This window comes from Phalacrocorax carbo, chromosome 1 (assembly GCF_963921805.1).
Source record: "Phalacrocorax carbo chromosome 1, bPhaCar2.1, whole genome shotgun sequence".
NCBI lineage: Eukaryota > Metazoa > Chordata > Aves > Suliformes > Phalacrocoracidae > Phalacrocorax > Phalacrocorax carbo.
This window is the reverse complement of record NC_087513.1, coordinates 4,534,373-4,605,186: the sequence shown is the minus strand read 5'-3', so window position 1 is coordinate 4,605,186 and position 70,814 is coordinate 4,534,373. Positions and strand designations below refer to the sequence as shown.

General features: G+C 49.9%; 1 protein-coding gene across 5 annotated transcripts; it reads right to left on the bottom strand.

The window, feature by feature from the left end:
• Positions 1 to 24,676: 24,676 nt before the first annotated feature.
• On the bottom strand, positions 24,677 to 67,822 carry PFKFB3 (6-phosphofructo-2-kinase/fructose-2,6-biphosphatase 3). Of its 5 annotated transcripts, none has more exons than XM_064442542.1 (16): positions 46,340 to 46,938; positions 41,027 to 41,152; positions 40,622 to 40,718; positions 40,064 to 40,130; positions 39,835 to 39,909; positions 39,482 to 39,538; positions 37,570 to 37,694; positions 36,612 to 36,819; positions 35,608 to 35,754; positions 35,128 to 35,232; positions 33,962 to 34,091; positions 33,715 to 33,777; positions 33,490 to 33,554; positions 31,768 to 31,938; positions 30,635 to 30,657; positions 24,677 to 27,675 (listed from the first exon to the last, which is right to left on the bottom strand). In XM_064442542.1, exons 1-16 carry the CDS (start codon positions 46,416 to 46,418, stop codon positions 27,669 to 27,671), a joined length of 1,545 nt encoding a protein of 514 aa, XP_064298612.1. In that variant the 5' UTR covers positions 46,419 to 46,938; the 3' UTR covers positions 24,677 to 27,668. The 5 variants fall into 5 exon arrangements, with proteins under 5 accessions (XP_064298612.1, XP_064298620.1, XP_064298602.1 ...); XM_064442565.1 differs by lacking the exon at positions 24,677 to 27,675 and adding an exon at positions 27,692 to 28,716 and having other exon boundaries at positions 46,340 to 46,941; XM_064442550.1 differs by lacking the exons at positions 30,635 to 30,657; positions 46,340 to 46,938 and adding an exon at positions 67,656 to 67,822.
• Between the last annotated feature and the right edge of the window lie 2,992 nt (positions 67,823 to 70,814).

Below are 70,814 nucleotides of genomic sequence, written 5' to 3'. Positions count from 1 at the left end.
GATTTATCCTCCCCAGCTGCCTCAACACCAATCACTCATCATACCCCAGGTCCCCATGAATTTCTGCATGGTTTCCTTGCTGATATTTAAGTACAGTGCTTTACACTGAACAGCTGGGACCCAGCGTAGAAGAAACAGGTTCAAAATATACAACAGCTACATCCAGAGCTGTCCAACCCCAATTTCCAAGCAGCTCAGACCAAGCCAAAGACACAGGGCAGAAATAACCCACTTTCCCACCAACCTCAGCCCCTTCCCATGTGTGTTTGTGCGTGCATGTCTTGGTCTCACCACCTTTACCCCCATTGCAAAGAAGGCAGGGTGCTGCAGCAGGGACTGATGTATCTGAGCCTCTGGATACAGCAGTTTGAGTGACAACACAATAAGGATGCTGCAATGTGACTTCAATGTAAGCTAGCAAACACCAGGACCCAGGAAGGGGTCTCGCCGTGCAGTTCATCGGCAGTGCTTCTCCGTGACTGCCAAGCTCAGAGCCACGGATCACTGGAAGGGTACCCTGGGAGAAGACTCCCATATTCTAAACAGTCACTGCTGGCAGTGGTCTAGGTGGACTGTCAGTCTGATCCTGTACATCTGCTTTCATGCTTATGGTGTTCTTACACATTTGCCTCCCCTGATTTCAGGGATGGCATTGGACCAACCCTCTCTCATCCCGCTCTTGTGCCCGCCTTGTGCACGATGGGCTGGAAGCAGAGAGTGTAAACACAAGTGTCCTATTTTTTTGTACAAAACTGCAGGGATGAATGCCACGGACTCCTGACAGATGTTTTGCAGAAGACCTTTATTCTCAGCTTTTCATTGCTTATATATCTTTTCGACACATTCCTTACGCGATCACGCGCACAAACGATTTCTGTTATTCGTCAGCTAGCTCTAAACACGCGCCTTACGCTACGTTCTGATAGGCTGCTCTTTTTGCGCGACTTCATTTGGTTTTGCTTACTTAAATTCTTCTTGGCATTTCCCACGTTCCTGTCTCTGTCTTTTACTGCCGCATTGCTTCAGTTCAAGGACGTGTCAGACAGTGCTAAGTTACTTGCAAATTCACCCCCCACACAAAACAACGTTAAAATGACCACACCATGGCCATCTAGCCCAGTGTTATGGTTGACGACGGTGACCTAAGGGAAAACATGACAAGATAAACATACGGTCACATTTTTCCTGAATGCTTTCCCAGTGAATTTGTCCAAATAAATTTCAGAACCCTGAAAGCAGCAGCACTCTGTCCGTGGCACATTTGGTGATGGAAAATATGTCCCTGGCAATGGAGAATATCTGCAGATACGCACAGCTTTGCTTTTCATCCCCTGTGCTTTAAAGAGGCTGAGTCAAAGGTGCTGCAGCCCCGAGAGCAGCGCTCTCCCAGGAGAGGGGTGAAGGTCCCAGGGAAACAGGAGAGCAGCATGCAGCACAGGAAAGCCTCGGATGTTAAAACTATGTCTTTTCTGTAGTCCCATTTGGGTTATTTGGGGATGACTAATGGGACCACTACTGTCAAATAAATAAGATTTTGCCTGAGCCGTACTATCTGGAGTAATTATCTTAAGGCCAGTCCTGCCTCATTAAAGCATGAGCAGTGTAAGGTGAACCCAGCTGTTTGATGTGCCGGATAAGAAACTCTTTGTGTCCCCAAAAGTAGTCATGCCTGTGTTGTATGTCCTCATGGGCAGGTGCTAGATTTTGCTGCTAGGTGTGTTGTTTTTTTTAGTGTTTGGCTGCAAACACCCCAGAAGAGAGGCTACACCGTGGCTGTGTCTCTTGAAAAGAAGTCTGAGCCTCTAAAGACAACTGAATCATTCTGGAATGTAAAGGGCAGAAAAAAATCTTGAAGTGTGAAAAAGGAACATGCGTAATATGACATGATCAAATCACTCTTCTTTAAACCTTAAAAAATACAGGAAAAAATACTTTAAAATGACTGAAACTGTCAGGGCATTGTCTGAACAGCAGTGTCAAGGTTTGGTTCAGGTCGCCTTGCAAGGGAAATATCTACACTGCAAACCTGTGTAACGAGTATCTCATTCTCAGCCAAGTGGCTACTTGAACAGAGCCTGCCACAGCAAGAGGTCCCCTCACACCACCTCACTGCAATAATCCTGCAGAGGAACCACTTTTGCCTGCCATGTGGCAGAGAAGCAAAGGATTCAATGGACATAAGAAAAGTGTCACTTGAAAGATCCCAGTAGGCCTGAAGTTTGGGCCAAGGCATAGTCATGGAAGCAAAACTGTCTTGGCAGTGACTTCGTCCCTGGGGACTTATCAGTGGGTGCTTCCCTCTTTCTGGAGCCAGCAAAACTAGCCTGTAAATATGAAGAAGAACCTGCTTCTTATTCCTGGGGCTGGGAGTTGTTTCTCACTAGGGGATCAGGGATCGGCATCGTCAGTTAAATGGTGTTTCTGTTTGGTACTTACCATCAGTGCCACAGGGATTTTGGTTCCCATTCAACTCATTCAAGTTCTACCTTTCCCATTTGGGTGTCTCCTTTCATGGTTTAACTCAGAGAGACCTTTCTGGTCATAAGAGTCCAACCTTTTCTCTGTAATAAAAACCCCTTACATTTTCATTTTCCCCATTTCTTCTAAGGAAGGAACACATTCACATCTCAGCTCCAGCCTCAGCACCTGGCTTTGCTTGGTTCCCTGAACAATGTCATCGAAGTAGAAGGTGATGTCCACAGAGAGCTTTCTCCTAGGTAGAATAAAACCTGCAGGCTTGGGAGGGAGCAGAGCTCCAGCATTTGATAAGGCTCATACATCTCTGTGGCACAGAGACAGGGCTGCAAACCCTCACGTGCCTGTCTACCTTCAGCTTTACCCCCACCCCTCTCCTTGGAGCTGACTGCCTTAAGCTGGTTTGAAACCCTCATGGCTCACTTGGCTGGACATACCAGGTGCTTAAAGTTGTCGATGGCTTGTTGTTCACAGCGGAGGTGTCTCAGGGACTCTTATTTGCCCTCCATCCAAGGGGAATGGCTCTCCCTGTGTATATCAGCCAACGCTGTGTAGAAGTCCAGGGCAACCCTTGCACTTGGCAGCTGTGTTTATGCAAATGAATCCTACCCCAGCTGTCTCCTTCAGGGCAGTCTGAATCTCTCTGTAGACACCATTGGCTCCATTGGTTAGATCTTGGCTGGTGGGAACTTAGACACCCATCTCACATCTAAAAACCTCGGTGTAGGAGTCTTCCTGTGCAAACCAGAGGGAATTACAGCCTGTTTCTGCCCCTTGTTCCTTTGCAGCCAGCAACCTGGAAAGGTAAAACTAATGGCAGCAGGACTCAGTTAATCTGATATTAACATAGAATAGGAAGCCTTCAATGAGTCTGAGCCACTAACCCTAATCTCATAATTACCCTGCTGTTGATCAGGTGATCAGGATGTGTGCACTAATTGTCAGAGCATTCACAGAAACTCACACCCACAGAGATGAGCCTAATTATCAACTCCTCCTTCCAGGCCTCATTAAGGCTGGAACTGCAGCAGGTAATGCTATCATCTTCCTCTCCTTTTGGATGGAAAGGACACAAAATTACATGATAGAAGGAGTCTTGTCGTTTGTCTTGCACCATGTTTTCCCTGTCAGCTGCTTAGTGGCAACATGGTCCCAAAAGAATTTACATCACACAATGGTCTAAATGTCAGCCAAGAAGAGTCCAGCTTTCCTCTTTGGATAACACCAACCAAAAAGGGCAGAATCATGGACTGATTTTAATTTATGTTGTCTCCTTCTCCTATGCCAAATAACCTATAGCCCTTGGACAGCTTAAGGCAATCGTGTAGAAATAGCTTAGGACCATCAGGCTGCAGGATCTACGCTAGATGCATGTCTCACTTTCTCCTGTCTTCCCCCTACTTTTCAGGGCTGGAAGTCCTAATAACCCAGCATGGTTGATCCTTGAAGAGGTCTCTCACTGGAACTGAATTGCTCCAGGTGGCAGGCTTGCTCCTCCTCAGGAGGAATATGGGCTTCATCCATCAATGTGCCCAGCTGGTGGGTCTCCTTCAGAGGTCTAAGAGGAGGTGGGGCTGAATGGTTTTACAAGGGCAGGATCTGCTCTTTTCCCAATGCCCTTCTCACCAAGATGAAGGGAGATATTGGGAAGGGAAAGCCGCCTTCCATAGCTCTGCTGGGTCCACAGGAATGGCAGGCCCATGGGAAGAACATCCTGGTATTGGTGTACAGTCACATTGGGGTTTTATCTCTCAGGGGCTCACAGAAGACTTCTTGTAGCAGGCATAAGGTGTGCAAGGTCCAGGTAAAGGTATCAGTCTTTCACGTATTGGTTATCTCCAGTGGAGGAGCTGTCTCTGCCTGCCATCTTGAACTTTAGTCCCAGGAGATTTCACAAGGCACAGGGACCTGGACCAACTCCAGAGCACCGATGGGGGACAACACGGAGGCGAATGGAGCTTTGGGTTTTGCAGCCTTTCACTTTTCAGCTCAAATTGACAGTGCGTTCACCACAGAGGCGCCTGGGACCAAACAACCTGAATTGCACCTGTAAGGTCTTGTGCTATGCTCAAGGGGAAGAGCCAGAGGCAAATGGCTGCTTCATTTCATATGTCCATTCCCATTGAAGACTAAGCATTTCTGGTCAAGGTCTGATGAGTCCTGTGATCAAGGGTTCAAGAAACACTTACTGTAAACAAGGGCTGCTTTTCCTCTTTCTATTTCTCCTGGGGATGCCACGCTGACCATTTTACCGCAAGGCACAGCATTTTACAGTAATCACTCACACCAACTGCCCCAGTGCTCTCCGCAGTGACCAGCAACTGGGTGCTCTGGGCCTCACCTAGCAGGTGAACACACATGCAGAAATGCTGCACTGGTGAATTCTGCAACACCACTGCCTCTTCTGGGAAGGACCCTGTGGTGGTCCTTGCCAAAATAAGGTAGGTTTTTTCTCTTTTATTGGTTAATGTTGCAGCAAGAGGAAACGGCAGTGTGGGATTGGAGCATTCCACCTAAATCAGTGCTCTGGTAGTCCTTGAGCCCATGCAATAGGCTTTCACATTCAGCCCGGATGAAACCCTTACTCCATGAGCATGAGTCAGGACCGAGTACATTTATTTACTCATTTGTCAAATGTGTTTTAACCCTGCTTTCATTTCTTTAAATTTCAAGTGTGGAAGCAAAAGAAAGTAAAGGAAAAGAAGGAAAAAAAAGAAAGAAAAAAACGAAAAAGGAAAAGCCCCCAGAATTTTACTATTAATGCCTGAAAGATGAGAATAAATATTTCCAGCAGCTGCCTCAGTCCAGGCCAGCTCCCACACCAAGATATTAATTTCCTAAGAATAGTGTTATTCTGCCTTGTGTCTTTGAGAACTTCTTGAAATTAAATCTCAAGCTTGTTGTCTCATGCTTGCTTTAAAACTGTATTTTCAATTATTGTAAGCAACTTGTGACTGGAAATGTTGACAGAGGTGGTACAAAGTCCCCTCTCTAATTAGCAGCTCACCCTGCAGCAAGGATCAAATTCCATTGCTTCATGTGATATGTAGCTCTCTTTTGCCCTGACCTTGGGATCTTGCTACTTCATGTGCCTGGAAGGCAGAATTTAAACTGATAATAATGATATTCTTGCCCTTACAATCTTTCATCCGAGGATCTTAATGCTCTTTGGAAATCCTGGGAGGTTCTGGCCAAGATAAACATCACACCTCTCCCTGAATTGTTTTTATCTGGTATTGTTTCAAGCATCACATTAGCATGTTCTAAACCACAGCAACTGATGAGAAAAATGGAAACTCTCTGTGCTGGATGATTGTGCCATACACATGACTCGTCTTTATTCCCCATGATTTCGTTGTAATTCCTCACAGAGCTGCAAACGGCCATGTCTTCCTAGGATCCCTGTGTAAGTGGGACTGAAAAGGCAACTCTGCCTTGACTTGTTGTTGAAGCCAGGGTGAAAGACACTTGGCAAACTGAGTCAAAGTCCTGTCCCTCAGGCTCTTCTGTTACTTTTATAGTTCTTCCACAGAGCAACTCAGAACAGACAAGAACCTGAAAAAAAAAAGAAAGAAAAAAAAAAAGGAAAGAAAAAATACAATTGCTAAAGCACTACTGACAGCAAAGGATGAAGGACAGGTGTCAGAGGTGAACCTGTGGTGGATGAGAATGGTTTAAATGTGTCCCTTTTCTCCCACAGGGGAAATTTTAGCTGTTCTTAACTCATTGCTTGGAAATCCTTATCTCAGAAGTCTGAAAATGGCCACGTCTCTGGGAAGATGGTCAGATGCTGCAGTTTGACTAATACAAGCAGTGTTAGAGAAAAAGAGAAGCAACTTCTATGTGGAGAAACGCCCTTTGGAAACCACCTGTGGGTAGAGTCAACGTGATAGGCACTCTTAGCTCAGACCTGGAGATCACATCAGCTGAACTTGATTGCCATGTCTGTTCATGAAGAAAGAGTCAATTGCCCAGCAAGTTAGAGCCTTTTAATACATGTATGTTTAAAAATCTCCATTACCGTGTGTTTAGAACAGGGCAGCAGTCCAAGCTTTTTCTTTTTATCTTTTTTTTTCTATTCTCCCTAACTTTGGAGAATTTTCTACCACAGGCGTGGATCCCTTTTGCTCATGTTGGTTGTCGTAAGCCAAATACAAACTTGCTATCACAGGCCCCTCCAGAGCACAGCTTGGATGCTGAGACCACAAATTGAAGCTGCAAGGAGGAAAATGATAAGCATTTTTGCATTCCTTGGCACTCAAGGCTTCTCTAGTCATCTTACAGACAGTGAGGAATTCATTCTTTCTGCAGAGTGGTCGGTATTATTCTCAGTTTTACATATGGGTAATGTGAGCCACAGAGATGTTTAACTGTCCTGGGCAAGGTCTTGGAAGAGTCACGGTCACAGATTCAGGAACAAAGCTGGGATGTCTCCTCTCCAAATCCTGCTGATTGAGCACTATAAAAAGTTTCTTGTCCCATCACCTCATGTAGATTCCTTTGTGCAAAATCACTGGTAGTAAAAAGGGTATCATAATTAGAATAATTAACTCCTACATAAGCAAGACATGATGCAGTTTGCAAAGATCTCCAAGAACTCCTTATCACCATTTTGCATCTAGGTAAACTGAAGCACTGGAAAGTCAAATCATTCAACCCCAGGCCTGTCCTTTTCAGTCATGGGTACCTCCAGGATCAGAGAGACTTTGTAAGGTCACCGTGAACTCCCAAAACCCAGCCCTCTCCATGCCAAGGTGCAGGACTGCCAAAGAGGGATGCATTGTTTAGTAACACTGGGATACCAAAGGTGGGTGAGAACCCGTGTTAGTCTTATCACATGCCTACAAGCCGTCCCAGAAAGACTGATTGCAACACGTCATCCCTGGAGCATTCAGCAGGTGATCAGGGTCACATTTTGCATGTCAAATTTCCCAGCTGGAGACCTGGGCGATGCCCACTAGGAATTTGGGTGTGTTTCCGCAAACATACCCTCCTCCTGCCATTCAAAATGTGGGAGGAGAAACATAAACACATTAGCTAGAGGAGATACTGCTAAGAATTTGGTGAAAATCATTGTTTTTCAGGAGGCTCTCCCTGGTTGAGAGAAGTCCTTATTATTCCTGCCCTTTGTAGAAGTGATCACCGGGACTGCTCTTCAGTAGAGAGGGACAAAGCCAATATTTCAACTGGAGTTTCATTCCTGCAGAAACCACACTGAGGTTTTTTGTTTGTTTTTCTTGGAAAAACCCTACAGGTTGCTATACAGAGGACTCATTTACTCAACCATCTGCAGCAGAAGGCTGGTGATGAATCAACACCAGCTGGAACTTAGCAGAATCGTTTAGGTTGCAATTATGCCAGGCTATGTTCTGAATCTTCCTTAATGGGAACCTCCCTAATGTTGCTAATATCGACCACGTTCCTTAAAACAACATTGAATCAGGCTTATCAAATCCTCACCAGAAGAGCATGGAATAGGTCCTGGGGTTGCATTTAACTCCCAGACCACAAGCACTCCTAGATGACTGTTGGTGGCACTAAACAAACTCTTTTTGAAGAGCCTAATCTCCAATTTTCAGTTTCTCCTCCAAAATCTCCCCTGCTTTTGGGTACAAGTTCTTCAGAAGGTACTTCCTTCTATTTTTCCAGGTCCCAGAGGATCTGACAGTGTATCCTGTATATCTGACAGTCTTCCTTGGGGAAGGCAAAGTGTTTGGTGTTAGAGCACGCTGAGATCAGTTCCCATATCCCTCAACTAAGATGTTAGATGAAGTCCAGGCCACCTGCAGGATTCCCTGCCCTGTTCAAGGATCACAGGAGAGGTATTTAAAGTTGAATGTCCATACTTTGTCAAAATTGTGACTTGGAGCCATCCCACAGCCCCCCTCATTAGCTCAGACTGATCCCAGTTCCTAATAATGTTGTCACTAACCAGAAGAATTAAATGCAAAGAAATGTACGTTAGCTTCTTGGCCGTTGGCAAACATAAGAGCAAAAAAAGCGTTGCTGAGCTGGGTTCACTTATTTAGGCATCTGGAAGGTTTTGTGGTCCCTAAATAAGGGCAAGTTCTTCTGAAAGATGATTGATGACAGGGTTTTTTTGGAGCCCCAGACACCTTCGCTCACACCAGAGGCCATCTGGAAGATACCCAAGCCTTGCTCATTTCCACGATGTTGAAACCCTTATGATGCCCTAAGATAGCTTTACAGACAATGTAAAACACACAGAATCACAGAATCACAGGTTAGAAGCGACCTCAGGGATCATCTAGTCCAACCTTTCTAGGAAGAGCGCAGTCTAGACAAGATGGCCCAGCACCCTGTCCAGACGACACATTGTGGTTCATCTTCCCTCTTGCCTAGAGCGTGGACTACTGAGGACTAGAAGATGCTGAAGGTCCTGCATGACCTTTGGCTTTATCTAGAGAGGAAGCAAAGCTGAACACTCGATGTTGGGTCTTCACTTCATGAAATTAATAACCGGGCGCTCAGACAGGTAGAGAAGAGTATTTTGAACCACTGCTACCACCTGAGAGCGCAGGGGAAAAACATAGCCCACAAAATGCCTTAGAATGACACCAGCTCCCAGATGGCTGAAGAGATGGTTTTTGCAGCTGGTTGTCAAGGCTTTTCTTACATGGATGAAATCCTGAGTCACATTAGAGATGACTTCTTGTCATGCTCCATAAGTTAGATCTTTCCTAGGCATGGCAACGCTGTCGAACCTTTCTGTTCTTCCACCTGGAAAGACCATGGATAACTAAGCTTAATACAGGGGCTGTAACTTCAGCGTAACTTCACTGATTTCAGCTGATTTGCTTCAAGTTGGTTGAGGTTAAAACATGGCATAGAGCCCAATACTTTGCTTCAGCCACATCTATCCTATCACATGTTCATCTAAAATTTCTTTGCTGCTTAATGTGAGGGATGGTTTGCATATGATCGCAGATGAGTCAATGAACCCAAAGTATTAACTACTCTGTCTCTGTGTTTCCCTCTGACCTTCACTGAGTGGTCTACTCGACCTTCACGCTGTAATTTTATGCTGACAGTGGAGAACATCCTATAGGCAGAGTCAGATCAGAAAGAACAGCACTGTAGCTCCCAGTTATGTTTTGTCTGGCTTTTGCTTGTTGCCAGATTACAGTCCTCAAGTATTTGCTTTTTCTTGCTCTTTGTACAAATTTGTAAGGGAAATTGCAGCAGGTTTTTGTCTCCAGACGGTGGTGTGTTTTTTAATTTGTACTCAGCCCATAGGAACAGCAGGGCAATACATGTTGCTGCTAATTATCCCCATCCTATGAGCCTGAAAGTAACCTCTGAATTCATTCCTGGAGGGATGACGAGGGAGACAAGGCTTAGCGCAGCAGTAGATGGCGCTGAAGGCCTTGGAGCCTACCAAGAAGCCTTGGTCAACCCATACCCACCTTGAAGGTCTTCCCAAAAAGCCTCTGTTCCCCTTCTACAGTGAAGCCACCACAGAGGGACAAAGGGAGATGTTGTCACTGAAATCTGGGCCGCTCTGGGTTCAGTGCAGAGCAGGAGTTGATTTACGCTAAGTTCAGAGATACTCCTACCAGAAGTGGGATCACGCACTGTGGATGACAGAGGGTCTAACTGGGAGTATGAAAATGGCAGCAATCCATGGATGGCAGAAAAGCCCTGTTTCTGGACAGCAGCCACGTATGCCTTCTCAATAGGCTTCACTACCAGTCTGTTTGGAGGGTTCAGCCTAGTCAAAGCAGATGATGGCCGCCTTTCTCTGATCTCAGTAATCTCTCGGGATGTAATTACATTATAGCTTCAGAGGCGTGTCCCCAGTTACCTAAGCCCTGCAAGTCAGCTCCAAGCCACTGTCTGCCACTGTCAGCATGAGACCGCTGGGAACTTGTGACAGCCCGTCCCATGGGATTTCAGGTCAGGAGCTACCATATCTCCTCTTATTTGATACAACATGCTGTATCTGAAGTGGAACTTGACACATCTGATGGAAAAAACCTCCCTTGACCTCCCAGGCTTCCCTGCCTGTTCTTCTGATGGTTTCAGGAAAAAGAAAATAGAAGAAGGGACTCCTTTGCCCTGTCATGTAACAGGTGATGTACACATGGTGTGATTGGAGGAGCACTGTACTCTGTGGTGGCTTGGCTCTGGGATCGCAAAGGTTTCTTAGCTGGAAAATGCAAATTTGTGCCTATTCCACTGGTGGGTAGGTATGCCTGTGGAAAAAAAACCAAACACTTTTACAGGCACCCACGGCAATGAGCAGTGGAACGATGACTTCAGGTGGAGCCTGTGTCATACTGAACCACTTTCTGGTGTGACTAAGATGAGTTGTGCCACCTATACGCCTTAAAAGCACAGAGAGCAGAGCAGATCTCCAGAGCTGCATGACTTCAGCTCTTCATCCAGTCAGTGGCACAAGGACATTTATGTCACTTATGTCTAAACTGGGCATCGCACCCCCTGCTTTCACTGGGAGCCAAGCACCACCAGCCTTTCTCTTAAAGGTAAACTGCAATGTGGGCACTGAAGCCTATTGCAGGTGCTGCAATGAGACATCTTAGTAAAGTCTTGTGTCTTCTTAGCAAATTACTGCCATAAGGACTATAAAAATAGATTGTCGCTGATAAGAATAAAACATGTCCTTAAGCACCTGTGGGTATAGGGCCAGCCAGACTTGGGCCAGAACAAGAATGTCCATGTTGCCTTTAAAAACTTCTCTGAGTCACAGGTTCAAATTCACGAGTCTTACCAGGGCAATGGAGAACTGCCCCAACCATCACTTCTGAATAAAATCCCAGCTCCATAAAGTACTCAGATAGCTGAGAAATTCCCTGCCTTTTACATCCTTGAAGACATTGTAAAAAACCTTCCCCTGGGGCCCATTCCCTGACCTCTAGCAGCCCATCGTTATTCATCATCACATCACAGGTCATCATGACCATTTTGGGCAGGAAATTATGCTTTGCACTAAACATCCTTATCTAAGAGCCACGGTCAACATGTCGAACACACTTGCCCTAAAGACATTTCCCCTAGTGTCCATAAAACTGGGACAGATTAAAGGCCAGTTATCACGTGCTGTGTGTGCTCCCTGTTACAGAAAGCTTTTCTCCCAGGTGCCACACCTCACATTTTACCTGCAGCCTAATTCGGTGTACCAGTGGGTGAAGCTCTTTCGTGGTCAGCCAGGAACTTTTCCTCTTTATTCATACATACATTTCATTCTTCTCTCAGTAGCTGATCAAGACATCATCGGATTCATATTGATTCAGCCCACTACAATAGGCACCCGATTTTTAATTAAATGTGTTTGCTGACATTTACTCTGGCTGAGATGACCAGTGCAGTGTGCGAACTTAATTCATCCACGTTCCCATATAAGAACATAGTGGTATTAAGAACACCTATAGAGCACATGTTTGTAACTAGACAGATGTGTAAGTGCAGAAGAGATGTATATGTGTGTATGCAAAGGATAAAATGGCATCATGTATCTCGTATTCACTTCTGCAAACATCAGATTTATGGATTATTGATGCCAAGGCATCCAGATTATAATTTCCAGCACTGTGTATTCATACGTACGTGAGTGTGGGTGGGAAGGTGTACATACATGCAAAAATGCATATGCATACACACAGACATATGTAAAAATTTGTGAGTTCATGAATATAAATGGATAGGCGAATGTGTGGTCCAGAGGCGTGGAAGTTCAGATAGCCAAAAAAGAAATATCTTTATGCATCTAGTCATCAAATTGCTAGAAATCCTAGCGTATTTATAACAAAACTTGCAGGCAGGATCCCTTTCCTCCCCCAGCTTAGCAGACAGAAGTGTGCCCAGGTTTGCTGCAAAGGCACCTGGCAGGCAGTGTTAATGTGTGTGCCCATGTGACAAAGAGAAACAAATATTTGGATGCCAAGTGGTGATGAATAAATACTTGCCAGTGTTTATTCCACACCCCAGGGTGGGGCTGGCACTCAGGCTGATCAAGTGAGCCTTTTCTGTGTTTGTTTTGTCAGTCTCCTGGGTTTTTTCTGGTCCTTTCCCAGCCCTCCGGTGGGTTTGGTTTGGGAGGTAGGTCCTGTTGGACAAAGCTACTCCGTGCAACGAGAAAAGCTGCAGAGGTGGGCTGAGGACCGGCTGATCAGGGAGGTTTAATGAGCAGTGTGGGGAAAGAGGAAGCATCTCTCTAAATACAGAGTGAGTCAAACTCACCTCTGGGAAAGGGAGAAGAAAACCTGAAGCAGAGAAGAGGCGTTGATGAGGCACCTTATGTGCTCTCAGTCACATCCTCTGCTGTTTACTCAAGCTGGAGGGATGTGAGCAGAAGTAAAACCTGATTTAGGTCACATGTGCCTTTCTCTTTGCTCAGTGCTGGAGTCAAAACATCCCTTGGGCAAGAGAAGGAGGAGTCAAGGAACTGGTGTATTGTCTGGGAGAGCAGATAGGACTTGATGCATAGTCCTGGACTAGCAAGGGTGCCATTTCTCCCAGCCTCAGTGCTCCAAGCAGAGGGTGGGTTTTGCACCTCTCTAAACACTTTCTGGTTTTTGTGGACCTCATGGCAGGCTAGTTTGGCTTATCTGAGACTTTATTTTCATAATCACGCAGCTTTGCATCACTAATGAACACTGTTCCCAGCATGTTCTATAAAGCAAGCACTAGCTGGCAAGGAATTTGCTAGATTTATTCACCTTAAACTCTGAGCATGATTCCATTCCTCATCTCCTCCCCTCCCACCCACACTGTCTTCCCAGTGCACAGCTCTTGGCTCTGCATAAAACCTTCTCGATTGTTAATTCATCATAGCAAGAACCTATCTACAGCTCCACATCCATGCAAGGCCTGGTGCAATATTGGTTGCATCTTGGTCAGCCTCTAGGCATTGCCCTCATGATTTAATTGGACTCACCTGTAATTTACTGACTTGAGGACTTGGGTTTCCCAAGGCACCAGTGTCCTTCAAGGTACCAGTGAGGTCAGGGTGTTTGGCACCTCTAAAGCCCACCTGTTGAGCAAAGCCAGAAGGAGCTGTGCTGGGAGCCCTGTTGCAGATAACCCAAAGCACCTGACCCCCATCTTATGCAATTTAGGCCTGGGGCACTAGTAGGATCAAATCCAGGTCCAGCAATGCCTGTCCTCAGCCACCTACGGCCAAGAGAGCAGTTCTGCCAGACCAGCAATTGAAGTGAATTAACCGGTAGAAACCTCACCAGGAGATCACATGTAGAGGTGGATCATAAGATCAGCATTGCTGGTTGCCTCTGTTGAGTCAACAGTAGAGAAGAAAAAGGAAACTTCAAGCAGTGGGAGAGCTATCCAACAGCTGCCTGGTGGTAAATTAAACACGAGCTTTGCCTAAGCTGTGCAGCTCACACTGGTTACTGGGAATGGCTATCAGTGACACATGGTGACAACCTTCCCCTTGCCTCCCCTGTGCTTGCAGCTGCAGCTCTGCTCTCTCATTTTGAGCAACTGTGCTGCTTCTTGCCTCTGAGCCAGTGCCAGGCAGAGATGCAAATCTCAGTCACTTCTTCCACTCGCCACATGTGAGAGAACAGCATTTACTGGCGGAAACTAACTACCCACGGGTTTAAATACCACAGTACTCAAAGCCTCTGTCTGCCTTCAGAGTTTCTTCTTCAAGGGAGCAGCCAAACCCACATGCTTTGTACAGGCTTTGTTAGAAATGAATAGACAAAATGACCTGAAGTCAAACAGCCTTAGTGCTTAGGCCGGCTGCTGCTAACTTCTTCCAACCTGGTGGAGAGTTAGGCAATTGGACAGTTAAACCCTGCTCACCACGTGCAAAACAGGGTGCAAACTTTTGCCAAGGCACAGGTTGTAAATCAAAGCATCCGCACTAATAAAGGCGATGTCAGGAAGTTAAGATGGGGTAAATACCCAGTTTGGACACCAGTTACAGGTTCCCCTGTGTTTTGTGTCCCCACTGGTCCATCATCTGCCCCATTAGATGGCATGACTTCTGCTGCAATGCCCACCCCCCCCCAGCAAATCCTAAATTAGAAAGTAGCACCTGAAGGCGAGAGTACAAGGTTGATGAGCCCTGTGGGAACACTGTTTGCTCAGGATTGCTTAATGCCAGGTCTGCAGGACTGCATAAAATCCATAACTGGAACCAGAGGGGCTGAAGGGAGGTGTTGGCTCTGGAAGGGAGGGAGGTTGTGTTTTCACCTTGGTTATGTTTTGGGAGATGTCCTGGGAATGAACTTCACATCTAAACCCTGGGTTTTGATGTCTTCCTCATACAGGTTCATCGGTTGCTCAAACTACTGGAGATCCAGGCAGGTATGTGACCCTTTCTAGAGGCTACAAGAGGAATTTATCCCTCTAGGGATCAGTGAAGTGTGCCTGGGGATCCCAAAGGATAAGAAAAGAGGCAGTTTACCACTTCCTTTCCCAGATCCTTCTGGACAAAGAAACCAAATAAAGGCTTTGGGCTCCAGCAGAGCTATACTGAATCCACTGTGCAGCCTGGATACCTCTCTGACCTCCTGGCTCCTGAGATGCTCAAATGAGCATATGCCACTCCCAGACACAATGACAGCAACAGTAGCAACAATAATACTAATAGTGGTAGTAGAAATAACAATAACAATACAATTTTTTCACCCATCATGGGACAGACCTGTCTTGGGGTAATTTTCACACGTGCAGGCCCAGAGACCAGCACAACAGGCAACTTTCAGTGGTCCAATGACTCCAGCCATGTCTTTTAGCTGGGGGCTGCTGTTCAAGCATGGAGGGGGCCTCAGAGGCAGGGACAGCAACAGAGCTTTGTCAGGTTTTCTCCACAGGTTGATGGCCTCCAAAGGAGAGATTCCCCCACGGAGATATGCAAAATGCCAGCTGGGGAGCAGTGCCTCTTGCCCACCCTCCCAGCTAACCGGAGCTGGCATGCAGCTGAGGGTGAAACCATTTTCTGTCTCTGCCCCCAAACCCTGAGAAACAGGTGGCTTCCCACAGCTCTCCCCTTCCATACTCAAGTGGTGGGGACATGGCTTTGGGGATGGAGTTTCACTCTGAGCACTGGGACTTTCCCAGGGCTGTGCATGGCATAGCCATGGGGTGCATCACGCTCATGTGGCCCCCTCTTTGCTCCTTGCCTAGTTGCTCCCAGTCTTCTCCAGTTCACCCATCATGGAAGGACTTTGGCTTCCTGACAGCCGTGTTCACAGACCCCATAGGTATAATCCACAAAATCCTGTGGTCCATACACTGCGTCTGTAGTCAAGGTCTTACTCAGCGTGCCTCAAATAAGGAGCTAATTTGAGCACTCTGATTTATTTTAGGCGAGTCCCTTTGGACAGGAGAACGCCCAGCTGATGCACATACCCAAGTCAGGTGGTGGGTATAGTGTGGCTGCATCCAGGAACCACCCCTGAGCTGTGCAGTCACCTGCACCCATCAACCACCAGTCATGGTTAGCCCAGACCGACACCAGGGAACACACCAAAACACCATAGACAGTCACAGCCCTGGTCCATCCCTTGCCTTGACCCTGTTGGTTGGCCAATGTAAACATAGCCTGGCATGTTGCTGCAGAAAGCTTCAATTTTTTACAAACCAACGTTTTCAGCTTGAAAGAAGCTCACCCAGAAGAATCCTGCCTGGCTTTATCTGTGCTCCCAGCCTTACTTAAACACAGCTGATTTCTCCCAGCAGCCACAGCCCCTGCTACGCACTCTTCCTGCTCAGATGAGCTCCTACAGACAGCGTGGCTATAAATAATCCCAGCCAGAATAAGAAACAGCCTCCTCGACAGTTTTATTTTCTGCAGGCATGACCAATCCACAATGATTTAATTGCTCTCTTTGCATATTTGCTTTGGTCCCTTGATTAATTACTTGAAAGAAGGTGCTGCTGGATTTCCACCCTGGAATATATCTGTTTTGCAATGAATGCTTCAATGTTGTGCTTTGTCTCATCTGCCAGAAGCAGAGGTGATGATAACCCAGAGCGGCTGGGCTGCAGCTAATGGGATCTATCTAAAATATATCCGGTTCAACGGAGGAGACAAGGCCTGATTCTGCAATAGCTATTAGGCTCCTTTCTTTCAGTGGATTTATTCCTAAGCCCTTACAGCAAATGTTTACTCATCCAGAGGGACCCTGGCCTCTGGCATTTGTGTACTGAAGCATGCAGTTTGATTGTGAGTTAGTGTGGATATCCCATGCAGCCTGGCTTTGAACGTCCTCCCACAAAACTGGACCCAGACTGATTCCAGCACCGGGTCCCGCAGCTGTTTATCTCAAATCACTTCTTCAAAACAATAGAGAGATGTAACAGCTGCTTAAGCTTTCATCTGACCTATGCACAGTGGCAAATGCAGCCCTTTTTGAAGCAGATGGACAATTTGCTTGTTCTTGCTAGCACTTTAAAGATCGACTCCCTGGACAGCACATATTTATTGGTTATTGCTTGTACTCCTTTTTGCACTGACTTTGATCCATAACCTGCAAGAGATGCACAGACACGAGAACTCCTGTAATCCCACAGCCAGTGGGACATACATAATTGGGCCGGACATAACAACTGCGTGGGGTCCTGCCGGCTCTTAGCAAACATCAGGCTTTGCAAAAGCCCTGGCTGTGCCATCAAAGATGAGCTATGAAGCCCAATTCTCCCTCCCAGACCAGCACAAAAACCCCCAGCACAACCAGAAAGGGAAACATCACGCAATGCTTTGCACTGCCATTGGGAAACACCAGAGGTTTCAGATTCCCAGGTTACATGTGTGGACTAAAAAAAAAAAAATAAAGCTTCCCAAAGATGCTGCAAAACTCACATTAAAGGCTCAGACACATGACCGAGCTATAGCAGTGGCAGCCCGTCAGCCAAATCCCAGCTGCCCAACACGTGCGTGGTCTCACCCCGTGGCAGGCGTGCGATTGCCTGGCTTAGCTTAACTCTCACAGCACCACTGAGTCAGCCTCTCTGCAGGAAAATTGGCTTCACAGCCATGGCAGAGTCTTCCCAGGCTGGCTGATATCCTTGCAGCCCTTAATCAGCACCGGTCCCGTCCTCCCCTGCCCTCTGAACAGCCATGCAAGTACACAGGCAGCAGCGGCTTTGCTAGGAGGAGCTTCAGGAGGGAGCAGGCAGCTGTAGACCCGCTCAGATCAGCTTAGCAGATAGGGTAATTAATAAATGAGTTAAAACCACTGAGGACACACAGGTGGGCTTTTTATTTGAGCCTACCTCTCCCAACCTTTCTCCCTGTCCGGGACATTGCTGGCCATCCAGCTCACGTAGCTTCCAAGAGCATTTCAATGGGTGATAGTGAGACGCCAGAGACAACGCACTGAGCCGTATCTGCATTCTTGAGCCTGTAGCTCTTCTCTGCTGGGTTTCCCAGGAGGCGCCCGGAGGTGACCTGTTGTGCGGGTGACACGAACATCCAGCCGCATGCGAGATAAAGGCAATGAACCCCCCATTTCATCTTTCATGAGTCATGAAGGGCCACCCGCCATTCTCTCATCAGTAGTGCTTCTTCCCACAGCATTGCTACAAGTTAATCCAGTGTGGTGCTTTCCAAAAATGGAATGTTTTGTCCAAAAAAGCCAACACTGTTTAAAAAGCCTTCAGCAAGATGGGGAAAAATGATGTGTCAGTTCATGGGGTTGAAAGGAGATTTGGAAATTTTGAAAAATATCAGCTTCCATCCCATTCGGAGAGGAAGATATTTTTATTTTTATTTACATTTAAAAGAGAAGATCTCTGGTGAACCGAAAGCCTTGGGTTTCAGCCAGCTTTAACCATAACTCTGAGTAACCCTTTATTATAACTCTTCTGACTTAATTCACTTTCCTCCCAGTCCCATCTCTCTTCAGGGTTTGCTGGCTCTTGCAGGTGATTTTATGTAACGTATGCAGATGGACTTCTCACCTCTGCAACAGACCCAGTCATGGGCAAAAACACGCCCAAAGAAGAGGCTTGAAATTAGTCTCTGTGCGATGCCCATGCTCAGAAATACTCATTATAAGCCTGCACGCTGGTTTAGCAAGTCTGGAAGGGCATTCCAGTCATCATTACAAATTAATTATGGTGAATATTAGTGCTTTATTATTTTATTATGCCTTGCTTATACAGCACCCAGCCCCTGCTGGGTAATTTATAGCCAAATAAGAAAACAACTTCCCTGCCCCAAGTAGCTTCTAAAAAGTGGGCTCATCCACACCAGTGGGGCCCATAATGGTGCAAAAATGTCACTGAGAAAATGCCCAAATAGATGATATCCTCTTAGAAAAATACGTGGAGAAAATATTAAAAAGATAAATCAAGGTGGTGGCTGGAAAGGCGTTGGGATTTTGTGGCAACGACTCTGACGCTGTAGATCGCTACATCTTGGGTAGAAAGGGCAACAGCCTCCTCCAAGAACCTGCCCTGGGGATGACTCCCAGGTCTTTTCTCTCACCTTTCTCCCCTAGGTTAAACCCACCAGTGCAGACCCAGAAAAACCTGACATCTAACGCTTGTACCCATACAGCAGAAACTGGGCATGGGGAGCTGGTGGTTGAGCAATTACACAGTGGGTTAATGAGCAGGATGCCTGTAGTCTGCCAAAGGATAAAAGGTGGCCTTGGGTTACTGCGCAATGAGGACAGGCTTAGGAGATGCCTACACATTGCACAGAAAATACAGAGCGAGACGTGAACATGTGGGGCTGCTAATGCCTGGCAAATGCTAAATGACAGAGCAATTAGAAAGAATAAGGTGGATGCATGGCAGGAGAGCACGTCTGCCACTTGTCGCAGATGAATCAAGGCTGAGCAGAGGGAAGAGTGAGTGAGTCAGGGCACCTGGTTGGTAGGGTGGTGTTGCCCATCGGAGTGGGTGATGTTAATACTGTCTGGAAGGTAAAAGGTCAGCCCTGGAACAGCCAGAGTAAGTCACAGTCCTTGCAGCATCACCAGTGGGAGAGCCAGGAAGGAAATCAGCCATTAATACTTGTACCATCACCCTAAAATCTAGGTTGATGGTGTGATTTGCCTGTAGAGGCACCCCCAAGAACAGCGTGCTTGCAGCGTGGAGTGGCAGGGTGACCAGCTACCCATATGAGAGCTACAGCTTCCTTCCCCTCCTTTCTTACTGGCACATCGATGCTCTGGAGTAATGAGTGGGTAGGGATGGACCAAGAACCAGAGAAATGCATGGTGGCATTTGCTTCTCCGTGCTGCCATATGGTGGGAGTCCTGCTCCCAAGGGAGGATATCAGTATTTTTAGGTACCCCTCAGCTCCCCTAAAGCAACACATCCCCCCACTAGCCAGAAAGCCTTCTCCTCTCTGCATCAGGAAAGGCAGCTCTGCCCACAGGTTGGCATCCAGCTTTGGTGGAGGCATCCGACGCAGGCTAACGCAGTCTCTCCAGTCTGGTTTGGAAGACATTTATCAAAATGCTGGGTTTTCTTTCTGGTGATGCTGAGTCAGTTGTTTCGGTGCATAAAGGCAGCAAAAGGCAAGACCCAGCTCTGGAAATACCTCCTCATAATGACCAAAATCACAGCTTAATTGTGGGGTTTGAGCTGCAGCTAGAAATATCTGGATTTGGGTCTGCGCTCATTCTCAAGCTGCCCTCCACCATGGTAATTATTCGTTAGGTCTTAATTACAGTTTCTCTTCGTAGCTCCGATTCAGCCATGCTTTTTGGTCACAACCTCTGCTGGAATCCACTTTTCTGACTTCTGCACCAGGCCACTGGTTGGTACAAACTTTTACCAAGATCAATTTAATTACAAAAAGCACTTGATGCCTCTTGTGGCAGTAAAGACCAAATAATGTTTGCTGGGTCTCTGATTAGGAGAGGATGCAATACAGAAGTCTGTACCATGTACTCGAAGGAGAAGCAATTCACAAAGCCTGTGTGGTTCTGAACGTTGTCTCATCACCATCCCTTCAGATCATGCCAGCTCTGAGTCTTCTTAGGTCAGCAAGAAGTTCTCTTCTCACTTTGCCAACAAGTTGGGTGGACAGATGCATCAGTTGAGTTTTGTCTGACTTGTCATGAAGCTCACCAGACTCAGTAACCTTGTCATGGTCTTATCAGGTTGCAAATTAAATTTCCCTTAGGATCATGGGAGATAACATTCAAGAAGATCTCTCAAGGCATTTAGCCCATCGTGGGCTGGGTTGGAGCTGTTGGGTCCTCTAAGGATAGCGGTGGCTTATGAGGGAAGAGACAACCAGGAGATCCGAGGCCTGGTAACACTCAGTACACCATTGACTAATTTCTTTGTATTCTGTTGCTCCGTGGACTGTCTCATGTTGATCGGTGCATCGGAAAGCACAGTGCAAACCTTACAATGAAGGTTTCTGGGGCACAGAGGCCTGTCTGGCCTCAGCAGCAGCAAGGGCTGACTCCCCCACGGCCTCCTCAGACCAGGCCCAGGTCCTGGGAGTGGACCACAGAGCAGCAGAGAAGCTCAGCAGGATGCAGCACACCACTTTCAGGGGGCAACATGTGACACAAAGCCAACTTTGTGGCTGTGGGCACTGTACATGAACTGCGGGGGAGTGTCACCCATTTTGGTATTGCCTCTTCCCACTATTCCTCTGTCCACATGATGTAGTTTCTTCTGGCATTGTTGACAACTAGATTCAGTTTCAATTCACTTTTTCTAACCAGTTCTTTCCCAAAACCACACCCCGCAGAAGCCAAGTGACCAAACCTGTAAGGTCTCCCCTGAGTCCTGCCATGGCTGTGGAGAGCAACAGCTCTGCAGAAAGAGGCCAGACCATCTACGGCGAGCAGGTCATACTCCAACAGGAAAGAGATTAGAAAGAAAAAGCACATGGGTGGGAAAAATGACACTATTTCATTTCTGAAGTGACCTGTTGTCTGAAAAAAACCCACTCTGTGTATTTACCCAGGAAGTTGCAAGGGGCTGTCACAAGGTTTATGTCACTGGTCAGCTATTTGTAAGCAGCAGCTCAAAGGCAGAAGTGTTTTCAAACAGCTCTGATGGCTGTTCCTCATTGCTGCACATTATGGGAAGCAGGGCTGGGAGGATGCTTTGCAGCAGTCAGGAGGGTTACAGGGGCTGCAGATGGAGGTTTCTCCAGCTGGACCAACTCACAGGGCTTAGGAGCATCTGAGCAGGCCCAGCTGCAGACTGGGTGGCTGTTGCTGGGACATGGCTACTGTTGTCCCCTTTCTTTCCTTCTAGATGAGCCCTCTTTTACTTGACCTTTTAAATTCAGAGATATTTTTCAAAAGCAATCTAAGTCTCTGTGGGTTTTTTTTTGAAAGAGCAGGACTTCACCATGGTAGGTCTTCCCGTCTGCTGCTAGTGGGACATTGCCTGGTGAAAGGCCAAGGCACACATGGGGAGGGGTGGAAGAGGCTCTCGGCGCCACCATGGGAGGTGGAAAGAGGGTATCCAGCAGCTAGTGGTGACTCCCTTGAGGGCAGGTGAGCTGAATGGTGGGACCAGTGTGGGACTCTTGACTTGACTGGGGAGGCCAGCAGCGAGGTACAGAGTCAGGGCCAGGGGACCCATCAATGGTCAGGGATGAGGTGAGAGGAGAAGGGCTTAGGCTCCACAGCAGGAGCCACAACAGAAGGGTTTTACTGAGATCATGGAACTGCTGGGAGCGAGTTTTCACCCACCCCCCCCCCCCCCCCGCCCAGACCCACACTGAGCCTGACTGCTCATGGGAACAGGCAGTTTCACACCTGAGGAGGGGGCAGCTCATGGAGAGGAGCCTGGCGCTGCCCCATCACACTCAGTCTCAGAGAGAAGAGAAGACACAGACCCACACACAAGCAAGGGAAATACAAGGGTCAAATATTCATGTCTACACAACCTTCCCTTAGCCATGAACGAAGCCTGGGCTCTGATCCCACCCTGGGGATGGGGAAGGGACGCAGGCGCTTAGCAGGGTTTAGGCACAGAACAGCAAGACTGTGATTTACGCAGGTCTGTGCACAGCTGAAAATAAAGTTGACGTATTTCAGTAGAAATACGTGCCTTCCCAGGATGTCTTTGCTGTAGCAAAAGTGCACAAATGCATTTAGATACCTGGAGTTGTTGCAAATAATTCCCATTAGACCCACAAGCAGCAAGTTGTTTCCCCCTGCAATGCAACCCCCCAAAATATCCTTTTTTTTATTTTTCCTCACAGGTGGAAGAAAAAAAAAGAAAACCCCTCAAACCCCATGGCGTGAGGGCAGACACTCCCCAGCTGGAGGCAGGTGAGTGGGGTGCCGGCTGCGCTTCATCCAACGTGTTGCATTGTAAAGGTTTGCTCGTGGTTTATTTAATCCTTTGCACGTATCAGACACATTCCTGAGCCATCAATCAGAGCTGAGTCAGCCAGCGTGACTGGTCTGTCCCTTTTTATTTTTTTTAGCAATCACAAGCTCTTTAGCCTTGTTTGCCAGCATGAGCCAGGGTTTTGCTGTTTGTTTTTTTTTTAATGAAGATGGGACTTGACTGGGAGCAGGGAAATGTTCCCACTGTCAAGTATAACCTTTAAAGCCGCCCTGCCTCGAGGAACGTCTCTTCTTTGCGATGCTACAAAACACATCACATGGAAGAAAAATCAAGGATGCTGCCTGGGAGAGCATTGGCCCGTGAACCCCCTTCCTTGCACAGCTCTCCTGCATGGACGGCATGATAGAAGCCCCATCATTCCCCTGCACATAGAAAGAGGAGAAAAGGCTTTTCAGAGGAGGTGTTTTCTTGCAGAGCAGCCTTGAAAGTACTGGCCACAGCCACACTCCAGGAGGCAGCGCCTTCCCCCTGTGTTCCTCCTGCAAGGACCAGGTTATCACAGCTTCAGAACAGCCCCTGCCCACCCGAGGAAGGCAGGGGAGCAGCCCTGCTGTTGTGGCTACATGTAATCTCAGCCCACTGCAGCTGGCAGCATTATCAAAGCCCCCACAGCCTTGCCAAACACCCTGCAAGGCTATGCTCCCTGCTCTAAAAATAAGGCAGGCAGGAGCATTTTGTCTCTGCTTATGTCAAGGACACAGCCAGATTGTTGGAGATTAAAAAAAAAAAAGAAAATCTTGTGGTTTCTAGCTTTCCCAGAGAGCACAGGTCATCCCTGCCCCCAGGATGCTTTCAGGGATGAGCATCACTGTAAAGCCTCATATGTCTGCATCCATGCCTAGAAAAAAGTTACTGCAGCTCCTTTGATCAGGCTTAAAATCAGAGACTCCCCTCCCCAGTGAGGGCTGCTGTCGCACAGAGTAATCAGAAGGGAGGAGGCAGAAGGCACATGGCCCCTGTGCATCTTGGCATCCCTGTGAATCACAGGAAGCTGCAGTCCAAAGCAAGGCTCAACCTGCTCTGAGAGCCCAGGGAAGATCAGAGCAAGGGTTGCACAGCGGCCACTAACCACTGAGCTGAGCTTGCATACACAGCGGTCCACACTGGTTTCCCCTTTTGCTCATCACAAGCTTTCAGAGGCACACCTGCTCAAGGGGAACAAGCCTCCAACCGTACAGGGAGCATCCACCCAACATGTGCTCCGGAGCATCCCATCTGAAGTACACCTTGCCCTGCCTCCTCTCCCCTCTTTTTCTTTGGAACCAGACACCCCCCACCCCCACCCAAATAAGTTTGTAGGGAATTTTACAATTTTGCTTACAGGTGGCATCTGGTGTTTTCCTGCCTTCAGGGCAAAGACAGCCATGATGCGAGGACAGGTCTCGTCCAGTCCTTGGGCTTTGCTTAAAATGATTTGGTGTTAAACAAGTATTTGGTTTCAAGAACTATACCAGCTTTGAAGGAATGGCTAGTCCGGCCTAACTTGCAGCCTAGAAGATCTAGGCAGGACATACTCCAGCACATCACCTTTATACTCAACAGTGATGTAGCAGGTAAAGCTTGGGGGGGTATTTGCTTGCCCTAAGTAGGTGTCAACACTTGGTTGGACGAATGACACCCTCAACTCCAACTGATGAGCTCCTCATTCACCGTAACAGGCCTTAAAACTGCTGTAACGTGGTCAAAAAGAAAGGATCAAGCCATGGGACCCAAGTGGTTTACCTTGGAGACATTCCTCAGAAAAGTGACTGCGGGGTTGGGAGGGATTTATGAGGCACAGGAACACATGTGCGAGGCAGGACTGCGTGGCACATGGCCACCCTTGGAGCCACCAAGCCACACGCAACACAGGCCGGAGACCATAATTCCTGATGCAAGGAAGAAACCAGGTCACATCTGTATTTCAACAAGATATTTTATTGGTCCAGCAACTGCAAAATATACAAATTTCTGAAAGGCATACCCTGTTTTTAAGCTGGCACAGCTTTATATCAGGCAATTATTCCAGATGTATATACAGAACAGTTAACAATACCACCAATCAAAGAAAAAAAGAATCCCAAGTAACTACCCTTCTCTCCAAGCTTTGCAGTATACATTAAATAAATAGAACGCTTTGCTATAAAAAAAAAATAAAAAAATAAATTCAAGTATCACAAAGGAAAACAAAACCAGGAAAAAAAATAAGGGGGAGGGGAAGGGGTGTAAGAAATCATTGGTGTGGTTTGACAAGTCCCCTCTCCCCACCCACCTCAGCTGCAGCATCGCTGCCCGGTCCTCGGCTCCATTAACCAAAAGCAAAGGGCAGTGAGTTTCTGGGGCAGCTAGATGTCACGGGGCTGACGCCATCCCACCCACCACCAACCCCTCCAGCACGAGAGGACCCCTCTGCTGCTCAGAGGCCAATTTTCCTCTAACTGGAAAAAAATGTCAAGGTTCAAGTTTCACCTTTTTGTAAGACCTAACGAGACTTCTATTATTCCCAAAGGAAGAAAGTTTAGGGTCATTAAGCTTTTTGCTGTTTGATTTTAATATATATATTTTCTATATATATTTATGTATATACACACACAAATACACGCCAAAACATCTGCAGAATTACACGTTTACAGGATTGATCACGGGGCAGCCAGACGTCATGTTTGCATTTGCCGGCTTATCTTTTTGTAGCAGGAGGAGAAAGATAAAACTCCCCAGAAGGAGGCTGAAAAGACAAGTGACTCGCCTTCCCAAAACATTAGTTTTTCCTCAAAGTTAGAGAAACCGAAAGGGCAAATGTCAACCGTGTGCACAGGGAGAAATGGGCTTTTAATGCGGTGTTAAAATTAAAAAAAAAAGGCGGCAGGGGATAAGTTGTCTTTGTTTCATCTGTACAGGAATATAATACACATATGAACAAGCTCATGCAGGCAGGGCACTGCCGGGACCATCTCTCCCCCGGTCAGATATGGGCTGAGCGTGGTCCCGGCCCCCTCCTGCCGTCGGTGCCGCTCCAAGCACGCGCTTTGGCTGCACGAGGCTGAAGCACGAGGCACTGTGGTTCACCTTTTCCCAAAGGAAAAACAGACCAACCCCCAAAAAAAGATACACACACACAAAAAAAAAAAAAAGAAATCAACCATTCCTCCCCAAACCTCTCTGCTTCTGTCTGTAGGGATGTTGTTTCCTACCCCAGGGCGTTGGGGAAAGCTGTGGGAAGGCTGAAACCAAAGGGCTCCCCATCTCTAATCCCCCAGCCCAGCATGCAGGAGGGCTTGGCTGTCTTCATCTCCTACCTCCAGTTCTGCCACGCAGGCAAAAAGCATGAGATGGCAATGGAGATGATGTTGCACATTTTGGGGGGGGGACAACAAGCAATCCAAAACCCTAAAAAAAGAAAATTTCAAAATCCACAGATTTTTGCACAAAGCAATAGTGGTTAATTGCCATTTTTAACCGTCATCTTGCAGCCCACAACAGGCTGCCAAGAAGGGATTTTGCATATCAAACCACCGGGAGCTGGCTGATGGAATCTAAGTGAGGACCTCGCCCCATTTTTCTCCACACACACCTCGAACACCTTAACTACTGGGTTTTTTGTAGTCGCAGCTTTCCAGCATGCAAAATAAAATTAAAAAGAAAAAAAGTTGCCTGTATTCATCAGGCTTCCCCTGTTAAGGGGCATGACTTAAAAAATAAAATAGTTATGCTTCTGCCACAAATAAAGTGCAAAAACCAAGCGGTTTCTAGGTATATACATACACACACACTTGTGCATGTATATATATTAAATAAAAAAGAGAACATTAAAACTGTCCCTTCTTGTGACTTTTAGCAGCCACGTGGGGACTCCTGCATCCCAGCCAGACCTCTGGCCACCTCCATGAGACCTGCGTGTCTGCAAAATGCATCTAGCTCAGCCTGTTCACCTGCTAAGTCCTGCAGTGACACAGGGGTTCAACTCACCCCCCACAAAGTCTCTTGCTTTCCTCCAAGAAAGGGGAAAGGGGAGGTGAAGTACCAGCACAGCACCTCAAATGGTGCTCAGTCTCCCCCCCAAAAAATCAACACACCCCTGAACTCAAGAGCATCCCTGGCTGCTCCCCAAAATGAAAGCATCACCTGAGCCACCACCAGCGTGGCTCCCCCTACACTACAGGCAGCTCACAACTGGTTTTAGAACCAGATCTATATTCTCTGCAAATCCTTTTAAGGTGTATTGACTCATACAGAGGGGAAAAAAAAAAGCTTATGTTTTGGGGTTCGTTGTTGTTAAACCCAGCATTTCTCACTGTGAAGGACTTTACACAACTGCCTTCCTGGTGCTCCCGGGCCTGGGTGAGCCAGGCTGTGTGCGCGCGACAGGCTGTAGCGTGGGTACAGGACTGCAGCACCGCACGTCAGGGTCTTTCTTAAGAAGTAATTAATAATATTAATTAAAAAATGCAAAACCCCTTCGCTCCCCCCTCTTCCCCATTTTTCTGCTAACCCCACACCAGCCACATATATACACCCCACCCGGAGATGGATGGGTACCAATCATCTATACAAAAGGAGATCAAAATTGCTTACAGAAGAAAATTAAACTCCTGTGCGCTAGAAGCACTTTACAGCTTGCTAAGATCTAACAGGACGCCGGAGAGGAGAGCAAATGCTGTAGCCTAAAGAACTGGTGGTGACTTGACCTGGCCACGAGTCCTGTCCTCCGCTCTCCCGCACCTCTCCCCCCCTTCAGCAGAGCTGTTTGCAGATGAATGGGGGCGGGTAGAAACAGCCGAGGGTCGACCACGCCGCAGACAGAGGAGACCAGTTTATAAGCAAGCTTCGGAAATGGTGATGGGATGGGAAGCTGGCGTCGCTGGTGGCCTTGCGACAGTGCCAACGGAGTCACAACAGCTTCTGGGAGTTGTTCATGTTCTGCAACGAGATGGGAAGGAGCGGGGTTGGGGGTTGTGTTGGATCCCAACCCGGCAGCATCTTCTATGCACACATCAAGAAGGGGATGGGGAGAGTAACAGAAAGCCACGGCACAGGTCACTATGAAAGCATCCACCACAGAGGAGAGGACACTGTCCACCCAAGGAGAGAAGTGGGGGGGGATGCGCTGACTTGCTACCCACACCCCTCCCCTCAAGTATCGCCTGGCTTTAACTACAGGGTGGGAATTTGACAGAGATATCCCTAAAACCGAGCTACAAAACAAGGCAGCGCTCCCACCCCACCTGCTCTGCATTTCTGAAGCTGTTCTTTGGTCCATGCAAGACAAGGTGACACAGGACCATGGTGTTCATTCAATGGACCAAATTAAACATCTCTCTTGCTCCCCTTGAGGGTGGTCAGTGTCCCCCCCACCTGCCAAGGAGGTCACTGTTTGTCCATCCTTGGCACCACCAAGAAGATGCAGCTCCTGCTGGCCACACCAAGGAGCCAGTACGGGGACCAGCTGCCGGCAGCAGCATGGCAGGAGGACCTGCTCCCCCGATAATGTCCCACGATGTTTCACAGGCCCTAGAGCTCCTTTGGACACAGCCTTTGTGCAGGGTGGAGACAACAGGCACCCACCAGACCACAAAACCAGAGACAACCAGCTAAACACAAGCAGGGCCAGCCCCGAGGGCGGTGGCTGGAGGAGAACATCCTCTAGAGGAGAAACCCAAGGGGAGATTATCACAACAAGGACATTTCCCAGTTCACAAAACTACATGAAACGAGGTGGGGAAAAAAGGGCTAGGAAAAAGCTAGGAAGATTTCTCAACTTTTTTGTATTTTTTATTTCACTAACTAAACTGCCTCTTACAAGCACCAGGAATCTTGGCCGGGCTACGAGGCAGAGCAGGCTGAGCTATTCTCTTATCCAAGGAGACAGGAGGAGGGTTAGGAAAAGCCACATGCACCACAGCCATTTACCTTGGAAATATTAGTAAAGAGAAAACTTTGAGAAAGTGACAAACGGGTCGTCTTTAAGCATGAAAAGTGAAGGGGAAAAGAAGGGAGGGGATCAGGTCATTGTTAAAAAGTGCACTTTGGATCACAAACCAAGCAAAAGGAAAAGAAATCATCACACCAGGTAGTCCCATGACCCCAAACTAGCTTGATCCCACAGTCAGGACGACTCTGAGGTCCAACCTCTCCAGGTGTCCCCTAGTCCTGGATGGGGGTCAAGACCTCAACAGTGAGGGCTGATGCAATGAAGCGCCTGCTGCCAACCAACTCCCACAGTGCAACTTGGAAAGGAGGTACCTTTCACCTCCCCTGACCCCATATGGGTTGTGGTAGGACAGTGAGGACTGCATGCATGCACATATGAGGCAACAGCCTCCTAGAGATGTACTGACACCTGGTCTTTGGTTTGGGGTGTCTTCTTCGCTCCCTCAAAAGCAGTCTTTAAGTCCCACACTAGCAGGTGGAGGCAGGCTTGCAGCAGCTGGAGATTTTAAACTTGCTGCTGCCAGCCTACAGCTGGGATGAGTACCATCACTGTCCGCTCCAGCGGAGCTCCTGGTCTAGCAAAACCTGATGCAGCCACCTCCCAAACTCAACATCATAGCATGTTTTCAGTGTCCCAGCCAGCACTGAGGCATGCAGTGCTTTTAATTCCAATATGGATGGGAAAGGGTAGACGGAGGGATGGAGAAAAACATTTTCAGAGCAACCCCAGAAGACCAGGCACTTCATCAGGGGCTTTTGTGCCCATGAGCAGCAAGGGAAGGAGCATAGACATGCAGGCCATACTGAGCAGCTCAACCTCTACATTTGCCCAGGAGCGTAAGCGTGATGATCTTCCCCAACCCATCCACCAGCAAAGCCAAGTGTGGCCTTTGTGATTTCCCTTTTTCTCAAAAACATTTACTTTAAAAGAGGAAGAAACATGAGGTTCACCAGCTGTTATGTGCAAGCAGGGCTGAATCCTGGCCATTTTATAGCCATCTTCAGTCACAAAATGAACCAGGACGGGGATGCATGTAGGCTGATTTGAACTGGTCTATGGCAGGCAAAAAGACCCCTGGGCACTACCGCAGCCTCAGCTGAGTCTCCCTGGTCTTTGAGAAGACATTTCAGTACAGCTTCTAACAACTGCTGCTCTCAATGATGTAGCATAAATTAAGTCCAAAGGCTTCAAATTTATCCAGAAGCTGTCCTGTCCCTATTATACAAGGACCTAACAGCACTGAGCCAGACTGTCAAAGCCTTGATTATTTATAATTAGTACATCAAACACTCAAGGCATCTTGTTTTCTTACTAGAGCTAGAGGACAATATCCTTGCATCTACTCTGCCCAAGACCTCTAGGCACTCTTCCCAAAAATCCAGGTTTGCAGAACTGCAGATGCCAGGACCCAGGACCAGTCCAGCTCCAGGAAACACACCCCTGCTCCCATGCAGGCAATAAAACACCGCTTGGGGCTGGGGTGAGAGCCTTCTCAGAGATCAGTCTGGTGCCGTTACTCATAAACACAACTCTGAGCCCCTGGGAAGGACAGACCACACGGGTGTATCACCTAGAGTACAACGTGCTATTACAGAGAACATAATCCAAGGAAAACCCAAAGGCATCTCCCCTCCCGTGACTGTCCAAGGAGGAGGCAGGGAATTTGGACATCATCAGTAGAGGGCAAGTGATAACTGGCTTCATTTCTCAACAAAATTAGAACATTTAATCAAGCTAGGATACTTAGGGGTTGGACAAAGCAGCATCCACAGTCTCCTCTTTACCTTTTCTAAGACACATCCAAATCCCCCCACACAGAGAAATATTAACTCCAAGAAGTCCACACCCCGGCCAGGTTTCACAGCAACAATAAAACAACTGGTGGGATGGCAAGAGACATGGAAAGGGGGCAAAAGGGGGAATAAAAAGACGCAAGAAGGTACTTACAGGCATGCCTTCCCTAGTAAAGGCTGCAGAGACAGAAAGAATGGAAAGAGGTGTCAGTAACGCCGCACGAGATTGGGCAGAGGACACCGGACGGCAGCGAGGGGCACCCGCACAGCGAGAGCTTCCAAACCTGAAGCTGGCAGAGGGTTGTTGCAAGACTCAACCAGCCCAAGCGGAGCCCTGGAAGCCGAGAGACAGACTGAATTGCCACGCTCAGACGCTTGCTGGGGTGGGAAGGCTCATGCGAAGCAGCCACCAAGCACAGCGCTTGGAGGACTATGGCACCCTTCCTGACCTGCCCGGGATCTGGCTGAGGAGGGGTGACAGGACACTAGACAACACAGACAACGCAAAGAAGGGCTGGGCGAGACAGTGAGAACCACCAGACAGCTGGCTGGAAGGACAGCATAGAGAAGGGGCTCTGCTGCTTCTCTGGTAGCAGACCAGCTCCTCAACAAGCACAAGGAGTGGGGTTTTGATCCTGGAGAAGTACAGCGAGGTGTCCCTTTCTACATCCCATCATGGGTGGGTGAAAGAAGAGAGGACACACGAGCATCATGGCAGCTACCCACAGGGTTTCATCCAGGGCTGCAGACTGCAACCAGGTTCACCATGCCAAGAGGCTTCTACTCATTTTTTTTTGTCTGTTTGGCCTATTGCTCCAGGAAGAAGACCCCGCAAGCCAAACACGGGCCCTGGCAGCTCCTTCTTGGGAGAAGTGCAAGAATATTCACTTTATTGCAATGCCCAAGTTTATGCCAGAGCTGAGCACATCTGGTGAAAGGCACGAGCCCTTCACTCCTGCCCACTCTAGAGATGCAGCTCCCCAGGGGTTTGACACCATGATGCCAGATGGTGAAGGCGCTAAATTCACGCAGCTAGAGCTTTGGAGGGTTTACAATGCTCTCAAAACCCAAAAGAGAATCAACAGCGACCCTTTGTCGGGTGCTCCCAAACCCAACCCAAGGCAGGGAGGGCCAGCAGCAGTGGGAGAAAGATGTTATCTCAGAGACAGCAGCACAAGTTGCAACAAATGCAAGCCGTTCCCCAGCTTCAGGAGTGACAGGAAGAGGACAACAAACAATAAAACAACAAGAATAACAACAACAAAAAAAAAAAAGAGTTCAACTAACTTGTCCCGGCAGCTGCGTGGGCACTTCCTGAGGAACACAGCCTGGCAGGGCGGAAGAAACAGCCACATGCTCCTCAAAGCTGTTGATGCGAGGTTTTTTGGTGGGCTCTGGGCTTGCTAGAGGGGTAACGCTATTACGTCTCATGAGCGGGTTAGGTCCCTTCTTTGCTTCCTAAATTAGAGTAAGACAAAGGAAAAAGTAAACAAAAAATAAAATAAAATAAAAAAAGGGAAGAAGGCGACAGTTATAAAGAAAAAAAGGAAGCAGATTGTTTTGGTTTTCTTTTTTTTCCTTAAAGCGGCCTCTGCTTTTCCCCACAATCGCTGTCGACATGCAAAGGATGCTCTGAAAGACTCTGGATATCAAAAAAAACCCCTAATGGAAAGTGTTCAAGAATGCAGCATGATTTCCCAAGAAGGGAAAGAAAAAAAAAGGCCCTGCACTCAGAAGAGAGACAGACTTTCTCCTCACCTGAGCCTCTGTTCACAAAACAAATACAGATTACTAAAAAACCATAGCAGTAATCAAAAGCCATGACTCGCATTACAGAGAGAGGCACCCATCAGTCTCCTCCTCGAAGCCGGTCCCTCCAACCCAGGGAGGGGTGTGAAGCAAGAAGAGGGAAGATGAGCCAGCCCAGGCCGAGAAGGAAGATTTGGGAAGCGGGGGCAGAGCAGCCAGCGAGGGCCAGCACCGCGCCAAGCTCCAGCTCAAGCGAGGTGGGATGGGGACGCAGCCCGTGCAGCTGAGCAGAGGGACCCAAGTGCTTCACACATGTCTTGCTCTATCCTACCCACAGTCCATGGCCCTCCTGCCATGCCCAGCAAGAGTGGTGGTGGAGGGCATCGATGGCCCCACAGCGGGGGGGGAATGACTGGATTCCCCACCTACAGCTGTGGGAAGGGAGAGGTGGCTCAGGTGCTGCTGCCTGCTGAATTTATCAAGCAAAGGAAGGGAAATGTGGGCCCAAAAGGGGATGGCCCTGACTGTCCAACATCCAGCCAGGCTCCATCACTGCTATGCACAAGTTGGAAAGGTCCCAGTGGTTGGGACATGGGCACTGCCAGGGTCCCCAGGGTCCCCCCTTGTGTGGCTGCCCAGCCCCAACACTGAGCTGGCATCCCTTTGCTCTGGCCTCTAAGCTCCTGGTGGAGCACAGGGCAGATAGACCTGACCTTATGGGGGGTTTTCTCCCTGTGAGGGGTCTCCTCCCCACAGTATCCCCAGCCCAGCACCACCACCTCCCAACCTTACAGAATGGCACTTTAGTAGCCACAGAGCTGCAGGCACGCCAGAAAAAAGGAAAAAAAAAAACACAGGCAGGAGATGTTGGGCAAGGTGCTGAGCCCACACTCTGCCAGCCAGTTGGGAGACCTGGGAGAAGTACCTTCTCCATCCATGGCTCCACTTCCTGGCTCAGGTGAGCAGATGACTGCACAGGTGAAAGTTAAGACCAGGGAGGAGCTTTCCCTGTGCCAGCTTTAATCTGGGCAAACACAGTGGAAGCAAGCACACACAGTCTTTTTCCCCTCAGAAAACTCTCAACCAGCCACATCTTTGCAGAGCAAGAACCCATCTGATGCTCCAGTCCTCCAGCAGCCCTCTGAGCATCTAGCTGAGCAACGTCCCCATGCCCAACCCAGGCATCCTTGCTGCTGGCTGACAGTAGGGAAAAAGGTGGGGGGACACCAAGGGATGGGTCTGAGGAAAAGCCACACTCACCTCTGGCCGTTCCCTGTGGGTGTTGACAGCTTCGATGTTCAGCGAGATGGACTCCACCCGGCAGCCTGCAGAAGGGAGCACAAGGAGAGAAGCCATCAGCAAACCCAATGGGCACAGGATGCTACAAAGCGCTTCACCCCAGACTCCTGCTCTTCTCCCAGAGGCAGCTTGGATTCAGGAGGAGGTTCAAGTTGAACCCTTGGCATGTTTAAAGGCCCTACTTACCATAGGCCATTGGGGTCAACTTCAACACTGTGTGAAGGGGACATTTCAGGTAGGGCATTTCATCTGCAGAGAAAGCAAAGCAGGAGCGTTATCCCCTCTCCAAAAGCAGGCTTAGACATCTTCATCAACACCTAAGGCCATCCCACACCAAAGAGATGCATGCTCCAGGCCCCTTATCTCCTCAGAGGTCTGTCTATCATCCCCTTTCCCTCAGGATCAATCCTTTTCCCAGGGACAGGGAGCTCACCTGCGCTTTTGTCCAGAAAGTATGCCAGGAGACAGCGCATGACAGCCTGGTGACAGACCACAAGGACGTTCTCTTGTCTCTCCAGCTCCATGATGACAGGCTCTAGGCGCTGCACCAGATCTTGGTAGGACTGAAACAGAAGGGAAAGGAGATACGGCATAAAAATCAAGAAAATGAGCACCTCGCAAGAAACAACGGTCCTTGCTTTCATATGCCTATTGATTTAATGCCTCTGACTAAACCAACATAATTACTGCTAAAAACAAGCAAAGTTCAACAAATCCTCATCTTCAGACTACTCTAGAACATAGCTACTTCTGGTCAGGGGAGAAAGAAGCCATTCACATCTCAGTTACAGTCCTGGAGAGTTTATTAAGGTCAGCAACAACTACACAGGGGCTTTGAGCATAGTGAATCTCTAGTATCTTGAAGTTTGAACTTCTAACAGGATTTCTAAGTTCTAAAAAGTCTGGAGCAACCTGAAAAATCTCCAGGGTTTTGAAAGACTTAAAGAACCATACAGGCAGCCAGAAGGAATGCTAGACACCCAGAGTCAGCGTCAGACATTCTCCTGATAGACACAATCACGAGGATGTCTCCAAAGATTTCTCCCCACTGTCTATGGACGTGAATTTTAATTTGGGGATGAAAAACCCAATTCACAACCAAAAGAATCTTCCAGAACTGATGTCAATTCCCACCTCAATGTGTCACACCATGAAAGCAGATTGCCAGGAACAGAGATATCAATATCAACCCTTAGGGAACGATACTGAGGGCAGAGGTAGAAATTACTTCTCTGGAAGTGAAAGAAAAGGAAATTGGGGCTGCATAACACTTTGTGCAGATGTAATGGAGGAGGTTGGAGTAGAAACCTCCAGAGCCCCTTTCCTACTAATCTGCTATAAAGTCAGTGGGACTGTTTGTTAAGTGATACGTTTCTTCACATGGTGAGATCTTCACATTACATATTTCTTAGTGAGATCTTTACATACAGATTTCACAAGAGCTCAATGCAAAAGGTAAATAAGCCCTGACCTTTCTTGATTCTAGTTTCATGGAGCACTTGCTGCTCCCCCTGATCCAAGTGCAGAGGACAGCATGAAGACAAGAAGGCCACATTTAAAGTAAAAATCACATCTCTGAAGGTCTCCTTGCAGACCTACCTCCCCCGAAGGATAACGGTAGTAATATTTATCCTGATCGCGTAAAGCAAATTCCTCTGGATGCTGCTCCCTGATCTCTTCATATGTCATTTCTTCACACACACCCTGCCAGAACAGGACATCCATGAGGTTCCTGGACATGCTCAAGCCAAAAAGCATCCACACACCCAACATGCAAAACCTTCTCCAAAGCAATCGTCTATAACACTCCAAGTGGTCAACTACAGAGCAGTTCCAAGCAAAAACCATTTTAATCTGCTCATTCAAGCCAACATCTTGAAGGATCTGCGCAAAGTAGAGCTAAGATCAGAAGCCAAGTTGCTACTACTGCAGCAGAAGTAGCGGCCTTTCCAACAGAAGGAAAATCTCCCCACAGAAGGTGAGATTTAGCCAAAAGTGAAAAGGCCAGTGCTATCACCCTCTCTGCCAAGCAGCCACCAGCATGATCCAGCTGTTTCTACTGCAATCAAAGCTACTTACAGCATCGATTTCATTGAGTGCCTTCCACTGCTCATAGGGCAGCTGGAGAGCTTCTGCTGTTTGGATTGTCCGCTTTAGCTGGCTGGTCCAAACTTTGAGGTCCTTCAGGTTCTGCTCCTCAACAAACTTGTTCAGTGCCAGCGCAAACTATGGGACATAAAAAAAAGTTGATTCCTGATCCATAGCTTCCCAGCGAGCCTTCTTCCCTGCTTCCCAGTAAATGTTGTTTTCTCCAGGACCTCTTTTGCCTTCCATAGACAGATATATTAGCCTTCTGCTCTGACGTGAAGAGCCACCCATGCAATGATCCCCAAAAGCTATGAGGGGTACAAGAACAGAGAGAAAGCAGCAGAGGAAGCAGCAACCTCATGCCATCAAGGAAAGGCATCAGCAACCAAGAAACAGCACCACAATCTGGGCTCTCCTAAAATGCTATTGAAGATCCCTGGCCACCCTTAACCACAGCTCTGCTTATTTGTCATACAGCTAAACTGATGTGTCCTAAAGTCCTTGATAATAGTCACACCTCAAATGACTCCACTTGGACTTCAAAATGGCCTGGCAAGCCAAAATAGCTATTAATCCTCCCTGAAGAAGTGCGTTTGGCCATGCCTTTGAAGAATCAAGTAGTGAGCAATCTTCAGATTGCTTTCAAGCACCCTCAGAGTTGGCTGTCCCTGCCAAAGGGCAGCAGTAGTCCTTCTACACCCCGCCCTGCCTGTGCAAGGTCTGAACCAACTTGGTGAAGATGCTCACACCCTTCTCTTCTAGAGATTTCTGCAGCTAAACTTCTGTTACCCCTACCTACATGCAAGCCTATGTGCAACATTTATGGCTGGGAAGTCTTGTTTTGAGGCCATGCCCTAGCCCAAATTTAACCAGCCTTATAGATGGATCCTCTGAGAACCCCAGCTGTCATCAGATATATACACTTAACACAATGCATGGCATCTACTACAGCCAAATCGCTCCTAGAAGCCATACGGGAATATTCCCTTCTTCACCTTCTTGCCCCTGTTGGAGAGGCCCGAATCACCTCCAATCTTCCCCTTGAGGTTGAAATCGCTTTCACCATGCCGACAGAGATAAATGGTGCGGGGCTGGACATGGATGTTCATCAGGTAGTAAACGATCCTGCTCTGGATGTGATCCTGAACCCTGTTGACCAGGAACCGCCGGCCGACATCAATGACTTTGATGAGAGAAAGCTCCCTAGGAAAAGCACAGCAAGGATGAGGGGGTTGCCGGGGGGAAAGCAGAACAAAGGAAACACCATCCTTGAAAAACAGCCTTGTGAGGTATCTCAGTCAACATAATCCCCCAGCTAAAAGGATTTCCTGCAGGCTATTTTCAACAGGAAGCCAACATGTAACAGAGATTCACGGAAAGCTAAGTAACACCAGTGTAATTGCCATTTCTCCTTGCAACAGTAAAGAGGATTAAATGAGACTAGCAGGGAACACACTCCTCCCCAGGACAGGGCTCAGCAGGACTGGGATTATCCGCACAGGGCACACAGATATATTTGTGAGCAGTGGAAAGGTCGGGAGGTGCCTGCATGGTCATGCAGGACAGCAAAGGTCTTCCCAGGGCCCTCAACTAGGCAGAATCCATAGGGCTTGCACAACCTTGTGGTCTGAGTCTGTTCAAGCAGTCCCTTCCTTTAACTGACAAAAGCATCTCAGAAACAATCAAACAAAAATGCTTTTCCAAAACCTTTGTATTTATGCCTGCAGAACCAGTCTATCTGAGCCCAGAGGAGCCTGGGAAGGTTTCAGTGCCCAGCTCCCTGGAACAGGGCTGGGGAAAACCAGCACGTTCAAGGAAGAAGCCAAATTCACAATTATTCTAGCACAGTCATGCATTTGAAGATGAAGTGAAATACAGCACCATACTTCATTACTCCTCTCCTGGGAGGAGAGAGGCATTCAAGCCAGTTCAGAAGTCAGCAAAGTCTCTTACCGGTCATAGTCATCAGGGTCAAGCGGCTGGTAGCTGGCCTGGTAACAGTTGATCCTCTTCATGAAGTCCTCCATGGCATCAGTTGAATTACAGTCCCGGTAATCGGGGCTGGACAATTTTACTTCCTGCAGCAGAAGGAAGAAGACCACACCGCAAAGAGAGGTTAGGAAGCTTTCCAAACCTGACCATACTAATCTCAAATTTCAAAGTCTTGCCAAGATCCATCCGTTGGCTGAGCCACTTTACAGCCATCACTTACAAGAAGACAAGAAAAAAAGCAAACTAGATCCAAAACTAAGTACAAGGTGAAAAGCTCTGGTATCAACTGTTGCAGAACCACTATAGAGGTGTATCAGTCTGCTCCCGTTCTCCCAAGGGTTGGGGTAGCACCTCGCCACCCAACACAGTAGGAAAACTGAGCTTTTTTTATTATGGCTAAAGAAAAGCACCAGGTTCAAACAGTTCAAGCCGAGGATGGAAAGTGCATAAGTTTAGGAAAGATACTCATCACCTTTTGAGTGAATAAAGCTCCCAGGAGGAAGCGGTCAACCTGACTGTCCACCATCTGAGGTAGCAGGATAACATCCAGCCCCTTTCTGTGCATTATTTGCTATAAGCTACTGGGCTGAAAGATGCTAGAAATGGGGAATGTGAATACCCAGAGCTCTCAAGGACTAAGTTCTGCCTGAACTACTCTAACAGGCTATTTTTCCTGAAGATTTGGGTTTGAGCAGCAGCATTACACATTAGTAACTTCAGAAGCAATCCTGAAGCCAACAGGATAACACAACCGAGCGACATGCGTGGCAATGCCCCAAGCCCGCAGAGTATTTTCTGCACTGATTCCAGCCCCATTCATCTGCAGCACCATGCGGAGCAAAAACCTATGCTCAGCTAGTAGTTCATTTTCTCCCCCTTCCAGCATTAGTTTCCAAAGGGATTAAATCCTCCCAAAAATCCAGCTTGAGGGTCTTGCAAAAAAACAAAAAGGAAAAAAAAGGTGGCACAAATTGAGCATTTTATTAGCATCATGGAAAAGGCTGTATGCAACCTCCCAAAAAGCTGGTCACTGGCCATGGGACATCAGCCCCCAGCAGAAGCAAAAGCCATGCCCTGGTCCCCACCTGTTTGTGAAACCCATCCCAGAGGCAGGACAAAACCCAACAAAACCCTTCTCACAGACTTTGGGTATCCTGTGACACATTCCCAGACACCATAAAATGGCTCACAGACTTCTGATGTACAACTGGAGATAAGGCTGGAGCACAGCCCAGTGCAGGAAAGAACACTTTCATTCAAGTTAATCATACCTAGGTAGACCAATTAACATCTACCTGCCCTAGCCAAGCCTAACAGGCAAAGAAGCTCTTCTGCTGGTGGGAAACCAAAGATCCAGCAGCTCCCAGAGGAGTCAAGAAGCAATGTTTTATGCTGCTCTCCCAGTCAAGACTTCAGCTAGTGGCAAGAAACCTCTAAGCTGAGCTGCTCTTCTGCTCAAAGCAGACCCCAACAGATTTTGGGAAGCTGCACATGGCCGAAGACACCAAGTCTGACTGCTGTCCAATGGGATTTAAACCCCTAAACACATACATTGCGTCCAAAAAGTGGGACTTTGGGGGCTCACCAAAGCATCCTGAATGCTTTCTGTCCTTAATGTCAAGTTACAGATGAACAGATACGCAGAGAGCATAGAAGGGAGCTGGGGAAAGGCTACAACCACCTTTATTTTCATTACTTCCAGGTAGCCCTGGGAGATAACAGCTCCTTCCTCATCCCAGGACAAATACATCATAAAAAGATAAAAGCCTCCTAATCCTCAACCGGTTCTGGCTGGACATTCTGATAAACCAGCCAGACAGAGGTGGAAAATACTACACAAGGGAAAACAAAAGCAAAACACTTCCATGCTTACCATGATGTTGGTGGCAACTACTGTGGGATCATTGCAGACAGATTCAATGAAGAACACCTGCCAAGAAAAACAAAGCTTACCTGAAGGACAGCAATAAGGTTTGTAGCATTCAACCAGCTCCTTGCTCAACCCAACCTCCTCCCTCCTTGACCAGAGAGCTCTCCCTCTGCCCCACTCCCATCCTTTCCTTCTCCAGGGCTCAGGATTGAGAATGAGGGAAGAGTTTCACATTTTTAATCCAATCCAGCAGTGAAGTCTCCCTTGCACAGGAGCATCGTGAGGACAGCATGTTAGTGAAAGAAGACAGACCAACGTGGACTATGCATTACAGGCAGCAGCCTGATGGTACCAACCTTGAAGCCATTTTCTTTAGCAAAGTTTAGGATCAACCCCCTCCTCTCCCGCGTAGTATTGGTGGCATCAAAAACCTTTAAAAGCAAAGATTTCCATCAGCACCAAGAGCGTCCATTTTCCCTCTGAGCCATTCCTCAGAGAAGGAACTGCAGAGCAAACTGCACAGGGCACAGCGCCTTCGGGACCAGGACTGCTGCCAAACCCCGCGGAGCACATCTCTGAGCTTACCGCAATCTGGCCAGCCTCCTCTGTTAGGTACAGCTTGACATCCCTCAAGGCAGCCAGGGCACATTGCCTGCAAGAGACAAGAAACGTGGTCCCAATGTCCTCAGAGGTGCTCACAGCACAGACCCCTGCAAAGGAGGGCAGGCTTTACACCTCCTCCTTGCCACCTCCTTCCTTCTCCCAGGAACATTTTAGCAAGCTGAGGGTCTCTCTCCTAAAATACAAGAGCCATGCGTGCCAGGCAGAGTGCTGGTCTTCACGGCAGAGGCAATGGTAGATGAAGAAGCAAAGGCCAAGCCTCGTGGCAGACCTTATACCCTACATCAGAGACTGAGAGAGATACCTTGGTGACCCAGAAGCTACCAAGCCCTAACAATTTCAGTTTTCAGCTCTTGGTCCCCAAGTCAAACCCTCCTTATGCAGGCAGGGAAACATCAAGCTAGAACCCAGCTTTTCTGTCCATCACCCCCCAAAACAAGCTGGGCAGCCCCGCTGCTGGCCATGGGCTTCACCACCCATTTGGGACCTGGGTATGAGCACAGATGCAGCACCGACACTTACCTCCTGACTTTCATGGCCTCCTCATTGTCAGGGCGGAAGAAGTCGTAGGAACTGTAATGCTTCACCGCCTCACGGCGATACTCCCCTACGTTGAAAACTGTGTGGGAAAGGCAAAGTCCATCAAAACCAGGGCGGGTGTCAGCACAGCTCGACTCAGCTGTGCAGCTTCTGCAGATAACACTTTCTAGCAACAGGCCAAGAGGAGCAAAAGAGCAAAAGGCTCAGGGACATCCCTTGGTCTTCAAAGTGCTGCAGCAGAAGCAATGGGAGGACATGGATACTTGGCCTATGGGGTCTTGGAAAGATTCCCTCTCCAGCTTCCACTCCCCAAGAGACTAAGCTACTCGAGCATCTCCCAAGGACCCAGACCTCGTCCTTTCCCCAGGCAGCCAGTGAAAGCCTCACCTTTTGTTGGGACACCGATCCAGTTGAGGTAGCGAGTCAGCTTCTTGGAGATGTAGGTCTTCCCACGGGCTGGGAGGCCAACCATCACTATCACAGTGGGGGAATTGGCAAGCTGCGGCCCACAGGCTACAAGAAGGAAGAGAAAGCACAACAGGAGCAGCTGTTAATCCTCCAGCTCATCTTGTGTCAAGCCTACAAGGCACTTGCTCTTGACTTGACCCAACCTTTCCCCAAGTCCTTCAGCAGCTAGAGGAAACCCAAAGCCTCTGCTTCCCGTGCACAATCACCTCTGCAGCATCTCCTGTGCACCCCTCTCATGATCCTGGCCAACCAAAACCTTGTGCAGGCGAACCACTGACTTGTTTTTGCAATGGCATCTGCTGAAGGAGCACATGTCAGAGCAGAGGGCACGGTGGACAGCTTCTTGGCTGCCCACTAGTAAGGTACAACTGCCCCAGCTAAGCCATGCTGATCCAAATTCACTGTGGTGCCACCCGGACAGGGGAAGTCACAGCCTGACAGCCATGGCAAGAGGAGAGCATCCTGATGGCTGCAAAGCAGGCAAGGAATCAGCAGCTGCCGCAGGCACCCTGCAGGACCACTGTGCCTCAGTTTTCCCGTTTGAAAAAAAAAAAAATCAAGGCAAACACAACCTCCCATTCCTGCAGTTTGGCCAATTCTGTGAAAAACTAGAGGATGGCCAAGGACTTTGGTCCATTCCTCAGAGCAGCGCACTTCAGATATGGCTGCTGTGCTGGAATGTCTGCACCAAGACCTTCACCCCCACACAGCACCTTCCAAAAACTTCTGCCAGCTGATACACATGCAAATGCAACCAACTAACTGGTTTTTTTTCTGAAGAGAGCAGGGCCTGAGAACTGGACAACCAGCATTTGAAAGCAGATATACAAATCACTTATCCCTTTTTCCTCATAAACCCGTTTTAAGCTGGGTTTTTTGTTGTTGTTGTAAAGAGGATCCATATGGAAGAGCTGGAAATAAATCCAGAAGCATTACTTAGTGATGACTTGGCAAGTGAAGAGAAACTCCTCTCCAATTCACCTGAATGGCACAGCCAAAACGCAGATAAATCAGCTGCCAGGCTGCCCAGGTGGACCACTTCCCCTGCCCCCAATACTTTAGAAAGTAAATTCCTGGTTCAGTTTGGAGGAAATTGCTGAGGTTGCAAGACTGGGAATGCCTTTTGGGAATTTTTTCAGTCCTCCACAGCCTGGTCCCAGCACCATGGGATGCTGCCAGACTATCCAGACCGCACACACCATGGACCACATAACATGGCAGCATCCCTCTCCCATGTCTCACCCCTGCTCCTCTCCAGGGTTTGCCCTGCAGAATTGCTTCTCACATGGTGCTGCACACACAAAAAAAGGCCGGGGCACAAAGCCAAGCGCTTTAAATACAGGAAAGGGAGATCTTAACGATGCCTAATGGAATTTGGATTAGCCAGCAGCCTTTCATGCCACCCGGCATGACACGCCAAGAGCCCCCCCGGCGAAGGCAGAGACCAGCCCCAATAGGCGAGACCCTCCGGGGGATTTCTCACCACCCTTCAATCCAGCCGGTGAGGCCGGAGACCTCACGGGAAAGGAATGCAGGGAGTGAGTGGCTGGTGGCAGAGCCATAAAAACGCAGCTTAATTACAGTCTGGGCGGAGAGCTCTGCCTGCCCATCCCAGACATCCGCAGGTGGGACCAGAAGATGGTGGTGGAGAGATCTAGGGATGCGAGGGGCTCCCCAGGGATGGCAAGGTGGGCTGGGGTAGATTTTTCTCAGAGATTTGGGAAGGGCAAACAAGTGGAGAGGTATATGGAAAGCATGCAAAGCATATGGGATTTTCTTCCCCTTCTAATAATAATAATAAAAAAATCCAACAGCTAAAGAAACTGAATTAAGGCCACAGAGAAGAGTTACAGCACTTGTGCCCAGAAGGGCAGAGAAGACCCACCGTCATCTGCTTGGCTGTCTCCCCAGAGCAGACTCAGCAGGCAAGGGATGCGAAAACTATCTAAGAGATAATTTTTTTCCCTCTAAATATTCCAAATTCCTCAGGCTGGAGCTACCCTCACACTTGCTCCCTTTGTGTTGCCTGCATCCCCGGTGCTGCCGTTTCAAAAGCTCGGGCCAGCTCCCACTGATCTCAGCAGCAAGCACCGATTTTTTGTGCTGGGGTACCAAGGCAGCTGTGCAACATATCCAGAAAAATATTTTTTTTCCCCTTCTCTAACAATCTCACATCCTCAACCAACCTACAGGTCCAAGCCTTTGCTGCACAACAAAGACATATTAAATTAAGGGAGGGGGGGAAGGAATAATACCTGAATAGAGAAACTCCTCCTTTCACTACCTGCCAGCAAACAAAGGATCTCAAAGAGCGGAGCCAGGAGGATTTGAGGCCATCAAAGTAATAGCACTAGGAGAGGACAGGGACAATGCCAGGTACTGTTCATGTCCCTTCGCTCCAGACAGCTGAGACAGACCCAGAGCTGGTGCTGCGTGGGTGCAGAAGTGTAACCTCCAAAAGGTGCCGCAGGAGTTAAAACACCTGCATTTGAGGAACCTCTCCCCAGTTCAGTTTGCTGCCAAAGGAAAGACCCAGGTTCCTCTTGGACTGTGAAAAAGTATCTGTTTCCAGAGCTGGGAAGCACCTCCCAAAACACCAGGGCAACGAGCATGCACCTTTTTATCAGGAATCTGAGCCCAAACCCAGCTAAAATCACAAAAGCCTCCGGGAAACTTTGCATCAGAGCTGTAACAGAAACCAGTGTTTTTCTCCCAGTGCTTCACAAAGACCTAATTCATCATTTCTTTTCACCACTGCTGGAAAGCTGTCAGGGATTTCAATGCATATTCATTACTCGCTATCGACATCTATTCAGGTAAGTCAAGGTCAGGGGGGACTTTTGAAAGGCTCAATCAGGATATTTAGAAGCAGCTGGTCACTTGTGCTTTCTATCTGCTAGGAAGTCAGCACCGATGTGCTTTCATGGTTCACCGGAGCAGGTGGATGGAAGGGGGGCGAAAAAAAGTAAGGAAGCAAATTTGCTTCTATAAAAGGTTAGATAAAACCACCATCTCCCCACTTCGGGCATTTTTACTGTCTTCTCGTAAGAAACGCGCCCCCGCGTCTCCCCCTCCCGCAAGCCCACGCCACATGTTTCTCCGTTAGTCTTGCATTCCCCTTTTCCAGCTTCTTTCCCATTGCAATTCCCCGACACCTTGGCGGACGCAGCGAGAACGCGTTCCTGCGCCGCACAACCGCACGAACACGCGTGGAACTGCGATCACCCTGCCGACGTGCGAGCTGCGGTTGCGTGCGCTGTATTTTCATGCCCTCGTCCTCCGAGCCAGGGCGATGGGAGGGAGAAAGGCGGCAGCAGCCCCTTTCCTCCTCGAGCATCCCCCTCCCCTCGCCTGGCTCTGCCCATCCAGCCGCCTGCGACGACTTGACTTTCCCAGCCCCTACGTGAGAGACGTGCAGCTTGACAGCAATTTAATGGATCGCCGTCAAAAGGCCAGATGAAGGCATCACTTCGCATCCATTCGAGCCTCCCGTTGACGAGGAAGCGGACAATCGGACTAATTATTCCACACGCGGGGTGCAGCCAGGCGGGAGCTTTTTGAAGATGCTCCCAGGGATGCTCCCGCTCCCTCCTCTGCCCCTGGGACCGCATCGACCTCGCGTCTGTTATACCTCCATTCCCACCCGCCTTTGTGGCTCTGCTCTTTGTTGCCGCCGAGGAATTAATAGCGCCTCGAGTTTAAAATAAAACCTAGAAAAGCCCGGTAATGCTCTTCCCATAGAGCGCAGCGAACGGTGCCCAGCATAGCTTGCTCCCGCCCCGAGAGAAAATAATTAGAAGGCACGTTACGGTACTAATGAGCCCCTCGGTGACTTTAATATATTAAAGTATGTTAGTTTTCTGCTCTGCCACAGAGGGAATTTGCTCCTCTGAGAAACCAGGTGAATAAAGCAGCAAAAAAAACACAGGGAGGCTCTGCATACACGAGGGATTTTTTTTCAAAGGTGTCAGCCTTCGAGAAAAAAAAAAATCAAACCAGATACATCTGCAAAGCATTAAGCCTGGAGACATTTTAGCCCACTAAAAGCAAAGCCCCGTGGCAACCCAGATGTTCAGCCTGTTGCTGAAAGCCATTTCCTCAGCAGCTTCTGCTGCGGAGCGGCCCTTGCCAGGCACAGGCTGCATGTGCAGACATCTGCTGCCGGGCTCAGCCGCCCCTCGCCCGACCCATAGCCATGGGGCAGCCGCATGCGGCAAATCCATGGGGTTTTTATTATTATTATTACTTTTTGAAAGAGGGAACTTTCCAGCCAAGGGAAATAAATGTCCAAAGCGACTCTAAAGCAAAGCAGTGGAGAGCCTGATTCACCCAACTGCCCAAACCACTTCCACCCTTCGCCGGGCTGCGAAGAGCCACCCCCTCCGTCCCGGCTCCCCGCAGCCCCGGATCGGCGGATTCCTGCGACGCTTATTTAGAGTTAGGCGGAGCTGCACAAGGGGCAGGTTGTCAGTTTAGCTGTTGGGTGAGTTGAAAGAGCTGCCTCTTGTGCTTTAGTATTGTATTATGATTCATGATTTGTTTTATAGTAACACCGGGGTGACCTAAGCCTGTGTTTTCATTAGTCTCCTTTTAAGCGCGGAGGTTGGTTTTAAACACTCGAGATGCTTTGAAAAGCATCTTTCTGAGCTTTGAAAAGAAGGGAAACCGCTGCAAGAGTTTCAGCATGAATTTTTGCCTTCTCCTCCACCTGCCTGCTACCTCACCCCAAGCACAGCATAGGGTCAACTACAAACAGCTGGAGGGTTTTTTTTTCCCCCCAAATCTATTGCTCTAATCCTGCCTCCACCCACCAAAAAAATATTAATAATCACTCAGAGCGAGGTCCCAGACACCCTGGCAAACCCCAGCTGAGCTGGGATCCGGGCGCCGAGGTCAGCAACCTGCTCCCTTCCCTTTTAATCCCAGGGATGGAGGTGGGGGGGTGGGTGGAAATTGGGACACGCGTGTCCCAGCGCCTCTCCGCATCCTCCGCTCCGGGGCGGGGGGGGTGGGCTGGGAGAGCTGCCATGTGGTGCTTCCACCTTCCCCCAGCTCCCCGGGCTGGGGGTGAGTCACGGGATGGCAGCGGGTGGGATGCAGACAGCGAGATGATGCACCGGGAAAGGGGGGGTCGGGGGACACGCTGCATGGATATTATGGGGAAGGGGGGGGGGGCTGCTTCCCATCCCACCCCACCCCATCCCCCGGGGGTGCTGCCGTGCCCGTACTCACAGCGGCGGGGCAGAGCCGGGCGGTTGTCATTGGGAAGCCAAATCTTCTGGATGCGGCTTTGCGTCAGCTCCATGGGCATTTTTAAAACAAAGGTCTTTTTGCGCTCCGAGGCCACCTTGATGCGTTTGCGGGGGAGGAGGGAGGAAAAAAGAGGAAGGAGGGCGGAAAAAAATATATGAGATGATAAAAAAATGGTTTTGGGTTTTTTTTGTTGCAGTCGTCGCTTTGGGGTGGTTCAAACAAGGGGCTGCGGCGCTTTCGGAGTCTCGTAAAGGCTTTACGGCGGAGGGGGAGGAGGAGGGACGGGGCTTCAGGGCACAAAGCCGGCAGGAACGGCGCAAATACCGCCGCTGCGTGTTTGGAGGGAGCGAAGGCGAGTCCGGCCGCTAACGTTGATATAAATCTGGATGCCAAAAGAAAAAAAAAAAGTTTAAAAATTCCTTTTGGTTTTTGAAAAAAATTAAGGAGGAAGATCTCAGCGCGAGGCAGCCGGGCAAGGGGTGGCTGTGGTTGCTGCGGGGAAGGAGGCGGTGGTGGCGGTGCTGCTCTGCCCCTGGCTCCGCTCGCAATGAGCCGGCAGCGGCGGCGCCCGCCTATTTCTACCCGGCCAGGCCGGCCGGGACCCGGCGGCGCCCGCCCTCCGGGGAGGGGGAGGAGGAGGAGGAGGAGGAGGAGGAGGAGGAGGGGCAGCAGCAGGGCGGAGGGAGGGGGGTGCGGCTCGGCGGGGCTGGGCCCGCGCTGCCGCCTGCCGCCGGCCCCCCACACTGCAGCGGGGACAAAGGAGGAGCCGCCGCACCCGGGGAGCCTTTGTTCTCCTGCGGGGGGACGGACACACGGACAGGCCATCAGCGTGCCTTGAGTGCTGTGCCGGGGAGGGGGGGGGGGTGCGTGCATGCGGGTCTCCAAGAAAAAAAAAGAAGTTAAATGAAATATGTTAGAATGTAAAAATTAAACTCGTTAAATAATAAAAAAGGATAGAAATTTTAAAAAAAGGCAAAAAATGAAAGAATAAAAAATAAAAAGTAAAACGAAATACAATAGTTAAAAACTAATACAGTAAAATAAAAAAATAAAGTTAAAAGGCCAAAAATAGGTGAACTAAACTGGGGTGGGATGGGGGGATGCGCAAGCGCGCCCCTCGCCCCCCCCGCGCTGCGGGGCGGCTGCCGCACCGGGGGCGCTGGCAGCGCCTCTCCCCCGCCCGGGGGGGGCGGAGGGGGGAGTGGGGGCAGGGGGGCGGCGGAGGGCCGGGGTCTGCGCTCCGGCACGTCCCTCACGTCGCACATGGCTGGGCCGGCCCGGGCCGGGCCGCCTCCCCCGCCGGGGATGCTCCGGCTGCGGCGGCGGCTCCGCCTCCGCCCGCGGCCACCGCTCCGCCCCGCACCGCCCCGCGCGGCCCCGCGGGGGCGCGGAGGGCCCGGGAGGGAGCCGCGGGGGCGGCGCGGACACCCCACGTCGGCCCCCGCACCGCTCTTCGACCCCCGCAAAAAGCGGCTCTCGTGGGGGTGCGAAGTGGCGGCAGTGCTGGGGATGCTCCCGGGGAAGCTTCGCTCCCAAACGGGCACGATCACATCGTTATTCGCATTATTGTATTATTTATTATTATTAATAATAATCCAGTGGCCAGCTTCCTGCAAGTGACCCTTCCACCTTAAATCAGGCTGCAAACAGCAGCCCAGCAATAATAACACCCCAAAGAAGTTGACGTTCGCAGCGCAGAGGGGTTGGGGACATCCTGGTGCCACCCAGAAAAACCACTTTGGAGATGCTGAAGACCCCTAGGGTGCAGGTGCTCATCACCCACCACCCCACCCCCCCCCCGCAGCCTCTGCAATGGGGTGGATCCGCTTGGCACCGGGGTGGGGGGTCCCTTTGGCAGGATGCCGGCCAGTGAACATGCCACGGTGGGGAAACATGAAAATATATCATATTGAGATAATATCTCACAGCTGAGAAGAGCTGTAGAGGTGGGAGCTTTGATGGGGTATAATAAAGCAAATTTTGCTTGAAAATGTAAAGCCCAAGAAGTAGCATCTTGGATACTTAAACTGTTCAAGAGCCTTTTTTTTTTTATCATATAGGGAACTTTCCTCCTCTAGAAGCAAACGCTTATATTTTTATAACGGATCTAAAAAGAACGTATTTTTGGTTACCTCCTTACATGGAGCCAAGATGGATGCACAATCCTTCCCTTTCCTACGCAGGAAAAAAATATTCACAGGCAAAAAAAAAAAAATTAGTTACTATGAGGGAGCTGGAAAAGAGCCAGAGATTTGGGATGTGGGAAGGAAGATGGGGGAGAGCAGTGAGTGCTCCGGCTGGGAAAGGCAGGGATGGGGGCCAGACTCGACAGTCCTCCCTGGGCCACCGTGCACAAAATTCAACCTCGGGAAAGGGCAGGAGGGTTTTTTTTTTCCAAAATCCCAGACCTTTTCCCACAGAGAGCAACAAAAATGTGGTTTCTGGCTAAAATGTGAGTCAGAAGAAGGGAAAAAATTCACGTGATGTTACGAGGCAAGGCATTTGGGCATCCCCCCTTCCTGCAGCCGCTCAGCTCTCCTCTCTGCAGCTCTTCTCCTCTTCAAAAATCACCACCCCCACATTACCAAAAGGAGCCTGAAAGCGAAACCCCGCCTGAATTAAAATCACAGTCACTTCAAATTAGATCCACCTAGTAATTCTTGGCTTAAAAACTCCTAAATAACTGGAGCGGAAAGCTTCAACTCCCAAATAAATGGCCTGGTTTTCAAAGGCACGAGCACCCAGCTGCTCCAAGCGAGGTCAGCTGGAAGAAGCATCGTTACTATTTATAAGGCGCTTTCACTGTGGGGAAAGGGTGGTGGCAGGACAGCTCTGGGTGCACCGGGAGGGTTTATTTTCCCCTCTCGAGTCGTGCCGTGCCAAAGCACAGCTCCCTATAAATAGAGCCTGGACCAGTAAATAAGCTGTTGCTCACAACTGCTGTGAAAGAAGCCCATGGGGTGCTTAGCTCAGCGATTTTTCAAGAAATCGATACACCGAAGGGGTCAGATGCTGTTAGTTAGAGGTGCGTCAGCTTGCTAAGAGCCACGGCAGGCACGGTGTGCCAGGGGACAGCCAGCAATGCTGCTCCACATCCTCTGCTTCGCTGGGTGATGAAAGGTGAGGAGGAGGAATAAATAAGCCTGTGTTCGCCGGTGGTGCTGCCTTACCTACCCCATAGCAGGAACCTGCAGAGATTTAATAAATACAAATGGACAGGGGTATAAATGTAACACCAGGGCTCAAAATCTGCAGGTCCTGGTGGTAGACGAGTTAAAAATGACCCCGAGCATTCGAGGGATGGAGGCGGCAGGTCCAGAGGGGCGGGAGAGGGGATGGCAGTGCAAAGGAGGGGAATTTGGTGGAAAAGGGTGAAAAACCCCAGTCCTGTGAGGATGGACACCCTTCTCTTACAGGGTTTACAGGCTGTGAACTTCTCTGAAACACCAAAGCCAAAACCCCTCAATTCCTCCTTTTGTTTCTCTGCTGCTCAAACACCAAACTGACCTAACAACCTGCCCCGAACGGTGGAAATAGGCTCTGGATACGGCCCAAGAAGCACAATCCTGGACTAAACTCCCCGTCCCCTTTGGAAGAACCTACCGGTACCAAGGGACCACCCGTCAGCCTCCCCTGGCACCGTTCCTCCGGCATAAAAATGCAGGCAAATGCAGCGATTGCTCTGCTGAGCCCCAACTCTGACTAAGCAATGATTCATCCTCCTCTTTTTTCTTTTTTTTTCTTTCTCCCCCCTCTAAAGGAAACTTGGAAGGAAAGGACAAGTCACGTTCATGCCTATATTCGTTGCAACATGGACCATCTCCTTAGGATGTGGCATGGAGGGAACAGGGTGCAGCATGCGTGATGGGATGCCAGTCGTGCGGTCCAACCCTGCACCCAGCAACTCTGCAGGGTTAAAATTTAGAGATGGTGGCTGGGAGCTGTGTGTACATCACTGTAAAGATGCAGCCGTACATATGCTCAGTTAACCCACAGCAATTTCCAGCGTGGCCTCAGTTTACCAGCCTGGGACATGGGTGTGGGGGATGAATTTGCAAATGACTTAGCACTGTTTGACACGTCCTTGAACTGAAACTATGCGTCAGTAAAAGACAGAAACAGGAATTTGGGAAATGCCAAGAAGAATTTAAGTAAGCAAAACCAAATGAAGTCGCGCAAAAAGAGCAGCCTATCAGAACGTAGCGTAAGGCGCGTGTTTAGAGCTAGCTGACGAATAACAGAAATTGTTTGTGCACGTGATCGCGTGAGGATTGTGTCGAAAAGATGTATAAGCAATGAAAAGCTGAGAATAAAGGTCTTCTGCAAAACATCTGTCAGGAGTCTGTGACATTCATCCCTGCACATGGGCACAAATAGTTGTCCCTACCCTGGAAGGGAGGTTACAAAAGCCAGGCAGCAGCTGCCCAAATCCTTGTTAGCGCATTAATGACACCCTTGTGCAACAGAGAATATTATTCCCCTGGGCTGACTGAGGGGTATTTATACACTTATGGGGAAAAAAAAAAAGTTAAACTTTACATTTAAAAAAAAAAATCAGTGGGATCCTGGAGAAGTCGAGAAAAATGCCTACAATGCTTTAGGGAAATCAGGGCTTTCAAAAAGGTCAGGGAGGAAACCAAGTGGTTGCCTCCTCTTCTCGCCCGCTGGATGCTGAGCCGGTTTTGCTGCTGATGGCGCGTTCTTTGCAGGGATTCGAAGTCTGCAAAAGCTGCTGAGGGTCGGCCTTAGGGTGGGGAGGGTTTTGCAAAAGCTGCTTAAAGAGCTGATTAATGGGTTTGGCGATGCAGCTGGAGTTCATGGTCCTTTGTGTCTGCAGGTTTCAATCGCCTCTCTCCCCCTCGCCCCTCACAGGTATTTCAATTACAAGAATAAATAAACAAGGAGCGAAGTGTGAACCATACGTATGTCATCAGGACATCACCATTCCCCCTCCTCAGATCACCCTGTCCCTCATCCTGCCAGAGCCCCACTGCCAGGGGACCGCGACAAGCTCCTGCATCAGCCCCTGTAACGCATGGGGGTGTTTCTGCCATGGAAAAGAGCTTTTCTCTCCTCTCCTCTTCAGGAGTTGGTTTTTCCTTCCTCATTTCTTGCCTCCCCCAGATCGTCCTTGCAACCACACACTCCCTTTCCTCCGCAATGGCATCAAACCTGCAGCATCAACCCCACTGGTGGCCAAAGAGGAAGACAAACCAGAAAAAATAGTTTCTTCACAATATTATTTCAAGGCAGGGTTTCCTGCAGTGATTATGGGATGCCGCTCAGCACGGCACTCACAGTCCCCTACCGTGAAATCAGAGAGCTCCCGATTGACGCCTCTCGGGTCTGCAACTGGGAGGGCTGAGCCCTGCCCGGGGTGCAGGATCCGGGCAAGGCAGGGAACATTGTGTCCTCGGGGCTGCCCCTGAGCCATCCCTCAAACACTGGAGAAATACACCCATTCCCCCATCCGGGGACAAGACGTCCAGTTTTTGTGACTATTGCACTCTGTAATTGGATCTCACGTGCTCATGAAACATTTTCCTTCCTCGACAGTAAGAAATTCAGCTAGTTGCTAACAGCCAAGCACTGAAATACCGTCAGAGCAAGCACTCAGGGCTGCCGCACGCATGCCTTTGGGTAGAGCTTTTCTTAAAAACAGCTGCAAGCAGAGAAGGGGAAAATTCAAAGGGCTTCAGTCTCCAACATTGAGAAACAAGTGCTGAGCCCGAGAAGGGAAAACCCCAGCAGAGGCACAGGGCATTGCTCACCCCTGCTGTATCAGCCCTAGTCAAACACCGCACCAGGAGCTGACCTTGCCTTTCCTGGCAGCCAGGAGGAGGGAAAAGCCACAAAGGGGTTGCCCAAATGCACGGGGCAGCAGTTCCCAACACTCAAGCAACAAGCAGCAAAAATCAGCTCTCTTGTGCACGTGACCTCGCTTGCAACGATGGGCACTACCCAGGCAGTAAAAAACATAATTTCACTGTCCACTGGCAAAAAAGGGGGTCTCTATAATTTCCTTTAAGTGCTTTTTCAGCCATAATCAACCAACAGCCCGCGCGGGAAACGGGTTGCTTTTGCTCAGCTCTGAGCTCCCCTGCGTGCTGTCGCCGTCGTGCTCGGTGCAACGCAGAAACTATTTCAGAGACAGTAAATCCTGCCTGAAGTCAACCCTCTGTCGTGCTACGCCATCAGCCTTGCTAAATGCAATGCCAGATTTGTGCCCTAACTAGAGGTGTTACATTATAACCGGGTGAGTTAAAGGCAGGTAGGAAAGGAAATGGGAGAGTTGCAAACGCGTTGCCTGGCCGTGATGAATATGGGGAAGAAGGAAGGATGAGAGCCTGATTTAATCTCGATTCCGCAGATTAGAAGCAAAATCACTCAAGGCTCCTTCCATGGTCCCCAGAGAGAGGTGGGTGCCCCCAACTGTGCTCAGGTCTTGGAGGGTCCCTGGGAAGACCCAGTAAAGGCCAGAGATGGGGCGGTATAAGATGGGTGTCCCGTAGGCAGGATTGATGACCCCAAAGGAACCACCCAGGACTGATGACTCCAAAGGAGCCTCCCAGACCAATGTTCTTACTTAAAATTCTAGGAAAGGAGTTTCATCTATAATTTTTGAGAATTACATTCTGTAATTCTAAAAAAAAAATAAATTTGGAAATAACATTCTGAACCTGCAACATCCATTGGAGCAGGGACATTTCTCAATGCTGGCAGGTCTGCCCAGAAATGGGTCTAGGAGGATTGAGCAATGTCCTGTGAAAGTTCCTGACCTTACAAGGCTAGTGCAAAAACAAAACTCATCACATATATGGGCTAAATCATAAAGATAATTGTCTCCATAGGTTGCTGAGACAAATATGGGTTTTTAAAAGTGGTTACAGGGTAATTAGATGGCAAGCGGTTGGGGATATCTTGGGAATCTGATGCTGGTTCTCCTTGAAATGAACTCTGGCTGCAAAATTTCAGGCTTGGTCCAAACAGAAAGGGTTGAAGGGTGCGGATCAGTCAGAGAGCCAAAACCCAGGGTTTGGCACTACCAGTGACTCCGAGAAGCCAATATTCACACCAGCCTGACGCTGGGTTGTGCCTCCTACTCCCAGGTACTTCCAGTTACATCAGAGAAACACCTCCCCATTTGCCCAGTGATTTTAGGGTGCGAAAATCCTCACTGAAAGTCCTGGGATTTGATTTAGGGTGTAAACCCACAAGATGTTAAACTTGACTTCAGGTTACCTGGTCCCTAAGCAAATGCCCCGACAGCCTGTGACAAAGGACCGATCCAGCACAAAAACCCTGCTGTTTTGAAAGAAATGTGTTTACAGGGTTACTCTGTCCCAGCTGCCAGATCAGATATTTCCCCTCCTGCTGCTGCCAGCATAAACCTGGCATATGTTACTGTGGTGCCTTCTCCAGATAAACCAGCAGAAATACAGCCATGTGCTCACACCTGATCCAGCCCTAATTTGTGACGCAAAGTGATGCAGCGAGTTGGAGATCCAACGGGAAGGAGCTAAGATGTCAGCCCTCCTCTAAGCACAGACTGTTATAGGAATCATTTCCATGGTGGTGCCCAATGGTTCAAGTTGGTTGCGTTCATGAAGAGCTTAGTTGCCAGACCAGTGTTGCATTTGGGGTGCAGATCTCCTGGTCTCCTGCCTGCAGGGCCCCAGTGGTGGACAAGAAACCCCCAATGGATGAGTCTATTCAACCCATTTAAGGTGGAAGATGGTCACCCTCTGGAGATCATAGCCTGTCATTATCCCATGGTCTTTGCTATTGAACTATTTCTTAATGTCTTATTAACACCCACCTTTCATTAAGGGCCTGGATCTTTATCTCATTGTTGCAGGTTATTAAATCAAACAATCGCAAAGGCTGTGGCCTTTCATTCTGGGGCTGACTCACCTTATGGTGTAACAAGCCCAGGCCAGTGACAACCTCAGCATTGCCATGGTGACCAAGAGGCTTCTAAAGACTTGTAGGCAACGATGTCATAAAGCCAGGCACCTGGGAGATGCTGGGGAATCTCTTCTTAGAATGCAAGGAGCTACAGTACAAAGCTCTCAGGAAGAAACCGTGGTGGTTTGTATTCCTGCTGATCCAGGAGGCGCTTGTGGGCAGCAGCATGCGCCAGATTAATCACAGCCTAGGAAAAAAGGATATTTTTTTATCCCTGCTATCAACCCCCGCTAATATCAGTACAGATCCTTACACAGGGGCTTTTGATCGGGAGGGGGTGATTAATTGCCATCCTACAAAGAAACATCCCAGGACGATCTGCACCATCTGGGAGGCTGGGATGGAAATGTTCCCTGGGGGATGCGGAGCAGGGAGGAAGCATTGCAGCCCCACATGGCTCCTGCTGTGTCTGCCTCCATCCACAGCAAAGCTGTGAGTAACATTTGGGAAGGATTTATGTCATTTTGGGTGTCTACAAAGGGCTGGTCACCTTTGACTGCTTGCACCATCCATGGAGAGAAATGGGCCCTGCTATGGATATTGATTGTATATCAGGATGAGATGTGCCCCAGAGGTGTTTGTAGCTTGTGGATGTGTTGGGTGACCTCAGTGCTGTCTACTTCCAAAGCCACCCAATGCACATCTCGGTGCGCTCCAGCACGAGGTGACCCAAAATACGATTCCTTGTTCAATCCAGAGTCCCACGTAGGGAGGAAGAGTAAAGCTTTGATGAGGAGATACATTTCGAAACCGCGTACGTGCTGAGGATCTTTCCACCCACACCCCTGTGAGCATGTCTGCCATATCGACAACCTGCTTGTCCCTGCTTCCTCACAGGGCTGGGATCATACAGGCAATGGCAGCTGATGGTTGCCCAATGGTGCCCTACACACCTCAACTGCATCCAAGAAGAACCACTGTTTGGGATGAACACCACTCTCTGAGCTGAGCTGTTCCCTGGATCAGCCTCCCCAAGGGTCCACCTCTCCATTCAACGGATGGAAAACACGAGGCATCAAGAGGTGATGTCTAAGCGTCCCACTTCTCCAGACTGCTGCCATGTGCTTTTAAACCTGAGACCTGCAGAGACCACTTTTAGGAAGTCTGTGAAACATAGCTAAGAGGGAAAGCATATGGTCACTAGGTTGACATTTTTAATTGGAAGGTGCACAACCGCACTGAAAAATGCCCAGCGGAAAGCCATCATGAGATGGCAAAGATTTCTGAATTCTCTGCACCAGGAACAAAAATGATCAAGAGATGAAAGACTGGTTGAAGCTCTGCCCTTCACTCAGCAGGCGTCTCAAGGAGGTTTTTTCCTCAGATGCAGGAGCCAGTCTGAGTTTCCGTATCTTTTGCTGGAGCTCACCACAGTCAAAGCTTCCTGCGGGTAACCTTTTCAGATCTCCAATTTCCTAACAACTCTCTTCACTGATTTTTTGAGCCAAATCACTGGAATCAGATCACACAGACTGCTGGAATGCAGAAGGTAAATAACTAGATTTCCTTATCAGGGTTTTCTTAAATTTTTTTTCTGCTTATAGGCAAAGATTTCCATTTATCTAATTCCTAGCAGATGTTTTTAATTTGTGCTTTTCATTTAATATTTTCCATGGAGACCTGGCATGAGGGGAAAAAAGGCTAAAATTGTCCAAAAATATCTACAGAATTTGTTTCTTCTCTCCCCAATATTTTCCAATCAGACATGAAAAATATTAATGGGAAACTTCTCTGGAATTTTTGGGACAAGCTGAAACAATATGGGGAGTTTGCTGCCAACATATTTTCTCAAATGCATTTACATTTTCCAACCCGCAATGGCACGCTGTTAACAGCTACTTGGGAAAAAAGAAAAAAGGAAAAAAAAAAAAAAAAAGAAGAAAATTCAGCTGAATGTTCAGATTTCTGCCTTGGAGTTTAATATATAGGAGCAAATCTGTGTTTGGGTACCTGGCAGTTTGGTAGGGATCACATGGGAAGATGCTGTGCTTCATAGCACTGGGGAGTGCCCCAGGTTCCTCCCAGAACAACGGCTGTTACTTGAGCTGAGAGCCAGAGCCATGAGGGGATGGCACAGATGAAATCACACATTGGATATTGACCATGAGCCGTCCCCACCGAATACAACGGAGAAGGGGGAAATCTGCTTTGATTGCATCTGCTTCAGTATTCCCGGCATCACCACTCATCAGGGAATCACAGCACAGACTCTGTGCCCCAAAGGGTTCATTTTTTTCTTCTCACTCCTTGAAAACCAAAGCAATGGCTCCAGGAGACTTGGGCTCACCCCACGTGCTCATCCCCACCGTGCCCACGTGCTCCTCTGCACCGCACCGCTGGGTCCGTGCTTCTCCGCTTGCGCCTCCCCGGGCTGACGCCTGCGGCGACGGCAAGGTCAGAGCGAGGGTTTCACATTTCCCAGCCCGGCTGTTTACCCAGCAATCAGGCTGAATTCACACAACTGCTAGAGAGTGGCCTGCGTTAACAAGAGATCCGACGGCCACCCGACTCCTGGGCAGGCTCTCCTGCCGACTTCCCAATAAAGAAAGAGAGCCAGGCTCGGGCTCAAGGCACAACCTTCCTTTGCTTCGCGTTGTGCATTTATCCTGTAGGCTTGGATAGTCCCAGGCACCTACATGACAGGCACCCTGTTCCCTCGTGGGGCAGATGGATGGTTGGGTGTCCCGATCCACGCCTTGAGCCAACAGGAGCTACAGTCTGCACCCATCGGGGTGCCAATATCCACGGAGGTTTGCATGGGCAGAGCCCAGAGCATTTCCCAAACCTGCCAGCTATGCAAAAGCAAGTTCTTTCTGCAGTTGTGGCTAATGGGGATCCCACCAGCAAGGGTTTGGGGTGAAGGCAAGGGTGGCCAGAGGGTGACAGAACCACCAGTCTCCCATATCTGCCAGACATGCTCATCCATCTGCCATGGATGCGTTGCGTGTCGCTAACATGTCCTGCCTTAAACACAGATGCTTGTTCCAGAGCTGACCGGCTAAACAGCCCTGAAAACTCATCTCACGCAGGGTCCAATCCAGCCCTCACGCCTGGACAAGCACAGCTCTCTCGGACACGTGCAGGAGCGCACGCAACCGCCTCAGTCCCTGGCAGCCTGCGCCTCTGCTGCCTTCGGATGCTCCTCAAAAATCTGGTCCTTTTGCATTCAGACAGAGTCAGTCATTGATGAACCGGAGTGACTAAGACTCGGTGCTGGCACACGCCAGCCTCATCCCACGTTGCCTTGTCTTGTCTTGTTCGCAGCCGGGCCGTTAGCCACCAAGGCCACCCAACCACATCGCTGCAAGCACGGCATGGCAGGACATCCAAAGCTAAACCAGAAAAGGCAACCTCAGATTTTCCAAAATTTGGACTAATAAAGCCACACCTAAAAAAGACCTCTTCCCACCCTCATGTTCTCCACCGAGAAGCTGCCCAAATTGCTGCAGCTGCAACAGCCATAAACCATGTAATGGTTTATTAAATTGCTCTTCTATTTATGGTGCCAATGTGTTTAACTTAGGTTAGTTTTTGAGCAGCTGCACCCAAAAATTACAAAAAGAGAAAAAGGAGAGGGGAAGCACGGCAGCAACCAGAGGTGATTTCATGTTCAAGACAACTGAAGACTTTGCTGACTGCGCTCCCCCATGTACACGTCCTTCGCAGCTGGTAGGAGGTAGAAATCCATCCCCTGCCTTTGGCAAATCAACCTCGGAGAAACAAATAAACACAAAAATCACTGCTGGCAGGTGCCTCTTTTGTCTCAACTCGTCCTGCTCAGGTTGGTTCACAACACAGAGATTTCGGTGGTGAAGCCACTTCCGAGTCCCTCTTCCCACCCCAAAGCCTCATCCCCAGCTGCAAACTGGATCCAGCACTCCAGCTGGGAAACGGACCCAGGCTGGGAAAAAAAAACAACAACTACCTATCTTTTCTTTGATATTTTTAATTTTTTGCAAAGTGAATGTTGTTTCGCAAGTGCGGATGCATCTCCAGAGCAGTGGTGTTGGCACAAAGTGGGGCAGCATCCCATGGTGCTGGGCTTAGAGGGGCTTCGTGGGGTTGCCCAAGCCCAAGTCACAGCCTCAGCCATGTCCTACTGTTCCTATTAGAAATCCTTTGCTAATAAGGAGGATTTCTAAGAAAATCAGTGAGCATGAGAAAAAAACAGGGCAAAACCTCAAATTTCTGCCCTGGGCATGCTAGAGTCTCCTGTAAGCATCAAGGTGGGATGCTCACTTGGATCATACCTGGGATATGGGAAGGGACAAGTTTCCTCCAAATGAATTTATATCAGTGATTAAGGAGCATTTATTCTCCACTTGTGCAGGATAACCCAGCAGTGCCTGTCTGCATTTTTAGGGGCAGAATTATCCAACCTCTTTGGGCCAGGCACTCAGTCCCTGCCTTCAAGCCCACGAGCACGACACGCGCAGTGCAACCCATCCTCCTGTTTATCCCCTGGCAGAAGCAGCCGGAGCATCCTGGCTCCGGAGAGACCGAAACTGGGAAGTTACACCCCTCCTTGGAGCTTGTGGCCAGATCTGGGTGCAGAAGGCAAGACATGCAATTTTTCTCCCAGTACTGCTGGGAGAAAAACACTTCTGGTACTGGCATGCTATCCCTGTTGTTTACTAGACTCAGCTGTTCTCCAGGTTTCCTAGAAATAGCTGGAAAGCCTGGCAGCCCCCCGGCACCGGCGGTAGCCGCTCATGCCCCTTTCGCATGTCTCCGGAGGAGGCTGCAGCTGCTGGGAACGACGGGGGTAGTGCTGGGTGACGGAGAGGTCAGGAAAGCAGAGCCTGGCAGCGTTTCCTCCCCGCGTGCATGTGAACGGGGCATGCACAGCCCGTGCGGCTTGTCGGGGCCGGCACGTGCTCCGGCAGCCCTGTGTCCCTGCCGTCCCTCTCGGGTGGCCAAGCGTGAGCTCCCGCCGGCAGCCGCCTGCCAGCAGGCTTTGCATGGCCAAAAAATAACAAGTAAGTTGGTAAACAAGTTCACCTTGCTGCCCTGCAAAAGGCTCTCCCTGCATCAGGTTGGGCAAACAAGCTCCAGAGTTGACTGCCAAGGCTTCAAGGAGGGGAATAAATCAGGTTGTCTGGAGGGTTGGAGCCGTTTAACACCAGCCTTGCCGTGTCCCTGCCCAAACGCCGGCTGCCGAGGGCTGCACAGGAACACAGCAGCACCCCCTTTTCCCAGCAGACATATCATCTCCCCTTCCTCAGCCCAAAAGCAGCATCGTTTCTCCCCAAGCCATTTCACAGGGAGATATTTGTCTGTCTCAGACTCCCCACACTGTCCTCAGATAATCTATTCCAGGGCTGAGCAAAGCTTTCCCCCCTTTCTAACCCAAATCCCTCCAAATGGGGTTTTAACACCCTGCTCCTACCCCCACGGGTTGATTTTGAAGCTCCACACTGCACTACGGTACGGTCTGGACCAGCAACGCACACCAAAATGTGCCAACGTGGGGGGCACAGTGCAGGATGCTCTGGCACGGCCAGGTTTGATGCAGAGAGTGCTGGACCTGCAGATAAGAGCAGCTAAAGCCACAATCACAGAGGCCTCCAGCGCATCGCTGCACCCTCCCGTGCCTCAGTTTCCCCTGCCTTGAGTGAGAAAGCTGGAAATATTCCAGTGACGACTGAAGGACTGGGAAGAGGGGGAATAAAAAAGTCTTGGTAGCCAACTATAAACAAACAGCAACGAAGCCCCTGGAGGAAAAAATAATTAAAAACCAAAAAGAAAGCCCAGTTCCAGGGTGTTTTAGCAGGAAGGTGGTATAGAAAATGCAGGAGATTTTGTTTTCTGGCTTGGATGGTGCTGGTTCCTCAGGACCAGAGAAGGGCACATCTCCCTCCAGGCCCCATGCTTTTGGGAAGAGGTTTGATGTGGGACAGGCCAGGGTGGGCAACACCAAGCAGTTGTTTCCAGAATGGGATATATGGGAGAGCACAAAATGAGGGTGATTTTGTGCTCTAGGAAGGAGAAACCTGGGGTGGAAAACGTGTGAACAGCTTTCAGTCTGAAAAAGGATGTTATAAAGAAAATTATAACTGTCCTCAATAGCAAGGAAGGTTTAAGGTAGATATAGGAAACGTTGGCTAGGTATTAGGGAAAGCCTAACACCGTTTGGGAGGACAAGGAACCCTCCAGGGGAAAACAGAAGGGAAATTTGAACCTGCTAGTGTGTTTTTGATCTTGACTCCCAGCTAGGGCCTGTCCCCATACTCTTTTTTTTTTTTTCATCCTTAAACTGTGGTTATGCAGGGACAAAAAAAAGTGGGGTGCCCTGCAGAGACATGCGTGCCTGCGTGTGTGCACGCACGCACCAGGCAAACAGGGATCACACCTCGCTGGCTGCTCGTTTTGAAATCCTCCCACGTCCCTCCACGAAAAACCCATGGTCATCTGATTTAAAGCCTTTGGAGTCGTTCTATGCCGAGATGAATTTCTCCATCGTTGAGGGTGTGTTAGGGAAGGGTTCGGCATGTCAGTCGCCCTGCCAGCACGGGCTCCCGATGGCAAGAGGAACGTCAGAGATGGTGGGATGCCAGGTGGAGAAGCGGCCCGGGGAGGGTCGGTGGTGCAATCTGAGCACTGGGGTGAAGCCCGAGCCCATGCTGAGCTCCCTGCAGAGGGGACAGACCCTGTGCCGCAGCCCAAGCCCAGCCTAGCCCAGCCAGCTTGGCTCTTCCTATGTAACACAGCCACCAAGCCCAGTCTTCAGCAGGTGATGTGATTAGAGAGCACCGGGGTCATGGCTGTTCCCCATGTAAATACAGCACAGGGGAGTCCTCCATCCACGCAGGAGTGAGGTAAAACACCAAGGGGAAGGTTTTCCAGCGTTCCAAGTTTATCGGTGGGTTGCTGGCCCTGGGAAGGCAGGTTACAGGCATATCTGCCTGCTCCCGGGTTAGGAGATGAGGAGATGCTATCAGTGACTGCATCTTTATGTGGTTTCAATTCCCATACTCGGGAAGTCTGAGAAGCTGTAACAACCCATCTCGTCCCACTGCCTGGTTTCTGTGGAGCAATCAGGGTGCAGAGTGGGTCCCAAAACCCCCACTGGAACTTACAGCTCCCCTATAGGCAGCTGCACACCCTTTACAAGCTTCCTTCCCCAGTTTCAAGGCGGGTGGTGGTCCCACCACCAGCTGTCGGCATCCCACCTCCCTACCACAGCCTGGCATGTCCTTTGCTGCACCAACACCATGAGACACGGTGGGCTTTGCTGCTTGGTTGTGCACAACCCCATGAGCACCATCAGGAACACAACTGCTAGGCACAAGTGGCTCCTTAAACCCACTAAAAACTCTCCACGAGTGGTCGCAAACATTAAAGAAAGTGTAATGTCAAAGAGGCAGTGGAGAGGTCATGCTCACCAAGTGCTGTTTTGGTGGTGCAGGAAGCAAGAGATGTACCGGGACAGTGTGATGCGGGGACAGACACCTGCTCATTTGGGACATCTGCTTGTGTTTCACTCAAAAAGGCTGGTGAGGTAAAAGGGGATGAAAAGAAACCGAGAGCCAGAAGTAATACACCCTGGCAAGAAACACCGGCCAAGGGGCAAATCAGGACACGAGGGGGTTTTCAGCCTTCCAGGAAAGGTGTTAATTGAAAACGAGGCAATGGTTTGACTCAGGCACGAGCCGGTGAGTCAGAAGAGCTGGGGCCAGCTCTGCCGCACGTTTCCTCCCTGCCCTTTGAGCAGACGGCTGCGAGCAGACGCCCACACTGTCACCGTCACCATCACCGTGAACAGCCCCCACAGACAGGACCCCCTCCAGCAGCTCCCAAATCCCCCCTTGGCCGCTCCCCATCTGTGTCACTTGGAGGCATTGCTCATCAATGCTCGTAAATCATCCCCAGTGCCTTTGATGGGAAGCACTGGATAAAAAGTTTTCCCAAGCCTGCCAGGAAAGCACGACATCGAGGAGCGACGGGTGACGTGATCAGCAAACGCAGCAGCATGAGGATTTGCAGGGCATTGACAGCAAGCCAGAAAGCAGCCCAAAGTGACAAAATTATCCTTTTCAATACCAAAAAAAACGTGCAGAAAGACAAATCTCCACCCTTAGCTGGAATCACTCTGCAAAAGCAGATAGTTTCCCATCAGAGAGCATTATAAACTGACTCTCTGCAGGAGCTGTGATATCAGGGAAGCGCTTGATAGAGAAGGGGAAATGCTGCAGAAATAAGACTGGGATGTGGCACTGTCCTGCCCTTTCCCTTCATGCTCCCATGTAAAAGGCACCTCTGCTTCTGCTAACAAGAGCCTCCTTGATCTCAGCAAGCAGAAATGAGACCAGAAGACGTCACAACTTCTGCTAGCAGTGAGCGAAAAGGCTTAATAAAGAGCAGTATTGTTACAGCGGTCGGGTTGTCTACCCACTCCTCCCACCATGCGGCTGGAAATTGCAGCGCTTGGTGGCAGAAATCACCTCTGCAACAGCCATCCCCACCAGGGCGTTTCTCCTTTCTGACAAAACAACTCCTGTTAGCACTGTTCCTGCTGTATAACAACTTCTGACACCTTTGGATGGGAGCTGCTCGCAGGAGATTGCTCTGATGGCTGCCGGCAGAGAGGAGCCATGGGAAGGTAGACATCAGCAGGGCTTTGTGTAGCTCTACCAGGTGCTCTTCTCCACCCAGCATCATGGGACGCTGCAAACCTCCATGCAGACAAGCCCCCCCATCATGGCTGGGACGTGGTGGCCGAGACACATCCAACACAACGTATCTGCAATGGGGTCAGCAGATGCGGCACGGAGCGAGGTCTCTTTGCAGAGCAGCTCTGTGCCCTGCAAGCATCCCGAGGGCTGGATTTGGGGGCTGCTGTTAGAGAGTCTCCGAGATCTCCAGACAACTTGGCTGAAGGTGAGCGAATAGGTCTTTGTGGAAGTAGGTGTGATGTGGGGAGGAAGGAGCCTGGGAAGGCTAGGGCGGGTTTTTCAAACCTCATGCTCCCCGCAGCATGGTGGGTGCTCAGCTCCTCCAGCCCCTTGCTAGCTCTGAGGTCGTATTCATCTCAGCTGCATGCTGCCAGCTTGGACCCAAGTGTCTGGCTTGCCCTGAGGTCAACGTCAGTGGAGAGTTTGCCACTGGGGCCATTGAGCCTATCCGTCATCAAAGCACCCTCCTCTGGGCCTGCTGGTTCATTGCCTCCTGGGGGGACCTCCATGTCTGGCTTAGGCTGGACACCTCACTCCAGAGGGCTAAGGAAGGTGAGGGCATATGCAAGGATGCCCACCAGATTGCTTTCAGCCTGGGAAAAGATGTTTAATCCAACTCATGCATGTAGCAACCAGGAGGCACCTCTTGCTTTCCCACAGCAGATGAAGGACAGAGCTCAGGTTTCAGCCCCAGACCTCTCAGGAGCTCCCCAACCACCATGCTTGTGCGTTTTCCAGTGTCCCTCCTTCTTCTTTTGCCTCCTCAAGCGATGGCTGCTCTTCCAGATGCTGCACAGGATCCAATGCTGGTCCATCATGCCCACGTTTCTTCTAATCTCCACTTTGCTATGAGCTCTTCTCATTTGTCCTGCAAAGACAGCGCGCTCAGCACAGTTGGCTGCAGTTGTCCAAGCTCTGCCTCGGGTTGCGCTGGTGTTGCAGAACTACAGCTGATTTCCATGTCAGCACAGCCCCTTTGCAGGGACACGGCGTCCGCCATCACCTCTCCAAAGCACCGCCCGCATCCATCCAGGCCCACCTCCGCCACCAGCATGATCCTCCTCAGTGGTCCCAGAGAAGACTATCAACAGACAAAATCAACACCAGTGCCAGAATCTGCCCCCCTCAAGCAGGGCCCGAGTCCTCTTTCTTGCCCAACTTAAGCCACATGTCCTTTGCTCACACGAGCAGTACCATGCCCTGATGACTGGGGTCCAAGCGGGACCCAGCAGGTCCCCCCAGTCCAACAGCTCAAAGCCAACCTATACCTTTATATATACCCATAAATATATATATTCATGGTGCCATGCATTTTTTTTTTCAGCTGGGGAGCACCTTGCACCATGGGTCTGTCATGCCCTTGCCGACATGCTAACGGCTGTACCCATACCCTGGGAAGCCAGTAGCTCCCAGCATCACCCGTTTGAGCTCTGCTCGCTGGCTTTCAGTCTTATCTCCTGCTCCTTCCCAGCCAGGAACACCACCAGGATTTCCTTCGTCCTTTGACAAATGACGACATCCCACTGCCCGGCAATATCCTGGCTGCTTATCACCTGCATGCTCCCAGGCTTCCTCGTGTCAGCTGCAGTAATTAAACCATTTTTTCAGGCAGAGCAATGGGCGTTTTAGGTGAAAGCTCCCAGGATCTCCTGCCAGTAGAGCGCTAGCCACAGATGGGGCTTTGCCAGGCTAACGGCACCACCTGGGGATCAGGACTTTCTCCAGCGCTCCCAGCTGTTATGGTGATGCTGCAAGAAATTAATTCCTGCCCTAAGGTCATTCCTTCTAGCTGTCCGTGAGCATCTCTGCTAGAAATACCTTGCTTTAATACCTGAAACTGCCAAATGCCTTGAGGTCGGCTAAATGGCAACTGTTGTATAGACATGAACCGCAGAACTGGGGCAACGCCACTGGCTACGATGCCCAGAGAGAAAGGAGGCAGAACAGAGCCAAGACAATGAGGATTTAGCACAGACTTGTCAGGGAGACACAGGAAAGTGATGCCAAAGCTGCAAGCCGTGAGAAACTGGCAGAACTAGGGGTGGAGTTTGCATTTGACTCCCCAGGATACCCCATTTCCACAAGCAAGAGTGTGCAAAGACAGCTCAGGGCCTCCAAAATGCACGCCTCAAAGTCTCCCTGTGCCTCAAGCTACTTGGGATTTGCAGAGCAGCAGCCTTTAGGCAGAGCCTCCTCTTTGCACCCCAGATCTGGGTGGCGGTGAGCAAGCCCTGGGGTGAGACGCTGCTCCCAAGAGGCTGCCAAGGGCTCAGCCTCCTCACCAAGCTGGCTGGAGTCCTTGTTTTCCTCCGGGAGGATCGGGCAGGCATCCTGACTCCAGTCTGGCTGAGGCCACCACCTTCAGCAAGGATTTTTAATTCACCAAGTTTTGAACTACAGAGAAAATACCTTCATGCCTGACTCTCCTGCAGACTAAGGATATGCACAGCTCGCTCTGTGCAGCTTCTGAAGGGCAGCCAGGAGACTGTGCTCTCCACAACCCTCCTGCCTGGTGGCCTATAGATGTGCCCATGGGAAGCCCAGGCAGCCCAGCTGCAGCCACCAAGCAGTGTTCTAGGTATGGCTGGTGACATGGGGTCCCACCAACCCAACAGGATGCTCTCAACTGGGGTCACGTCTACACAGACTGCAGCCAGGCCTTACAGAGAACCTCTACAAGCATTGCCGTGGCCAAATTTACAGTCTATTATAGTCCAAGCGACTCTTAAAGTCTCCGTCTGCAAGAAGAAGGGGTTCTTGGGGGGTCTCCAGCATGAGCTGAGCACACACGAAAACACGCGATGGACAAAATCCACCCACTCTGGCCTCTGGGCCAAGGTGGAGCTGCAAACTGATGCAGGGAGCTGCTGGCAGCTGTTTTGGCATTTCAAGGTTGACCTCTAGAGGAAGTCTGTAGAGGAGGTATGGCTGGGAGGGTGATCCAACGGCTGCAGAACTAAATCACCCACAGCAAGGTCCCAAGGACTTGCAGCGTGGATGTGCCCCGGGTATCTAGCGGCGATGGCAAGCACAGCATGGTGCCCCAACCAAGGGGTCCTCCCCAGTTCAGGTGTGCTGGGCAGGACCGCATGGAAATGCATCCTCATCGCGAACACACCACATGTCCCCAGGTCCTGGAGACCCGCCTGTCATTTCTATCACTGGGATCCCTGCTGAGGCTGCAGAGGGGCCACACAGGCTGCCCTCCAACACGGGAAGCTCCCCCCAGCTCTCTGTGCTCACCTCCAAGGGCTCAGCGCTTTTAAAGCCTGACACGCTCTGCTTTCCTCCAACCACCCACCTCCCAGCATCTCTCCTTCTGCTCTAAACGAATCCATTTATCACCTAAAATTAAATCAAGACCTGAAGTCTGCTGCGCTGTCAAGATGCGAGGGTGTGAACCACATCACGCTTCACTGAGCCTTAAATGGCAACAAAAATCTCCGCGCCTGAGGTCACGGGCTCTGCGAACATCACGGCGGGCAAACTGCCGCGCGCCCAAAACATCCTCCCCACAGCGGGGAGAGGTGAGAAAAACAAATCCAGCCCTCGCTCCCAAATTTTCTTTCCCTCCCTGCTGCCCTTTCACGTCACACCAGCCTCAGTGTGTAACATCTCTGCAGCACGACCCTCTGCCCCAGCCCCAGCACCGCCAGCGCCCGGCGTGGCACCGGCTGCCCACTGGTCCAGAGACGCTGCTTTGCTTCAGTGAAGCACCTGGGTTAGATGGTGAGCAGCATCTTCTCCCCGTGTCCTTGCGCATCCCAGCTTAACCCTGCCTCCCCTGGCTTTTGTGCCTCCTGGAGAAGACTTCTTCCTCTCCATTCCTCCTCCCAGCAGAGCTGCTAGGACGAGAGGCCACCATGAGCACCCTGCTCGGTGCCCCACCATGCCCGTGCTACGATACCCTCTGGGGTGAGGAAGAGGAGACATTAAGGGCCTCCGCTTCGCAGCAGCCTGGAGAGGATGGAAAACTCATCCATCCCCTCCGTGGGGCAGCACAGGAGCAGCCGTCAGGGCTTTAGGTCTGAGCTGGGTCCTTCTTGCCCCATGCTTCTAAGCCAGGGGATGGCAAGGGGGGATTTCTGCCAGGTGTTAGGATGGAGTTTTTGGGAAAAAAGAAGGTTTGGGGTGCAGATCCGAGAGCACCACGGTGTGAAAGAGGGCTGCCCAGGTGGGGTACCCCTCTCAAGAGCCAGTTACCGCCCCGGTCTCTCCTCCCAGGCTCCCAACAGCACAGTTCCTCTAGCTGAGCATCTCCCAAGGACCACCACAAATGCACGCATTGCCCCAAACAACCCCCAGCAGCACCCCCTGCCCAGAAACATCCTGCTTCCTTCTCGTCTCCAGCCCTTGCACCACCCAGAGCAGCTTATGCCCCCCGAGCAAGGAGAGACAAAAAACCCCCCAGCCAAGGGAAGGCGGAGGGGAGACAGTTACCCTTTGCAGGCTGCATTTCTACCCGCCCCCAGCCCAGCATCGTGGAGTGTCCCCCATCCTCCCCCGAAAGCCAGCGGTGCAGCAGAGCCATCTCGCACCCCAAAGGAGGCACCGCACCGAGCACAGACCCCAGCCCCACCCTGGGTCCCCCAGGTCCCCCCACCCCGGCCGGGGGAGCATCCCAGGGTGCTGCCCCCCCATCCAGTCCCTACCTTTGCGGAACGGCATGAGGCAGGGCTGTGCTGGGACGCCTTGTCCTTATAGGAATATATATGAATATAAATATATTTCTTCTTTGTATTTTCTTCCTTCTTCCTCCTTCTTTTAGAAGGAAACGGACATATTTGGGCAAAGCCCAGCAGAACCCAGCGTCATTTGGAGGCAGGCACTGCAGACAGGAGGAAGTTCTTGCAATATCTGAGCTTTTTAACCCTTTGCTTCCCGGAGACAGCAGAGCTGGGAGAGAGGTGACACGGACAGGGAGCTGATGGCCTTCGAAAGGGATGTAAGGCACTGGGACCTGTTTTTTTTTGTTTGGATTGTGGTTTTATTTCCTGGTAGGATGAGTACAGAACTGGGTGTAATGGATGTGGGTGGGACAATGGGGTTTTGGCCTCCCACATCACCGCTGCCAATCTTGTGAGCTCAGCAGAGCACCGACCCCATCTTCTCTGTGGTGGCAGTGGGCCAAACTGGGAAAAACTCAACTGCATCCAATACCAGGGAGCCAGAAACTCAGATCCCCCTGCTTAGCATCCGCTGTCTGCCCTCGCATAGGCTGGACCATCCAAGGTGGAGGTAATTGGAGGCTCAGATCCTGCTGTGTTAATGCCCATGCTGAGAATGTGCAAATCCCCCTTTCCTGGGGTCACAGAAGGGATGGCTCGTGTGGGGCTGGGATGAGCCGTGACCTGAGCCAAGAGTTTTGAAGCTCAGTCAGGTCTGTGTGGCTTAATCTCTGCCCTTCAACCTGCAGCTCAGGTTGCGGCAGGAAGCAAAGATGGAGCATTACCGCTTGGGAGAGTTGTTTATTTTTACTGTGGTTCCTTTACTGCCCTCTCTGGAGGAAGAAAGAGGGACTGGCTTGGAGCGAGTTCAAAAGAAACTCCTTAAGCTACACAGGACTGGACCCCATCCTTCCACCTTGGTGGTTAACAGCAATACCATGTGTATTTGCTCCCTGTAGAACGACTCCCCCCATCCCGGAGTCACCCAGACCTTCCTTAAAACCACCCCTATGCTGGTGGCCATGGTGGTATAAAGCCTCCCTCCTCATCTACTGCGGGCTGCAGCCCCATCCAGACCACCACGATGGTCAAGGTAAGCACTCTTCATTGCTCCAGTGCAGAGTCTTCTGGGTTTGGCTTAAACCCTCCCTGGAGAAACCTATTTGAGCCAGTGGGTGAGGAGCACTCCAAAAAATTCCCCCCGGTCTCTCTTCCAAAAGCCATAACTCCAGCAGGGGTAGCAGGGACATCAATGGCTTAGGTGGCATTGCTGTCTCTGCCCTGCTCCGGGATGGATGGCTGCTGCACGTGGAGATGTCCCTGAGCCTCAGCACCGGGTGAGGGACTTGATCCAATGCACTCTTGATGTGGTGGCATGGGCTGCTGGGCTTCCTTCCAGCAACTGGAACCAGTTGCAGCAGCTGGGTTCTACCCTGTCCCTAGGGAACATGGCAGGACATGCTGGGGCTGGGTCTCTGCCCACGCAAATTGAGCAGGCAACCATTTTCTTGGGGAAAAAACCATCCAAAAATAGAATTTCCCTCGACATTTAGTAACCCTAAAGGGCCGCAGGCTGGGAAAATTCAGGGCAGCTGGGCTAGACGTCCACGTGCCGCTGCCAGACACAGCCCAGCAGGTAAAGCAGAGTCTGTCTTTGCTCCACGTGGCCCAACACCCACGTGCAGAAGGAGGACACCCCAGCCATGCCCGAGGCCAGGGCGGCACAACAGCAACCTGCCTTTCATTGCATTTTCCAGCAGAAACCACCAGTGCTTTCTGGAGGCAGTTCAGCAAGCCCTGATGCTACTCCACAGCTTGTGAAGCCCCTCCTGTGTCCTTCAGGCTCTTTCCACCCCTTGCCGGAGGCTGCTGAGCCCCACGCCGTGCACAGGCTCTTGCATTGCACAGCCCTGGCTTCTCTTTGCCACCGTCCCAGCACAGCTCATGGTTAAGAAATTGAGAGCAACTAAAGGGAGAGGGAGGAGAGCTTGGCCCTGCCCTGGCTTGCTCAGGAAACCCAAGCTCACAAGTGCCAGCATCCTCCCATGGTGGTCCCTGTGCAGGATCTGGCCCCAGGTAGGGGCTGATGCCTCCTGCAAGGGTTGGCAGCTTGACCTAATGCTGTGTCTCCAAGCATCCTGGATCCCCAGGGCATCAGGGAGGACATGCTGTCACTTTTTTTCCCCCTAGTTGTTGGCCTCATTCCCTGTCTACCGCCCAGGAGCTCTGCTGATCCACCCCTGGTAGGAACGGGAGCTCGACTCTAACCCAGTGCTGTACTCTGGGAAACAAGTGCTGCTCCTTGAAGGGATGAGCCTCCAAACCTCTATAAAACACAAAAAGAGATTTTTACAGTTTTATTGCCCGGGATAAATGAGGATCAGCAGTTGATCTCTGGAAAAATATTTCCAGCACATGATGCCAGGTCTTGGCAAAAGAAACATGATGCGATATATTCAGGGTTAGACCCAACAGTGAGCTTGGGCATCCTGCCCATCAAAATCCACATTTGGATGCTCATGTCCAAATGTGTCTGTCATAACGTCCTGCTCAGTGCATGCATGGGTTGGAAGACAAGGTGCCTAACTCCTCAGCTGTTTTTCTTCTGCAGCATCAATCTCTCCTGGACACCAGCAGTTCAGCTCCAAAAACTTCCCAGTAAGAGCATATTAGAGCATCATAGCTGGGATCAGGTCCTGTCTTAGAGGCTGGTGGTTAAGGTCCCTGTTAAGGTGCTTCCATCACCTGGCCAGGGAGGCTGAGAGGCTTTGCCACCCCCTTAGATGAAATGGTGCAAAGGCTTAAATAACCCCAGGGCGAGCATCCAGCCTTGGGGCAGCCACGTGGATGGAGGGATGCTCCTGCTGCTCCAGCAGGATTTCGGGATTTAAGAGGTGCCTGCTCAGCAGTGAAGCACCTACTTCTTCCCTGCATCCCATGCGCAAAACCAAGACCTGGGACCCTCTTCAAGGGAAGAGGCTTACAAGCTACATGCTCCATTGAATCTGGTCCCCAGGAAATCAAAGTGAATAAAGTGTCTGTTGATAACTGGGATTTGCTCCAGTCGCCCTGTGCATTGGGCTAGAAAGATCTTAGGTGGGACCATCTTTACCCTCCACACATCTGCTCTCTGTTTTCCCCACT

What these genes read in the sequence shown, in the direction of transcription:
- PFKFB3 (XM_064442565.1), bottom strand. Translation starts at nt 46,418, where the DNA reads ATGCCCATGGAGCTGACGCAAAGCCGCATCCAGAAGATTTGGCTTCCC. An exon ending in ACCGTTATCCTTCGGGGGAG is followed by an intron (nt 34,092 to 35,127) that starts GTAGGTCTGCAA and finishes CTTCTGTTTCAG; the next exon opens with TCCTACCAAGATCTGGTGCA. An exon ending in CCACGCAGCTGCCGGGACAA is followed by an intron (nt 30,658 to 31,767) that starts GTTAGTTGAACT and finishes CTGTCTCTGCAG; the next exon opens with CCTTTACTAGGGAAGGCATG.